Source organism: Dryobates pubescens, chromosome 29 (genome assembly GCF_014839835.1).
Source record: "Dryobates pubescens isolate bDryPub1 chromosome 29, bDryPub1.pri, whole genome shotgun sequence".
Taxonomy (NCBI): domain Eukaryota; kingdom Metazoa; phylum Chordata; class Aves; order Piciformes; family Picidae; genus Dryobates; species Dryobates pubescens.
In genome coordinates, this window is record NC_071640.1 from 5529279 (window position 1) to 5601367 (window position 72089).

General features: G+C 41.8%; 1 protein-coding gene across 2 annotated transcripts; it reads left to right on the forward strand.

Annotated features, from left to right (window-relative positions):
* Positions 1 to 12406: 12406 nt before the first annotated feature.
* LHX2 (LIM homeobox 2) lies at positions 12407 to 45544 on the forward strand. Of its 2 annotated transcripts, none has more exons than XM_054174410.1 (5): positions 12407 to 12737; positions 27050 to 27255; positions 28011 to 28393; positions 36339 to 36544; positions 43526 to 45544. In XM_054174410.1, the coding sequence occupies exons 2-5, from the start codon at positions 27056 to 27058 to the stop codon at positions 43811 to 43813; spliced, it is 1077 nt and encodes a 358-aa protein (XP_054030385.1). In that variant the 5' UTR covers positions 12407 to 12737; positions 27050 to 27055; the 3' UTR covers positions 43814 to 45544. The 2 variants fall into 2 exon arrangements, with proteins under 2 accessions (XP_054030385.1, XP_009905775.1); XM_009907473.2 differs by lacking the exon at positions 12407 to 12737 and adding an exon at positions 23648 to 24223.
* Positions 45545 to 72089: the final 26545 nt, after the last annotated feature.

The window sequence follows — 72089 nt, forward strand, 5'->3', positions numbered from 1 at the left end:
TCCTTGTGCTACTGTCTCGCAACGGTCTACATTTTCCCCCATCAGAATCTCTTATGATTGATAAAAATTGATTATTTCTTTTCTTTTTATGGGGAAACTATTAAAATGTCTAACAGAACTATTGGTTCTTTGTCTTTACCTGTTCCATGATTTTTTTTCTTTTCTGTTAGAAAATCTGGGGGATTTTTCTTTTTTTTTTCCCCTGGTTTGCATCACTTACAACAGTGATCACATTTTCTAGTTTGGGGTCTTTAAGCTGGCTTTTAAGTTGTTGACATAAAGAATTAACGATTCACAAGTCTGCCACCTTAAAAAATGGTGTTAAAGTGACCAAAAATTAAGTAATTATTATTTTAAAAGAAACACAAAAATCCAATACATTTTTTGTTTGTTTTTAATGTGCATTTTTCTGCTATTTTTTGAGAGGAAATTAGTAAAAACGTCCAAATTAATATCAGAGGGTAATTGCTTAAAAAAACAACTTCTACTTGGTACATTTTGGAGTACTGAAAAATCAGTTATTCCCTCTCACATCACCCCATACCTGTAACTCGCAATAAAGGTCAGGTGAAAGAATTTTCAACCTGATTCACCTGTGTGTCTCTTTCAGAAGCAGACACTAGATAACAAACAGGTGGTTCATCCTGAAGCCAAGCTGAGGAACTGCAGGAACCAGGAAACACTGAGTGCTCTGAAGAGCTTTCATTTTGAAGGAGATCGTGTGATATGTCAATTCAGGCCTGTGGAGTTGTTTTGGAGTCTCTGCATTGCAAAAAATTACCACCTGTATCTGTGAATTATCAGAATGAGATGCCTTATCCTAGGGGCTGTATTATACCAGTGTTCATGTGCTGATCTCCAGTTCTGTCTGCCACAGTTGCTGAAATTCATGGATTAAGTCCTGTGTCCAAAAATCAGCTTATAGTTCTCCATAATGAATGTTGTCAGTACATTATTCTGCTGCTCATGATATCCAGTGCTGACTGAATTAAAAGTCCACTTCAGCCTCTACAATTTGATACTCAAAGTTCTCTTGTAGAGTGGTAGAAGGTATTTGTGATTTTCAGGTGTCAAAATCTTCCATGTGCCATATTCTTCACAGGTCAGCTTTGATTTGCTGAAGATGATTCACATCTTCTAAATTCTCTAGGGCTTTTGACATGGATTGTAAAACTGAGTAACCAAAACACCCACATGCAAAGCTGCACTTCTGTATGTGACAAAAGATACCAGGAGATGAGCAAAAGAAAACCATTAGCGAAGAGGGTGAGGAAGGCTTTGTTAGGTATTACACAAAAAGTGTGATTTTGTGGATTAAATAAGTAATAGAAATAAACCCAGAATTTCCCTGTTGGAAAGGCCTTGGGGACAGCTCCCCACTGGCTTTTTACAGTTGCACCTCATGCTGATGGCTGTGAGCAGCTTTGCTCCCACTGGTCCTGCCACTGCAGACAAGCCAATGAGTGCAGAACTCCAAGCTCAGCTATGCTGCCATTGGCTGTCCAGTGCCATCCCCTTTCTGCCATTAGCAGAGCTGCACAGTGGGTGTGTAGAAACCCTTCTGAAGTCACCCGTTCACAAAGACTAACAAGTATTTAGAAAATGCCTATATCAAATACTTCTGCTAAGAGAACTTCATACTACGTCAAACAGTATAAACAGTTCAGTCTTCTGGAAAGCACTAAATGCCTGCCTTTTCCAGGAAGCATCTGAGGTTCTGCAGCATTGATCCTGAGTTTATTTTTAATACATTTGCAAATAGATTAAATTTGCCTTGCAGTGCTTATCCTCTTTCTTCAGTCTGCCAGAGTTAACAGAGCTCCTGTATTTTTTGTTACCTGATAATGTGTCATACCTGTTTCAATATCAATTGAGTTCTCTCTCAATTTCCCCTGAAATAATCTTTAAATTTTCACCCAGGCAGCTTTAAAACAACAGTAGGCAATAACAGTAGGTTATCTACTTAGTGGTTTGCTTTGCTCTGTGGCTTATACATCCCTCCTTGCATCTAGTGAAAAACCTCTTGCTCTGGCTTCTCAGAACGGCACTGCCTTCGGAGTGCAAACACACTGCCTAGCTGGTTCTTGCTCTGAAGCTGTTGAAGACACTATTTCATCTGCCAATAATAAAGAAGCAACTGACCTAAGTTACTCTTCTCTATTCACCTTGCTGTGATGGCAGAGTGCTGACTGTACCATTATTGCTCTATAAAGCGAAGTCAGATTTATGAGGCAAAATCTATGATGGTGTGATTTCAGCTAGACAAAAAAAAAAAAGAGCCCAGTATGAAAATAGTTATTCATATCGGCAATAGCCTTTGTCATAGAAAAGATAACCCTCCTGTGCTGAAAGGAATAAGATCACTGATGTAAATCAGACTGCTACGTTCAAGTCCCTCTAAGTTACTAATGAGCCTGGAAGAACAAGGATACTTAGGAGAAATCCAGAACAGCAAGACGTAAGTTGTTGGAGCAGAGGGAAGTACTTACTTCATATGATACTAAACTCTTGTATAGTAGACTGCCCAGCTTAAGCTGGTGAAGTCAGATAGCATGAAAGAAAGAGAAGGGGAAAGAAAGAGCTTAAAAAGAAAGAAGAAACAAATGAATTTACAAAATACAGCGTTTCTTACTTGGTAATGTTTGTTTTTTCAAACTTGATTTTCTGTTTTGTCACATTTGTTGTATAAATAAAAATAATAAAATCTTGGTATGAAATACTGGTGTAAGCTCCATGATTTTCCTCATTTTTTCTGTCCCACAGAGCTGACAGAATCCTTTTCCCTTTTTTTCAGCTCCAGCCATCTTGCCTTTTCAGTCACAATTATCAGAACTTTTTTTTTATATAAAAATAAAACATGTTTTGAGCCAGCCTTCAAATATAATCACTACAATTACCATAAACCAAAAGACCACTAGCAGTGTCAGCTTCATTGTCCTTGTAAGGGGTAATCTATTTATCCTTTCTGCCATTGTATGGGGTAACATGATAGCTATTGAAGGCCCACTACTTATTAAGATGTCATCAGACAACATGTTGTCATAAGCTATTATTTTTAAGTTGGTATTAAGAAAATATCAAATACCACTTGTGTAGTGTAAGCTGGTTGTTTGTAAGCTTCATGTTTATATAAAAATTGAACTACATAATGCTGAAATCAAGATTGAATTCCTACTGTTATGGGGAAAAAATGGTCAAATATTTAAATTACTCCCATACTGAGCAGTGTAACAGTGACTAAATAGTACAGGCCTGAGTCTCGTGTAATATATATTCATCGTATTAGAGTAATTCCATATGATTGTTGAAGCATGACATTCCAACTTACCTTTCTAGCAACAACCAGTGCTAGACAGCCAGTAGCTGTTCCTAACTTGCATATATAAAATGGAACTGATGGGCCACAAATATCTTTTACTGATTTTCTGCATTGATGTTCAGAAGACATCAGTAATATTGCACATGATAGACACAAGGGTAAGTTCCATATCTATCCATTCATGTTCGTACTCTCCTTTTGTCTGAGGAGTTCAGATAAGATGTGTCTCATGTTTAGTACCTGGTTGGGTAAAAAATCCCTACTCATTTTATTAAGAATTTAGGGGTCCCTGGCTAACTTGGGGATTGTCTGCTTATTGTCATTGATTGGCGTCTGTGGTTTACTTACTTTTTTAGAACATGTAGCATTATTCTTGACAGACAGACAGGATTACAATACAGAAGAGCTTTCTTCCAAACTGTACCTTTTCAGAGCAGTCGAGGCAAGATGTCAGAAGAACTACTTGCTAAAGCCCATGTGCTAGATCAAAGCTAGACCAAGCTAGACAAGAGACTTGTCTGACAGTGAGCAGGCAATATTCGAGTCCACAGCCCCAGACAGGAACCATCAGCAAAGTGTGCGAGAGCTGACATGGCACCAAGCATTGATGTCACCTGATGTGGGTTGTTGGAACACCCCCAGGAGATGACAGTGACCCAGAGTGCCAGTGATCAGGGCTGAAACCTCTACACAAGTGTACACAGCATGGTCAACAAACAGGAAAAGCTGGAAGCTACTGTGTGGTGTGGTTGATAAGTCTGAAGGACAGGATGGGTGTCATCCAGAGGGACCTGTACAGGCTGGAGAGGTGGGCTGAGGTGAATCTCACAAGGTTCAATACAGCAGAGTGTAAGGTCCTGCACCTAGGTCAGAGCAATCCTGTATGTCAGCACAGGCTGGGAGACGGTGAAAATGAGCCCTGCAGAAAATTACTTGAAGGTGCTGGTGGATGAGAAGCTAGATGAGCAGACAATGTGCACTTGCAGCCCAGAAAGCCAATAGCATCCTAGGCTGCATCAAAAGAAGCATGGCCAGCACATCTAGAGAGATAATTCTGCCACTTTGCTCCGGTGAGATCTCACCTGGTGTACTGCATCCAGCTCTGGAGCCCTCAACATTGGAATGATATGGACCTGATGGAGCTGGTCCACAGGAGGGCCGTGAAAATGATAAGGAGGATGGAACACCAGTCCTATGAGGACAGGCTGAGGGAGCTGGGGTTGTTCAGCCTGGAGAAGTCTCCAGAGAGACCTAATAGTGGCCTTCCAGTACCTAAAGGGGGCCTACAAAAAGGCTGGAGACAGACTGTTTACAAAGGCCTGGACTGGTAGGACAAGGGACAATGATTTTAAATTAGAGAAAAGTAGATTCAGATTAGATGTTAGGAACAAGTTCTTTGCCATGAGGGTGGTGGAAAACTGCAACAGGGTGCCCAGGGAGGTAGTTGAGTCCCCACCTCTGGACATATTCAAGGTCAGGCTTGACAAGGCACTGAACAACCTGATCTAGCGGAGGATGCCCCTGCTTACTGCAGGGGGGTTGGATTAGATAACCTTCAGAGGTCCCCTTCAATCCAAACCATTCTATGATTCTATAATTTAAGAAAAATAAGAGTGCTCATTTATTTCTTGATGTTACTTTGATTGGTTCTGTGATGCTAATAATTCCATTCAGTGTTGGGGTGGGGGCGGAACAAAAGTAAAAGTGTCCTTCTCTAAACATCGTTGCTCATTTTATACTTCATAAAAAGTCTGGTTTATGTAATTAATGGAACTGTGCAACATGGAGATATAATGAGGTAATGCCATGTGCTAGGAAACACCAACCTCTTCCGTATTCAGTGGGAGAACTTTAAATAGTAAACTGCTGCAGATGGTATTGCAAGCCAGCAAGTATCTTCCCTTTCACTAAACTGGGGATAACGTCCTGCTGGAAATGGTCTTTCAAATCTAGTTCTGACTCTTTTATGGTATGATTTAAAATTATATGGTGGGGTTATCAGCATACTGCAATACTTTTCTGTCTCTAAATGAAGCCAGCATTAATTGATTTGATTTGTTCTAGTCTTACAGTTAATGAAGATTAGGTGGCATTTCACCAGTGTAACAGTAATGCTCTTGGTCCTTGCTATTACTGCCCGTATAAGTACATGCCTTTTTCTAGACATTGCAGTTAGCTCTGTTAGGATGTTTAAAAAATGGTTTGATACATATGTTTGTTGTTTTAATCTTAGAGCTATAAAGAACTAAGTCAAGAAAAGCCTCTCTGAAGTCATACACAGGAGTTAGTTTATAAAGTAAGTAAAGCTGAACCACTAAGTAATAGTGACCACAATATAATTAACTTCAACATCCTCAGGGGAGAGATTGTACAAAAAATGAGGAAGCTAGTTAAAAAGACCCTAAAGTCAGAAGTGAGGAAATTAAAATCCTTAGACTCAGCATGGAGGCTACTTGAGCAACCATAACAGTGTAACAGAAGGCATGCATAACCCTAAACAAAAAAAGGAAGCTGACAAACAAAAATGAGCAATAGGGCTACAGGAAGGTTGCAGAAATTAGTTATAGTCAGACATACATTTTTCTGAAAGTAGAGTTTTAACTTGTGAAGTCAACAGGGATAAAATACAGTGACTAAGATGCACAGTGGAGATTAGAAGGATGACAGAGGATTTGAGGAGCACATAGCCTGACATGAAAACAAGATTTTCTCAAGTATTAAGAAGCAGCAAGCCTGCAAGAGATTTTGTAAGTCCAGTGGGCTATTTGGTAGAAAAGTAAGAAAGCTAATGAGTATACAGAGACTAAAATGAAGGTAAATTACTCTTTTTTTTTGCATTAGCATTTCTGCATAGAATTTTGGGGAAGCAGATATATCAAATTTCCTTCTGTTGTGTAATACAGACGAGGTTTTGTCAAGCCCCAGAATTTAAAAGATGTGCTGCAACAAATTCACAAATTAAATGTAAACAGGCTCCTAGGACTGGAAAGTAAATCAATAAATTCTGTGGGGATTTAAAGAAGACATTTCTGAACTACCAACAGAAATATATGATGAGATTAAAATCAGTATGTCTACTAAAACAGAGACAGGTCGAAGGGTAGTTCTGGAAAATGTCAACAGAGAGTTCTATATACATCAGTAATAAGAAGGTGACAAGAATTTTCCCACCTTTGTGCTCTGCATTACATACTTTGTGATAGTCTACAAAGCTCCTAAAGCACTTTGTGATCTTTGGATTTAATCTGAGGTCAGAACTTGCTGTTTTGCAGAATTGAAACTTCTTGACATTGCTAATTTAAATTTTAGTTCTTTATGCAAAGTGAAATCTGATTGAATATTTATCTCTGCTAAATGATATTGTAATAATCCATGAGTCATGTTCAAAAGTTGAAAATTGAAAAAGCGGTGGTAAAGCCAGTCATTTATTACAATAAAACATACCAAATTCTGAAAAACATTTGGTGAGAGGGAAGCTGCAGTGTTTCTTGGGAAGGCACGTGTTGCTCAAGTTTGCGTAATTAATTCTCCATAACTGAGAGGTCCTGGCATTTGAGTTACTTGCGTTCCTTTGCCAACATTATAATCTGTTACATTGTTATGCCCAAAATTACTTTCTGATACGGTTGAGTATGTTGCTGTTTCTAAGGAATCTCTTCTGTTTGCTTCCCTTCCTACCTTCTGAAGAGTAATAGTTATTGTCCTGTTCTGTTAAGTCATTGATTACCCCCCAAGATGGTGTGCATGCACACAAGCACAAAACCAAGGAATAGTGTCCATCTATAGGTATATATCTGTAGTGATATGCTTACACACAAACTGTCACTGTAATAGCTGAATACCTAAGAGTTAGTCTGGTCTTTATGCAGCACAGCTATCTTCTCTGTTAAAGCTGAGAACTACTATTCCAATTTCATACTCCTTTGCACTTCATCATTCAGAATTGTTGATTGTACTCTAGTTTTTGACATCTTGTCCTTCTTAATTTCCCTGAACCTGTCCTTTCATGGCTCTTTTATTACATCTTTAATAATCTCTTCACTTATCCTTCATCCGGACATGACATCGCCAACTTTCTGGAGGTATTTAATGGAGCTGTATTTTAGCTGCCTTCTTCCACTTAAAGCCAAATCTTATTTTGGTGTAATCTCATTGTCAAACACAGATTTAGCTATCATCCCTACATTGCCAGCTGTCAGATCCACTTATTTATTCTGAACCTGTCTCCTCCTATTCAAAATTAAATCTCAACTAGTCTTCTTGAAATGTCTATACAGATACCCAACCATCAGCTGTTGTTCAGAATGGGGCTAAAGAGAATTCCTTCAATCTTTCCTCTTCTGCAGGCTGTCCACACTCTTTTCTTAATCACTGTGTACATGCTGCATATTATTCAAGGTCATAACTATAGGTGATCATATTTTCCTTGAGAAAAGTCCTAAACACTTTACATTAAAACAAACAAACAAAGTCCCAAAGGGTAGTTAAAATATTGAGCAAATGATATGCTGAGCAGCCTGAATATTCAAGTATTCTAGCTACAGGAAAGGTAAAGCACAAGTAAAGAAAAAGCAACCTTCTTCGACATTGACCCCCTGGTGTGCTTTAACTGTGACCTCAAGGAGCCATATCTAGATAGGAGAGGGAGTTCAGTTTCCAAGGCCCATTCAATCGTAAGCTCCTCTGCAAAGTCTCCCAACATGGGGTCCAATTAGTGCCACTTGTATTGGTGAATTTTTTTTAGAGACCTACTGAAAGCCACTGGAATAAGATTCTCAGATTAACTTTACACGGGTCACTATACAGCTCCAGAGCCCTCTATCATTTTCATTCAAGGTAGATTTTTGACAGAAGTCAGTAGGAGTTTTTGACTAATGAAGGAGCAGGTCCATCCTTTTGTTAATTTTTTATCATTACCTGTTTCCTATCCTGATAGCCACTTTTCAGTCTGTATTTATATTACCTTTTCTGTAATTTAGGAACAGTAATGTTTACTATTTCTGTTAAGTGTTTAGAGTTACATCAGTAAAAAAACATATAATATTTAATTTCTGGAATTACCCACTGGGCACTGAACTAGGAAAGCCCATATAAATCATTCCAAATGAGTGTCTTGAGGAATGTCAGGTCCCAAGCTAAGCATTATAAATGCTGGAAAGATGCAGAACAGAAACTTGATATAAGGTCCACCAGCTAGATTTTTTATTAACATCAACAACAAAAAAAGGTTAATTATGAACAGAAATCAAATCACACTAGCATGAGAAAAGCAGAGGGGAAAGAACTTTCTCAGTAGTCATCCAACTCAGAATTCAGCCTGTGAAACCTTATTGTCCCATGATAATTTTCTTTTATTGTGACCAGATATGAACGATAGACAAAGAAAGAGAAAGAAAGAAGAAAACTGAGCTGAAATTCTGAGCTGAAATTAGCCTCCTGCTCAGAGGCCACTGGGTTATCTTGCCCATTTTTTTCCATAGATAATGAAATGTAAACTAAAAAATACGTGCATGTATCTGATATACTTGACCAGAGCATATTAACTGTTAAACTATCACTATATTATTCGGACTGCTTGCCATTTGAAGTACAGTAGAAAGCATGAGCAGTGTAAAATGTTGATCAGTTATGTTGTGATTCCAAGAGCAAGTTAGACATCCTTTGTGCTGATCAACATTTTAAGCTGAATTATTCTGTTTACTAAATGGTTAAGACAAAGGACAGCAAGATTTGTAAAGAAGTAAAATATAACACAGTGTGGGGAAGTTTAAAATACAAAGCATTGTCTTCAGTTTAGAAACTAATAATATTATTCAAGTAAATAAAGATGTAGTTCAGTCTACAAAATCTAAGGCCACAAAATTAGGTCCACTGCTTATATCTTTATCACTGCACTTAGCTGCTGTCTCATATCAGAGAAAAGGGTAGCACTCAAAACTCTTTTAGGAAAAGTTGCTCCTTGCCACATAAATTCATGCTCCCAATGATTACTCCAAAATGTTCCATTGGGGAAACTGAAATAATGAAGTAAACACTTTAAAAGCTGAAGCAGAAATTGTTGGTTGCTCTAGCTCTGCTCACCAGGCTGCTCAGATACAGGACTCCTTGCCAGCATCACAATGTCTTTGGAAATAACCAGAGTTCCCATTTTGTACCTTGTAATAAGCTAGTAAGGTCAGAAGTGGTAAATGGTGGTAAGACAGCATGTATATGAACAGCTTCTGTTCCTAATGCAAGCATTGTCCCTACTCGGTGGGTATAGCGCAGGACTATAATCAATGTCTCGTACTAGTGCAAAACATATTATTTAACATATGCTATTTAACACAATACCAACTTCATTGATCTGCTATGAAGCTAATATTCTAATAACTTTTAAAACCGAGTGCTTCATATCTCTGAATTTCCCTTGCCCTGTCCTCTTCTAATCTCTGACCTGCTAGTTGCTGAATAAAACAAATGCTCTTTCACTCTTGCTGGCACAGTGTTTGCAGGAGTTAGCGCATACCTGTGGCATTTGCATCTTCACTTAATCAAACTGCAGCATATAGATGCATTTGTTGCTGAAAATGGTACATGATTTCTTCCTTCTCCCTGGCTTCCTAATAGCAGGGAGGCACCGGAGGGCTGCACGGGGCTGTGTGGTGCAGGCTGCCGGCAGGACCCAAGCGGACTAGGCTGTATTTAATGAGCACGTCTTCACTGACAGATTCATTATTTGTGTTCGGTCGCTTCAAGTCAAAACTGATTAGTTACACTTACTGCAGCAAAGATTTAATGATTTTATTGTTTATCTTCAATTTATTTTGATTAACATCTCCGTTCTTTTCATTGCAAGTGCAATTAGATGTAATATAACAGCAACTACTTTAATTTTGCTGAAATTAAGATGAATAAGTGACGGATTATGGCACTTTGTTTAACAAATAAATCATAGTTAAGAGGACTGTATTAGTAATAAATGAAAAAACAGACAATCTAATTAAAATGCATGGAGCTGATAGTTCAAGTTTCCAGAAATGTAATGAATTTTCATTTTAGAAATCGACTAGATTTAGGTGTAGTGCATATTTATTGACAATAAGATGACAGAAGCACATTATTTTTTATATCATCTTCATTTCTTGAATTATGTTAGTAGAAGGAAGTACAAGCAATGAAATGAAGGTGTGCATTTAAAATTTTTTAGGAGCTCAGATTATTTTGTCAGGAAACACTGCAATTAAGATATGGTTGAAAAAAAAGAGACTAAGGGACCAAAATGAGGAAAAAACTCATTAGTTCAATTCTCACATGTTCAGACTTCAGCATTTTCTGCAACAGATGAATATTCTCCAAGTCCCAGCCACAATTTTCCTTTAAGTTCATAAGATTCAATTCACTGTCATGGCGCAAAGGCCTCAAGACATGTAAGATGGAAGAAAGAACTAACATGAAGAAAACTGAACTCAACAAACAGTGAGCAAATCAAGATTGTTCTATACAAGCATCCCCAAATCATGGGGCAAGTAGCAGGGCAGCAATCCTGGAGCCAGCTTACTGTGGGGGTCGTATGGGCTTAACTTCTGACTGAGGAAAACCAAGAGGAAAACGAACCCTACAGAATCAGAAACTTTATCCCTGTGATGTTTAAAAGACCTTGTATTTGACAGGACAGCTTTGAAGATAAAAACTGAAGCACTCTCCAGCTACAGGCTGTTCAACACCCCACACTGCTATCTGCAATGCACTTCAGCTTCGCCAGAGTTCAGTCATATTAGAAAGGAGATAGGGGAGACATTTTTGAGCATATTGTGCTATATTTTTAATGCTCCTGTATCTAGCCCAGTCTCTCTTTACAGAGCTTGGAATAGCTCAGCTCCATTCTATGCATCTCTGTCATCTTTCCTTCCCACCACACTGTCAGACTGGCCAGCTGCTCTCGGGTGGCCAACATGTAGATTTGTCAGTAAAAATGTACACTGACATCCTTGACTGCACAGAGATATATCTGAACTAAGAGACTGGCCCTAGAGATGTAAGAGGACAAGCAGGGAGTTCTCCTTTCTTCTTAATGTGCAAAATTCATTCTTCTTTTTTTTTCTTTCTTTTTTTTTTTTTTTCTTTTTTTCTGTAGTGAGGATTTTATTCCAGGGATTAAGGTTAGTGAGGGCTAATATATACTCTGTTAAGACCTTATTTTGACTTTTTCTCCCCCTCTGTATTAGGGATTGAGGGAAGGGGGAGGGGAAGTGAGACGAGAAGAAACAACAGAGAGTACAATTCCTCAGATCACAAACCTGCAAGAGAGTACTTTCTAAGAGAGTACTTTGTTCTTCCTAAACTTTTAAGCACTCTTCTTATATTGCTGTTTCTCTCTTTGACTGTTTGGAAACATTTTCAGATGAAAGCCTTTACTGAAAGAAGTCATTTATTATCATTTAGCAGCAATAATTGAAAAATAATTCCTGTCCTACAGATGTAGTAGAAAAAAATTACTGAAGCTGGTTTTACTAGTGTGAAATGGAAGGAAGAGGTGGAGTAAAGATCTTCTAAGGCCTACTGATTATATTGATCAGATCTTCTAATTGCACTAAATCAAGTAGCTCTTCCTAAGTTAAAGTAAAATAGTTAACAAGGCAGTAAATGAACTTATTTACAAGTGTTTCTGTGTGTCATAATCCCTCTTCTAATATTAGTTTTCAAGATTTAATAAATAAATAGATGGTAGGTAAAGAGAGAGAAAGAGGAAAACAGTGAAGAAATGATGCTAATGACCAAATCAACCTGTAAAAAGCAGCCCTTCTCTGACTGGAGCCCCAGTCATCAGCTGAGTGTCATGTAGGAGAGCAAGCTGAGCTGGGGGAGGTTGTGGAGGGGTTGGCGAGCTGGAGACTGGCAGCATCATTGGTTTGAACAGGCCGTGATTGATTTGTCACCAGAGGCCCATTTGACTGGGCGAAAAGCCCTTCTGATCTCAATCTCTCTCTGCCTCCTTACCTCTGCTGTCCCTTTTTCCTTCTCCGCATTCTGACGCGGGCACAGCAGCTGGGCAAGGGGCTCAAGTTGAGACTAACACAGAGCAAAAGGGTTGAAGGTCACTGCTGCCGAAACTCTGTAACGACTGAGAAGGGAGATCCAGCTCCTCATACTCTTCACTTTCTGTCTTGCCTTTAGAACTCCAGAGGTTTACAAAGACCCAAATACACCTCCACACAAATACACCAACACACCATTCCCCAAACACAGACACACAACCAAAGCCTCTCTCTGCTTCTCTCTTTTCCTCTCTCTCTGTCTCTCTCACACACACACTCACGCACACACTCACGCACACACACACGCACTCTCTCTCTCCCCACCCCTTCCACCTTCCTGTTATCTGTGGCTGGGAGAAACCTCTAGATCTACAAATATTAATTGCAAAGGACAACGAAAGGTAAGAAGGCGTCAATTATCCAAAGGTGTCGTGATGTTATTTCAAGTCAATTGCAAATGTGTGAGGGGGAAGATTTCGCCCCAGTGATTCCTGTCTGCTTGGCTGATGGGGACCGGAGCCGATTCCCTCCCAGAACTGCTGCAGCTATGCCTTAAACCACACACTTTCCAGCAGGAGCCATCAGCATGGGCCTTTCTGAATTCTCTCTTTATTTCATTCATTAAGGGCATTAGGCAAGTTGGAATTTGTATGAAAAGGATCCTATGGGAATACTGTCTCCAGGGTAGGTATTTTCATGACTTTCCACATCCTGGGGCTCTCTCTGTATCTCTTCTCTTTTTCTCTCTCTTCTGTTAGATGGAGCTTTAAAGGAGGCTGCCCTCATCTACCAACTAATCTAGGGAAAAGAAATATTCTAAGCTGCATATATTGAGTGAAAAAATATTTTATTTATTTTACAAGGTGCCAGTTACTAAGAAATTGTGAGACCTTTCCTGCTTGATTTTGTTAATGGGCTTTGTTATTACTATTATTATTCCTAGCTGTTTTCAGGTTTTTCTCACACAAGAGTTTTTAATGACAATTGCCTTCATTATCCAAAAAGAAAGAGCAGACTGGACAACAGCAAAATAATATTAATCAAACAAAGGCAGACTTTAAATTAAATGGGCTGTTGTATTCCCATAAAAGCAGGACAATCTCAATACTCTAGCTCATTTCACTTGGCAAAAGAACATGGCATCAGTTTTTTAACTTTAAAATAGTTTAATGAACACGAATGGAGAAATAATTTTTCTGTGTATTTAGCAGTCTATAAAGAAGAGAGAATGCTTTAACTTTGATCGCCACAATTAGTTCCCTGGGTATCTAGAGGGGAACAGGGCAGCCCTGGGAGCCTCAGTTCTTTAGATACAAAAGCATTTAGATCGCTTTAGAGCAGTTAATCCTGAGACTGGCTAGGGTCCCTTTTGTTTTCTAACTCCATTGTGGGTTTTGTTCAGTTTTTTCTATTCGCATGATTGACTGCCCAATGGATGCTAATTATCCAAATGTCGCTTCTGTCCTTTGAGTGACTTTCTATGTATTATGGGCAACTGTCATGCATTCTGTCATTCTATATCATATTACATGTATTATCATATGAAAATGGTACTCTGCATAAAGGAAGGTGTCTGAACCAGCAGATGCTGCAGATATTTAGAGGACCTGCCTAATTTGAATGGATTTTCTATAGAAAAATTGGTCAGAAAGCATATAGAGGAGAGTCAGAAATTGAAAGTTTATCAGGTCATTATTTTTTGTCCTTTTGCTGTTTACATAATAATGTATAAAGCATTAACTGTCTCTGCTTCTGAAATCTGCAGCCACCTTCCTCCTCCCGAACCAGACAACCTGTCTGTATTTATTAGAGTATGACAGCTTAAGCTAATTAAACTGATATCTGTCTAAAATAATAAGCCCAGAAAGTTAGAATAAACATTATGATTATAAGCAGAAAAGGCAGCTATACAAATGTAGCATCAATGTTATATTTTAATGATAATCTGAAATTCCTGTATGAAAAACACTGAATGTGCAATTACAAACAGTAGTAAAGTTCTGCAAAGACATTTTTCACTGTAAATATTTTTACTTAGATCTTTGTCTCTTTACATATTAATAAGGCTGAGGGTGAACACAGCTGTGAACTTGCATATTTTTTATTTTATACATATGTGAACATATATTTAAAAGGATATCAAGGGAAAGGTTTTTACTACAATTTTTCCACTAAAATAAACTTAGCACACCTCGGTGTAATGTGCATGCCAACACTTAACAGGAATGCAAGATTTATAACGATTGGGCTTTTTAGATTTGCACTCTGGGGTCCATTGAATCCAAAGGCACATCCAGAGTTTCCTACCCTAAAATGTTAGGATAGTGTTTTATATTTGCCATTGATATGAAATACTGGGGATATAATAATGCCAAAATGCACAATCTTGAGTTTCATAAAATATACGTGCAATAAGTTTCCATTAATGGTGGAGCTAAATCATGGGAAATATGTACTTTATGAAACAACAGAAAGATGACATAGGAAGACTTGCTCTGCTGTGTCAAGGTGCTTTGAAATTTTACAATGATCAAATATACATGATCAAGCTGTGCTTGTTAGGGTACGAGGGGCTCAAAACGGTCAATGATTATTGATCAGACTGTTAAGTATTTGTTCATGATTCTTTATATCCCAAAAGATTCAAGGAAATGAACAGTGAAAAATTGCATCAGAGTCCACCTTTGTTTGAGATTGATGTATCAAAATAGAGTATTCATTTGCCAAAGCTACTGGAAAAAAATGTGCAGTAAATTTTGACATAAGGACCCCAAGTACAGGGATTAATATTTCCCTATCTTAATTAGCTTTGTAAAATGGTGAGTGCTAATTAAAAAATGTAAAGACAGAGTCTTTGTAGAACATGAACAGTGAATTATTGATAAGAGTGGATTTACACAGCAACACCAGAGATACAATCAGAGCTTATCAGTTGACCTTTACATTTTACCTCACATTTAGATCATGACAACATTTTTTAACTGAAGTTGCAATAACAGTGATGTAAGAGAATCCATGAGGTGAAAATGAAAATTGTTGTTACTTACACAGAATAGAAAATCTTACTGAGGTGCATTTACTGTATTTTGCTAATTGAATAAATATTAGTCCTCATGAGTAGCTCCAATTAAATGCTGGGAGGAGGGAATGGGTTAAAATTATTATATCACTTGGCAAAGGTCCCAAATTATTTGAATAATAATTCTTTCTAATTTCTATAGATTTACATTATATATTTTATTTATTATTTTAAATTATCTATAAAGTTTGTTCCATAATTCAAAGTATTACACACGTTGAAAGAATGATAGTGTATAATTCTTGCAAAATCATCATCACTTTGATTTCATCATGCTGTACATTTCATAAATTCACAAGATCGTTCCTGAAAACAGAAATCTCTTAAGATAAACTTACTACATGTTAAGTAAAACTATTGAACACAAAGAATTACTTCTGCAGATATTTGCCTCTAAGAAATGATAACATATGTCTGTGTCTGAATCTACAACTAGATAGATGGATACACACACATATGTTCACTCACACACACATAGCCTTGTACAGTCATATATCTTATACATATTTATATAAACAAATTTACATAGCGCATCTTTGGTAAACCTTTAAAACAGCAATACATATTTTGTGTCTCATTTTCAGATGTTAATTCCATTCAAATTACTAAATATGTGGGGATACATAAAAAGTTTGCAAAGTATAAAATTGGCAAAATGTTTCTGATTGGTTGGAAATGCCCTTTCACCTTATTGTGTCTGACCTGCCACTTAATTAATCTGTTCTTGTCTGAGAGCAGGCAGTGTGAAAGATAGGCAGCACGGTGAGCAAAGCCTGCAGCACTTGGGAAGTTGCAAATACATTCAGCTTTTCTTATAGATTAAATTTACTTCACTCTGTTTATAAGATCTCATCATTACTGTTCTATTTGTACCTTATCTGATTCCTTCTCACTGCAAATATTTAGATAGAGGATTACCTACATTCACTCCTCCCTTTCTAGCTTTCTTCCCTCTAATTGCCTAGGCAAGTACTGCAAAGTTTGCCTCTGGTTTCCATACCTGCTTGCTGTGTTTGGAAATAATTTTTCAGAGATGGGTGGTGGGCATTCAGGTAGTCCAGATAAGGGTTTATAGTGACAAAATATTGACTGGATTTGGTATTCACTTATGAAGGATGACGTTAGCGCCACAAAAATCCCTGTGATGTACAGGGAATAGTTAATTAATTAAAGGACCTGCTAATTGCTACTTGAGGTACTGTGTAGAGATGATGAAGAGTGCTTGGTACAAGGTTAGGTTCTCAGTTTTGAGTGAACATTTTCATTTAAAAGATTTCTTTAAAGTACATCCTAATTTTTTTAATGTTATTTCAGGTTACTGTATCTAGTTCAGACTCAAGTGTTCAATTGAGCTTCAATTAATTATAATATATAGTCAGGGTTCTTTAGCTGGGATAGATTGATGGAGAAGCTTTGTTTCATTTGGTGCAGGTGGCAGTGTTTAATAAGCACAGGAGAGAGTGAATAATGTAGTGTTTGCAAAGAGAAATAATGCAAAATAGAGAGGTGCAATTAGATCAGCTCAGAGAAATAAAGGATAAATATTAAACGGTCAGGTATCTTGCAAATATCAAATAAAATAGTAATAAGTATCTCATTGAAAACTGCCATTTTAATTTATGAATATCTAAAAGCACTGCTTTAAAATAAATCTAGTGACCAAGCCTTCTGTCTTCATTAGCCAAACACATTTTGATATCTGGAAAATACCAGACTCCTCATTTTCAAACTCTCCATATTATACTGAAGTATAAATAGGATTCTAAATTGAAAATATAAACACAAGGACCTCGCGAATTAATTTCTACACCAGATTGTAACATACCTTAGCCCTTGGCATTTTTTTCTTTAATTGGAGATATGTTATATTGGAGAAAAATAATCCCATGGACAATTAACCTGTGAAAACTTGTAAATCAATAATATACTAGCAACTGAGGGGCTGTGTGCATTTCATCCATGCACTGCAGATAAAATAAAGTTGCAGAAGATTACTGAAAAGAACAACAAATTTGCAGATAAAAAGTAAAGCCCTTGAGAATAAATATCTTCTAATTGCACACAAGGAATAAATACAAGCATATAATCCTGGAAATAACATTTTTTTTTTAATTAAAAAACCAAGTTATTTCACAAAAAAAAAAATAAAAAATACCCCCACCCCCAGCAGGGGAAGAAGAAGAAAGAAAGAAAAAAAAAGTAGCTGGTAGCTAAGAGGATAGTCCTATAAGCTCCTTAACAAAAGAATGTGAATGTATCAGGCATTTCAGCAACACTCTGCATCTAAACATTTCAGCTGTAGACAGATTTTCCACAGATGATTCCCCCCTACTGCTAACCTCTTAAATATACCTATAAAATACAAAATGTTCCAAATCACCTCCAATAAAGGAAGCTTCCTTACATTAAATGCATCTAATATTTGTGTTAGAAATCTGAAGTGCTTTCTGATGTGGTTAAATTCTCAAAGAAATGTGGTTTTAGAACAGAAAGGAATGTATTGAGCACATCACTCTGAATATTTGCAGATGGATACAGAGCTGTGGAAGTTTACATCTAAAATATGGAATTAATCATATTCTTTGCTTATTCAAAGAAAGCAGCACTACTGGACTCTTTCTCTACAAACCTTATTTTTGTTATGTAGCCATGTTTACCAAATCCATGATGTACCCAATCAGGGCAGGCTCTCAAACCTCCAGGATTGGCTGATACTGAACTTGTAAAATGTTTATGAGTGAGTGTTTGCCTGGTAATGTAGCCCTGGGTGCCCTGCTGTCAGCATGGAATTACTGATACTATTACACACAGAAGTGGTTTGGAGGGAACAGAGAAGGGGAGCTGGGGAGCCATGGGGGAAGTTTCTCATCTAAACTTTTCATATGCATTTATACAAAATAATAGTATAAAATAAAACAAAAACAAAACACAACCAAACGAAACAAACCACAACCACCTTCCCCACTTGGTTAAAAAGAAAATAAAAAAAAATCTGTCTACTAGAAAGTGTTTCTACAAAGAATCTTATTATACTTATTTGAGCTCTAATTGCAGAGCAAAAAAATATTGGTCTGTAGTAAATAGATTTGAAATATAATTAAAAATCAGGTACACTGCCACATGCAATCCTAGACATTCATTTGTTCTTCGCTATGTTCTGGGCATGAGATTTACTGAATTTCTAGCAATTACCACTTCATATTTTGTAGAAATTATCCTATTCCAGTATGCTCAGGTCAGGTAGTCAGATCTAAACACACCGCCAAAAATCTGTATTTCCCAAGATAAATCTCTAAAGCTATCCTGAATATACAGCTACCGACCTTCAGAAATGTATTTTCTTTACCAATTCACAGTAATAAAAATGAACATTTTGTCATCACTTTGGGAAACTGTGCCAAACACCTTAAAACACATGTCACATGCCAACTTTACTTCATTTTTCTCCTAAGGGAATAGATACATCTGGAATCATAATCACAGATAAAAACCTTGACAAAATTGCACATGAGCCCAGCCCTTCTCTCCAACACCTACCTTTTCATAACATTTAATACAATATTAATATCGGTTACTAAAAAGGCTTCCAACCTTTACATTTCTGACATAACATGTTCAAACCCATATTTCACACTTCTTGTTCTGTTTTAAGTTCAGTGGATTTAACAGGACTCTGGAGAGAAGATCATGTGGTTGAAGATTTCCCTCCCTCTCTGACACCCGTAGAGGCAGTTTTGGGATTGTTTAAATAGCTGTGGCTGTATAAACTGAAATGTGTAAAACCATGGGCAGCTTATTTCTCCCTCATATCTACAGATACACACTCATATTTTTGTCTGAAATCTACAGCTTGTACCAGTGACAAACAATTTCAGTATAACATCTGGGCAAAACACTCTGAATATTTTCCTTTTAAACTGCATTATTTGTCTTTCCTGGATATTCCTGGATATACCAGACAAATACAATTAGCTAATATTATATAACGATATAATTTTGTCTTTTTTATCTGTGATTGACAGGTTTTCAAATCAAAATAAAACACATTCTCAGTCAATCATCTTCTTGAAAGTGTGCTACTGTTTTAAGCTTGGTTTGCTGCTGAGACAGCTAGAGATCTTATTCAATCAGAAGTAAACTGTGAAAGGAGAGATCCAGCAGATTCCACACTCTCCCCAAAATGCTTAACTTAGGTAATATTTAACAGCTAATTCCTAGACAGATATTTTTACTGCATGCTTTTATGAAACATTCATCACTGGTGTTGCAAAGAAATTAAATTTGAGAACTTTGCAAATGTTCATGTATTACAGTGTTTGTAATTAATACCATGCTGGAAGTACTTCAGGCAGCTCACTGTATGGCTTTGTTCATGTCAGAATGGTGATAGCAACCTCTTTTTGTTACATATTTAACAGCTTTGAAAGACATTTTTTTAAACCGCAAGCACACAAGACAGCTTTAAAGCAAAGGACATTAAATAGGTTGCCAATTATTCATTCAGCAGCTCTGTGTGCGTCAAAAAAATGCATACCACCAAATTTTCCTGAGACACACCACTTAAATTTCCTCTGACTCACAGACCATTTTTGCACTAACTGGATAAGGATAGCAATCATTTAGAGAAGGAAACAGATATCAAATATTTCTTGCCCTGGAATACTGAAAAAAAATATCTTTAAAAATATGTTCATTTACAGTCAGGGGAGAGCATTTGTGATAATGCCCTATTTTAAAACTGGGCAGTGTTTCTTAAGATTATTTCATTATTCTCTTTTACTTTAAAATGATACAAAGTGTCTGACTCAATGTATAAGAAGCACAAAAAGTGATACATGAATGGAGTCACAAATTCCCTGAATCGTTTCAATCAGTCCATAGAGCAGCTGAATCTAAAGCCTGTGAGTCTGTCTCCAGCAACTCGGGGAGATGAAGAGCTGAGCTGAGCTCCGCTTGCTGACAAGAAGCAAACTGTCTCACAATTTAGGAGAAGAACATCATTGCCTATAAAAATGAAGAAGAGACAAAATAAATAAAACCAGTTAATGTTGTAGTTAACTTGCAAATCAACTAAATCTGTTGGTACAGTATTTTAGAAATAAACGATAACAGCATCACACCAAACACACATTTCTGAACATAGAAGCGTTCTGATTTTGATTTAATGGTATATCAGCGTCAAGTATTGCTTCCTTTGCTGGTACACACTTCCTGATGCCTACTGTGAAGGGTGCCCATATTTACAACTGAGTAAGATGATTAATTACACCTTGTCAATCACGGTGCATGAAGACATAACACCACAGCAGACAATGAAGAAGATGCCTGAAGCTACAATTACATTTTAATTCATAGTTTATTGTATGTTCCCATATATTGCGGTCTAATAACCGTAGGGGCATCAGAAACATATGAGATATCAATCACTCTGCCCCCTGGTCTTTCATGTTTATATTATTCCACAGCCTTTAAATTACCATAAGTAGTTACGTATTTTCTAAGCTTTCTTCTCTCTTACCTTTTGCTTCCATTTATCTTTTATTCTTAGTACCTTTATCCAACAGCTATAAGTATCTGATGGAAGTTTGTAGCTCACTTAAAATCTGTAACAGACAACCTGAAACCCAGCAATTAGCAAAGACAGCATAGACTTGTGTTCCTTTGTTGAAGGAGGCGTTGAATCTTTTGTTCTGATTTAGTCACGGTAGCTGGGTGGAAGCTGGTACCTCATTATGTGGTTGGTCTGTTTGTCTGGTAGGTAGCAGATGGTACTGGAGATGACGTTACCAAGAGAGGCAGGGTAGAGAAACTCAAGACCTGTGATTTGTTCACCTGTCACCTATAACAAAATACAGGTTAAAAGACTTTATTATTAGCTGCACGGGTTTTTTAATGAAAAAAAAACTTTCATTTCAAGTGAGTCTGTGTTTGATTCTAAGGATTTTTTTGCTATAGCAGTTTTTCTGTTGCTCATTATTCAAGAATATCCTGGATTTTTTCTGAACAATGTAAATGTCATTCATGTGTCAGTGTGTACATTAGCAGCTTTGTGTTTACATTCTGTTACTCTCCTTGTGTTTTGGTAGCAAGGGTTGGATGTCTTCTTGTGTTTGTATATCCATTAAGGAGATAATCAGAGATAGCCTGTGAACTGGAGGGCATGCCATACCTTTTTAAACTGCTATTGGTATTATTGGTTCCAACCACTTAGGCAATGCTGTTACATGAAATACTATATTTTAATTCTGTTAAATATACAAAACTGTTCTGATAATCAGCAATGTCAGACCAAGGGTACGAATCTATGACCTTTCTTAACTGCAAAATGTGCATAATCAGTTATGGGATAGGCAATTAAACTGGTATTAAAACATCTAAGGATAGTACAGTGTATAGCCATAAGTAAGGATGCATATAGCAAATTGCCTAGGTGAAGATAGACAAGGATGTTCCACACTGGTGTCCATGGTGTCCAGTGAGTGGAGGCAAACCTCCCATCACAGACAGTGTCTGAAGCACCTTGCAATGTAATGGAGCAAGAGAAGAATTATTTTATCAAGATAAACCCTATCCAACTCCACCAAGTCTGAATTAAAAGATGAACTTCCATTGTTTCCAAGGTCTGTTATTGGGATGGTCTTTGGGTAGTTCCCACAGGTGCCAATCTGCTTGCATTCTGTATGGCTTCTTGAGGGGTTTTGTGGCTATTTCTTACGCATTTCTGCAAAAGACATATTGTTCTACTCTGAGATATGGAAAGGCATTTAACTACACAGAACAACACCAACAGAAAGATGAGAGGAAGCCTAGGTTATTGTAAGAAAGGAACAGAGAAAACCAGTGAAGTTTACATCTAAATGCAGCAATTCCAGTTTTAGCAAAGACAGTCTTAGCTGTGCCCCACCTGTAAGAGGCAAATGGCTCTGTCAGAGCACAACACCTAAGGGTAACGCGCTAAGTGATGTAATCATTTGCAGTCATGGATTAAAGAGCGTGTCTCGTGATCTCAGATGTGCATTCAGGTCTACTTTATGTTGTGCTACCTTTTCTACTATAATTAGAAGTGTGATATTTGACATCTTTAATACTAATTAGCCCTTACTTACTACCCACCGTCTGGATAAATATTTAGACATCACAACCAGTTTCCCCTGGTGTACTTTTTGTCTTTCCTGGAGACTTCCTGAAGCTTCTCCTGACTTCAGAGACCTTGCTGGCCTGGTTCGCTACTTGGAAATAAGAGAAGCAAGTGTCTTTGGTCAAGTGAAAGGCTTCACAAATTGGAATTACACAAATTATAAGGGTGGACATTTTTCACATCGAGTGTTGTTGGGTGCTTTCAACGAGCAATAAACATTCTGGGGTATCATGATCCTGGAGTGCAAACAAACTTTTTGCTCCGTGCTAGAGGAATTCTCGGTCGCCTCTTTTGTTGCTCCAAGGCGAGACACGTCGCTGGCTGTCACCAAACGCCAACCTCCGAATGGGTCGCGGGCCAGGAGAGGACAAATGCGCCGGTGTGTGTTCAGGGCTGGGAGCGTGAAGCAGTATCGGGAGTACGGGGTGAGGCTGGACAGGCGGGAGCGGGGCCGGAGAAGCGCCCCGGCCCCGCACCGCTCGGCGCGCCCAGCCCCGAGCACATGCCGGCGGGCTCGGGCGCGGCGGCAGCCAATGACGGCGGGGCAGGACATGATGTCAGAGGGGCTGTAGAAAAGGCGCGGAGCCTCGCGCGGGCCCAGGCTACAGACGCGCTGCTCGCAGGCACCGCGCCGGGCGGCGGCTCCGGCGGCGGTTCCGCTCCACTCCCCCAACCCCTTCCCCCCCTCCCTCTCCACGGCCCGGCCGCCTACCCAGCAGCCGCCCCGGGGCCCCACAAACCGCGCCGCTTTAAGGAGAGAAGGGGGGCCGCCGCTGAGTGCCCGTCCCACCTGGTGCCCATCCAACTCTTCTTCCTTCCCCTTGGCTTTTTCTTTTCCCAACGAGCTCCAGCGGGCTGGGGGAGGAGCGGGGGAAGGAGCAAACTTTGCCCCTGAGCTGCCGCCGCTGCCAGCCCTCTAGACTGTGAGTGCGTACGGTGGGCATCCGCCCCATCCTCTGCAGCACCAGCCTGCTCTCCGCCTGCTGCAGTCTCCCTCTCCCTCGCTTTCCTCCTCTAAATTTCGCACAGTACGACGTAGGGGGCTTGTCGGGGGTTTTTTTTATTATTATTATTTTTATTTATTTATTTCTCAACGAAGATGGTTTAATTTTTTTTATATTTCTATTATTTATTAATTTCTCCCAATCGTAAACCTGCCTAGCCTTCTGCCAGCTGGGCCAGAGCATAAAGCCTGGGACTGCACCTGGGGCAATGAGCCCTGCACTGAAGAAGCCTCCTACAGGGATGTGCCGGCGCCGCGCAACAGACTAGATCCAAGCCCCGAAGCTCACACCACCAGTTATTCCCTCTCCCTCATCCCCTTCGCCCGCCTTTTCTGCACCCAGTCCCCTTGAAACCTCGGATCAGTGCCTGCGCTGCGCTCCGGAGATCTTTGCCGGGGTGAAAAGCCCGGAGACCAAGGAGAGACGGGGCGGCCGTGCTAGATGCATGGGGGAGGGCTCCGGTTAATGCAAGTTCTGGGCTCCTGCAGGGACCCCGACAACTGTCAGCAGCAGCAGCTCGGGGCCTCCTCCTCCGCTTCCTCAGCGATGCTTTTCCACAGTCTGTCCGGCTCGGAGATGCACGGGGTCATCGATGAGATGGATCGGAGAACCAAAAGCGAAGCACCGGCCATCAGCTCGGCTATAGACAGGGGAGAGACCGAAACGGTAGGAGCCGAAGGAATGGGAGAGTCGTTCAACTCCCTAAACATAATAAAGATCCTCAAAGATACAGGTTTTTTTTTTTCCCTTAAAATAACGGATCAGGGTAAAACGTGTGCAAAATGCTAAATCAGAAGAAAATTAAGCATAAAGGCACTCCAAAAAATTAAATAAAACCGGTGGGAAAGGCATGAAACTGTTAATTATTAATAATATGCATAGTAATAGTAATGCTTGGGTGAAATGAACGGTACTGCTTGTGCGAAAAAAGAGAAAGACCAGCCTTTTGGTAGCGTCCAGGAACTCCTTCCCTTCCCCCCAGCCTGTCTGGCCTTCCAAAGTTTTTAGGAAGAGGCAAAGTCTGCTTTTCTACAGATAACATTTTGGCACAGCAATTTTTTTTTAAATTTTTAATTTATTTTTTTTTCTGGCTGCAGAATGGAAACATAAACACCAAAGAAACCAATTATGTGTTATTTTTTCAGGTAGGATGCTGATGGTGAGTTAGTCATTATAGCATTTATAAACAACAATTAATAACCACAAAACTACCCCAAAGACCAATGCCTTTAAATGATGATTAAAAAAAAACAAAAAAACAAACAAAAAAACAACAAAACCAAAATCAAACCATAATATCTATGAACACTGGGTTTGCAAACATGGCAAACACAACAAGAGATGTGGATGGCTGCAAATTTTACTAACTTGACCACTTTTTGTCTTATGTCTGCTGCTGCATAGTACTTGTGTGTTAATACATTTAGGTAACAAAAAAGGTAGACCCTTCTGACCAGAGCTGAGCTAGCAAAGTGGAAAATATTTCTGAAGAATTAACTGTTTCAGTATTTTATGTAGACAACTTTTTCTTGTTAAGAAATTATAATTTTGAACTGAAATGATCCCGTATTTTGGTTAAATGCTGTCTTGTAAGCTGATATGGTCATAAGGCAAGAAAGGTATCTGTTCTTGGTTTCTAAAACATCATCAGTATCTTTTTTCTCTTAATGCCGTGTAGAAAATTACTTAAAGGTGACAGTGAAAGTATTTAATGCTGAAATACAGGCTGACAAACAGCCTTTATACAATAAGGATTGAATGTAACTTCGAATCTAAATGGGTTTGATACTCTTCAGAAAAGTTAATATTTCTCCGTACAAGTAAACAATATCAAATTATCCTTCCTGAAATAAATATTGCAGCATGATAGCTTTTCATATCTATACATAGTGTATGTGCATACGTGTGTGTCGAATAAATGGTGGGGTAGACGTCTGGATCCTTAAATACCATTTCTGGACCTCGAAATATTTTTGTTACTGGAAATGCAAATCAGAAAAATCATATTTCGTTGAAAGTGAATTTACAAGAAACTACTTTGGTTAGAAAAGAATCCCTAATCGGAGTTTAGTCACTGCCTTAAAGAGAGAAGCTAGCAGTGGGCTTGTGTGCCTAACACACAGAGGTAGTGCCAGGATTTTATTTGGATGGAGTTCTGATAGTGGGGATAGTGCAGTGCAAATAGTAGTGCTGATGGCGATGGTTTGTGATGCACTGGATCAAAGTATTGAGTCCAGCATATGCTCAAAACAGCCTCCGTTTCTTTCGTTTCTTCCCTATTAAATGTCTTTTCCTTCTCCTTTGCTCAAAGACTTAAGGCTCTAAAGGAGGTAAAAATAAACAAACAAAATCTCCCTCCCCACTCCTCGCCCGAATCAAAACACACTGCCTATTTATCACATCTGCACAATAATATTTCGGGTTCTTCCGCACGAGAACAAATCTGCAGCGTGCTTTCGTGCAAAGTGTGATAGTAAGTTTGGAACAAAGTGGAGAACAGAGCATTGCCAGGTCTGCCACAAACCCTGCTGCATTCCCAGCCTTCTCTCCTGAAAGCTGCTTTAAGGTGCTGGCTGAAATAAATCAGCATGCTTAAACGGTTTCCGATATTTTTCTCTTTCCTTTTCGGTAGAGGTTGACAGAATATGTATGGATTTGGTTTTTTGCAGAGTTTCGATTGGATTGCGATTTGACACTAAACTATTAAATTATATAGGGGTTACATTTAGTTTTATTGCTTCCAAGTTTATCCCAGCATAATCTAAGGTGCTCTGTTGTTTTTCTCCCACTTTCTTTCTTATGTGTTTCCTACTATTTCGTTTTCCTGATAAAATATTCTACACCTCGGATTTAGTAATGCCCGTCTCCTCCGCAGCTTTGTTTACTGATCCCTTTACTGCTTCGAGTGGCAGCAGATTCGGATACATGTTGTTTGGAACCAACTTGCAGGGAGAGCTGTGGCATTGTGACTACTGGTGGGGTTTGATCGTAATTCCCTTGGAATTTTATAGCTAGAAAAATACAGACAGAGACACGCTCCACATACGTGCATTCACTGAGCATTATTCTCAGTATATCCATAATAAATTTTAAAATCAACTATCTGCGATTTGCCTATTCTGTGATTACTGTGCCTGTTTACTGAGCAGCATCTTTTCTGGTTCTGAGACTGGGGGGAAAAAATAAAAATATCAGAACATACTGGGTCTGATCCTGAAGCCTTTCCTCAAATCCAGGGTGTTTTCCTTTCTGTCTCGCCCTCATCCTGGGAAGGTGGGATGCCACCAGCCCCTGGGGACCCATGTTCCTGGGCGAAGGAGGCAGGTAGGGGCGGCCGGCTCGGAGCCCCCCTGCTCCGCTCCGCTCCACGCCTGCCAAGCCCCTGCCAGGAAGAGGAGAAGCCCGGCCCCGGCCGGGCAGGGGGAGGGGGGAACCCAGCAGTGCACAAGAGTTTCTCCCTCTCGCTAACGGTCTGTAATTGTTTTCCCCCAGCCGACCATGCCTTCCATCAGCAGTGACAGGGCTGCCCTGTGTGCCGGCTGCGGGGGGAAAATCTCCGACCGTTATTACCTCCTGGCTGTGGATAAACAGTGGCACATGCGCTGCCTGAAGTGCTGTGAATGTAAACTCAACCTGGAGTCCGAGCTCACCTGCTTCAGCAAGGATGGCAGCATTTATTGCAAGGAGGATTACTACAGGTACAGCCTGCCCTCAGTCACTAGCCTGGGAGAGGGAACCTGTTCTTGGCCCCCCATGCTGAACAAACCCTATTATAAAGGGACTGTGGCAGACCGTCCCCATGGGGCAGTCAACGGGCCCCCTAAAACCTTCCACTGGAAAACGAGAGTCATGGGGATGGGCCCCGTGTTCCTGGGCGGGGGCACGGTCCTGGCACAGCTCAGCCCCGGGAAGCTCCTTCAGGCAGGCGTCCCCTGCCCATCCTTCTCGGTCTGCGAAGGGAAAAAGAAATAGCCAAGGGAATCTGAGCGTGTTGCGTGCCCTGAACACGCAGGGCACCGCACTCGCACTCTGGGTAGGGGCTCGCCTTGCCCACCCGTGTCCCTCTGCAAGGGTGAAGGATGAGGCTGAGCCCGGGCACGCTGTCAGCCCAGCCGGCAACAGGGCTGGCACCTCGAAACGGTGCCTCCTGCGCGGGCCTCTTCCAGTCCCGGGGAAGTTTGCGGGATGAGAGTCAGTGCGTTTTGCGGGTGGGAGCTGGTGGGGCAGCTGGTTGGGAGCTGGACGAAATCCCCCTGGATTCCCGGCTCATAGTATTCACACGTCCCGGAGAAGTAGCTCCGCAAATATCCCGGCTTCGTGCCGCTGCCCGGGCTGAGGCTGCCGCCCCAGGCCCCGCAGCCCGTCTCTCTCCGCTGCCCTCCCGGCGGACCCGGCAAAGGCGGGCGGGGGGGATGCCCCTCTCACCGTCTTCTTTGGCCATTCTGTTTTGCAGGAGGTTTTCGGTGCAAAGATGTGCGAGATGTCACTTGGGAATTTCTGCCTCCGAAATGGTCATGAGGGCCAGGGATTTGGTATATCACTTAAACTGCTTCACTTGCACCACTTGCAACAAGATGCTGACCACCGGCGACCACTTTGGCATGAAGGACAATCTGGTGTACTGCCGCCTCCATTTCGAGACTCTGATCCAGGGGGAGTACCAGGTGCATTTCAATCACTCGGATGTAGCCGCTGGGAAGGGCCCGGCACTAGGAGCGGGCTCTGCCAACACTTTGGGACTGCCTTATTACAACGGTGTGGGGACTGTCCAGAAAGGGAGACCCAGGAAGAGGAAGAGCCCAGGACCTGGGGCAGATCTGGCAGCCTACAATGCAGGTAAGAGACTCCCATCTTCCCCCAGAGAAATACAAATGGTTTGTTTCTGTTCACTTCCAAAGGGGGATTTCCGTTTATTTTAACTTAAACCGTTAATAATAGTTTAGCTGCAGCGTAATTATTGAGATCAAGTGCTGTCAAACTGCAATTACAGAAGCTAATATGTTAGCATTTTTCACTTCAGCTGGAAATAAAATGTTTTGAAGCAAGGTCATCTGGTTAAGGAGGGGGAGAAGGGGGAGTGTAGCTTGAAATAAAATCTGGAAACCAGAGATTGTAAGTTAGCACTTCAGAGAGCTGTGAATTTTCTTTAGTAGCTACACTCGGGGGCTGCTGATGGGCCTTGTCCTGAGCTCTTGCACCTCACAATTTTGGAAGGAGAGAGTGAGTGAGTCAGAAAGTGGCTGCTTCCCAGGTCCTGCAGCGGGTGGGGGTACAGAGCTGAGGGTGCCTGGGCAGGGGCTGGAGGCAGCAGGTGTCTGCAGAAGTCTCGAATCCTCTCATACCATGCCAAGTTCGTCCATAGTTCTGTTTGTCAGATGTGACTCGGAGAAGAGTCGGGAAACTCACAGCATCCCCTTTCCAAAGCCCCGATGTCCTGAACTGCAGCTGAGCCTCCTCTATGGGATCTGCAGAGAGAAGGAAGGCAGCAAAACTGGCAGCAGCCACAAGCCCGCGGTCTCTGCACAAACTTTGCCTCTCAGACTCTTTATCGAGCTGCAAACTTTGTGATGTGTTTCCTCGTTTAACCTTCTCACCACCACTGCACTGTAATTTTGCAGGCAAAGGAATTCGAGCAGTCTCCTGCCCACTCTCCACCCCCTCTTCCCCTCGCACTTCTCCATCCATGTAACTGCCCACCAGAATGGGTGTGATCCCTGGGGCTTCCAGCCCTGCTCCTTGAGAAGCGCTTGGGCAAAAGACAGTTCTTAGTTGGTGACTTTATTAGCAGAACTGGAGGCGGGTGATCCTCCAGACCCGAGCTCCCCTAAGCTGCTCTCAGCCGTCCCGTTAGATCCTCGTTTGCCTCTCCCTTTGAGCTGTTTCAGCTTTGTCTGTGCTTCCCCGCCGTTTCCAGGCTGTTACTTTTTCATTCTGCGCAGTTCAGGCACGTCCTATAGGGCCTTGATTTCCTGAGAGGGCGTTAGGTAAAGGCCAAGTTCGCTGCCGTTCGTGTCCAGCCGCACCTCTGCCTGCCCCGGCTGCGGGCTGAGCCGAGCTCCGGCCGTTTCGCTTTGTACAGGGGTGAGGAAGGTGTAGGGGAGAACGCCGAAGGGACGTGCAATGTGGTTAGGGACTCAGGCTGTGCCGGTTACCTTTCAGCACTGAGGGCTTCGCGGCGGGGGAGCGGCCGCACCGGGAGGGGGAGGGTGCGGCTGTTTTGCGCCGAAAAGCAGAGTGAGAATAGCGACCAAACACAGCGATGTGCGCTGAAAATGGCAGGGAGAGAAAGCGCAGCTCGGGCTGGCACACGCACCCCGGGAACAAAATTGCCAACTATTATTGATTTAACTAATTGCTGAATAATTCGGAAATGGTGCAAAAATCTGTAGTAGTCCCAGAGGTGAAGGTTGATGAAAGGTGTATGTAATGTTCTCGCGAGTAACGGTTGAGCTTTTAAACATACATAAAGCATTCATCTTGCCTGCTCAAAACCGCCTCCTTTTTGGAAGGATTAGATTTTAATTGTCCTTCCGCTGTCTCCCTGTGCAGGACAGATGTTCAGATTCAAAGGACCTGTAAACCAAACCAGCAGCATCTGTCCTGGATGGGAGCAAAGCCTAAGAAAGCCTTGCTGCTCCCCGACTGCCTAACGAAATTGCCTTTAACTGGGCTTTTAAGAATTTGTTCTCAAAATAATTGGCCTACGATTTTTTTTTTTCCTTTCAATTTTTGTTTAGAGCCTACAACGAAGCTTAAGAGATCTTCCTTGAGGAACCTTTAGCTTCTTTGCCTAAACTATTTATCTACTTAACTATTTACTAAGCCGTTAATCGACTAATTTATGCGATAATAAGTGCCATTGATCTTGGAAATCAGACCAGGTTGCACGTTGATGAAAATGTCGCAAACTAGCGAATTCCTATAAAGCCTGAAGTTTGTGTGTGGCTTTTCAAGGGAAACCCTTTAAAAGTGTGGGAATTTATCTTCTTATTTTTAATTAATTTTGTCAATTCTTTCTCAGAAATGCACTAGAAATGCATAGTATTTTCTTCTGAGATCTGTTGCTGGTAGTTTGTGTACGGGGAAAAGGGGAACTTTAAACTTGGGCAGAGTAGAGACTGGAATTATTTTGTGACGTGCAGCAAATATTCATCTGCGACTCGAATTGGAGTGACTTTCCCCTCCCTATTTAAACGAGACTACTTTTGCACGGGGATGATGGAGTTTGGATGTGGATAGAGCCTGACAAGTGGAAAATAGCTTAGAAGGATACTGAAACTTCAAAAAGATTTCTTTGTCTTTCTTTTCTTTCTTTTATATATTTTTTAAATTTTTTAAAGTGTATTCCTGTGATCATAATTTCTTCTTTCACTTGTTGGAATGGAGTTTGATTTTTATTTTTTTTTTAGGTCAGTAAATCAATGGCTGAAAGCTTGCTGAACACAGAAGCACCTGTAAAGGATTCTGAATACTCCCTGTGTGAATTAGACCCCGAACCTCCCACAGCCTGCTATATTTTATTCATTTGTATCGGGTTTAACAGGAAGACACTAAAATACCCTAGAAAATGACAGATGTATTGCACACACGGGGTGTGTGTGTGTGTGTGTGGGGCGGTGTACGACAAAATACCCATCATGTGTGCAGACAGAGGTTTTCTTCCTCTTCTAGCAGGAAGATCCATAGTAAGAAGGTGATAACCCTCTATACTGGATGCACACTCTCAGGTGGGGACCGGGGCTGGGGGAATGCGGGGGGCGCTTTCTGCTGTGGGGCGGGAGGCTGCGGGGGCGCTGGCCTACCTCCCCCGGCCGAGCACCGCGGACGCTCCCTGCCATCCCCGCCACGACTATGAAAGCACCGGGACCGTTTGGAGCTTACCCTCCGAACGGGCTCTGTCAAAAGATAGGGAGGGTGCCTTTTGGTTTCGTTTGTTTTGTTGTTTTAAGTTATTTTCCCCCAGACAAAAATGAGAAAAAGCCTGGAAAGTTTTGAAAAGCCACTTTCTCTTCCCTCGCTTCCCTTGGGACTGAGAGCTCAGAACAAGCTCTCCTGCGACTACAGTTGCAGAGCGAGCAAACAGGAGCCGCAGCTTAAGAACGGATGTCTTGCAGCTATTTCCTAAGAGAAATCAGAGTTCCTCCCTCACCCCCCTCCTCCTGCTCTCTCCTTTCCTCCCCGGTCACCTTTCGGGCTCCGCGGGCGCGGTGCATCTGGACCCTCCCCGGGGGGCTGGGGCTGGGGTCGGGGCAGGGGCAGGCCGAAGGGTTGGGGTCGGGGCAGGGGCAGGGAACCAGCACCACTCATTCCCCACAGGGCGAGGGGGGCCCCGGGATTTCTCCATCTCTCCCTCCGGCCTGGGTCTCTCGGGAAGAGCCCCGCGGGCAGGGGAGCGCAGCTCACCCCGGCCCCGCCGCCAACCACTTTCCCCGGCCCGGCGGGCAGCGCGGAGCACGGGGCTGCCCGGGTTAATCGCGGCGCTCAGGGAATTACCGCGCACTCGCACCGGCTATTCAGTACCATTCAATTGGCTTAATTGAGGGGAAAAACCCTCCGCGGCTGGCTCCTCCCGCACTCCCGGTGCCCGGCGCGGCCCCTCTCCGGACTCTTTGTTCTCCCGCCCCGTCCCGGGCCGCTCTCTCCCGCTAGAGGCACCGCGGCCACGGCGAAGGGGGGTAGAGGGAGCGGCCCTGCAGGGGAGGCATCGGGACACGCAGCCCTTTTGTGCGAGGCCGCTGAGGAAGGTTTCTAATCGCAGATCTCTGTCGTGGCGTTGTGAGGCTCAGTCTGGAAGGCAGTGGCTCTTTCTAAGAGAGGCTTGATCCCTCTCTTTCTCGAAACACTTCTTGAAATATCAGGGTTGAGGCAGTGCTTTCCGTGCGTGTTACGCCGAAGACTTGGCAGAGGTACCCTCATTTCAGAGCTGCCAGGCACCTCAGAAGCAGCGAGGGTTACCTTGCCTGCTCCAAGGGCCAGAACTTCACCTCTTTTAATCTCAGTTGCAAAGGAGTTCAGGCATCCCCTTTCTCCAAGTGTCTTCTCCTTCCACAGGAAGAAAGAGTCTATCACTGTTCCTGTCCCAAGTACCATTCAGAGGGCTCTGCCTCACTTTTGTCCTCTTCAAGTATGCAAGTACCGCAAAGTCCTTTACACACTCCTGCCAAACAACAAACAAGGCTGCACCTCTGCTAGTCTAGTTAATCACAAGTTCCCTCTCCAGGCAGCAGGAGGTTAAAACACCCCCTTGACTCTTATTACAGAAGGAAAGGGGTGTATATTCCTGAGCCCCTGAATACGGAGAGCTGATGCATGCACCAAACGTGCTTCTTGTTTCATCATTCTTTTCAGAATCAGGATTAGTTTGCTTTCTTTTGGGGTAATTTAACATGTCAAACACAAGCTACTAAGAGCAAAAGTCCCCCAAAGGAAATTCCTCTTTCTCATCTTGTTCATGTGCCACATACTTAGTGACCTACTAACTGCTAAGCACATGCTTTGCTTGGAATCCTGACACGTGGGGGGATCTGGCAGTCTGTGTGTGGAACAGTGCTCTCAAGTTTTATTCTTCAGATAGTGTTTGTTGCAAAGATAAGAGCATATCTTGGTTTACACTCATGTTGCTATTTTTGGAAACGGTGTTAGGCATTATTCAATATCAAAATACGTTTTAATCTTAGTTCCTAGTGATGCTTCCTGTGGACATCACCATCTTGTGGCCAAGTGGACATTTGTGTTGTGATGCTAATGGAGAAGGCTGTAATTGCTGACCACTGGTGAGACCCGCTGAAGGACATGAGTGCAATGGCCTGGGTGTGGGATCTGGGGGAAAGGCACCAGGACCTTAGAAATGTTCTAGGGTCAAAAAGAGACCTGGCACTGCTTCAGAACTTGTTTTATCACAAAATGGAAATGAAACATTATTTAATTTAAGACTTCTCTGTTCAACTGGAGTTTTACCAGTTGTATTTCTGAACTCCTCGCAGGAACCCTAGACACTGCAGCTGAATGGAAATCTTACATACAAGTAGTTCAACCATTCCTTTGGGAGATTCACATGGACACCACAAAGGAACAGGGGAGAAGTGCCTGAAAAACAGAGAGTTGCGTGAGGAGCATGTACAGTTTTAGTCTTCACCATGATGCCTTTTGCAGAAACTCCTCAGCTCTTAAAATCTTACACCCTTGGCCTGTTCTGTATCTGTGCCTGCAACGCCCATAGACACTGCAGATTCTGAGCGAGATGCATCTAATATTAGACCTAATAGAATAGACTGCTGAAGATGGTGCCAGGCACCACAACCAAACATGAAAAGGGAATTGGCACTAATTAGGAATATCTATGGTCATATGGGGTGGTGCCTGGGGGTACCCAAACCACTTGTGCAAGACAGTGAACATCAAACACTCCCGTGCACATTCAAAATCTGGTCTGTAACTTTCCTCATAGAAAAGGGCAGCATTTTGCCAGTCTCAAATGGTACATGCTTACTGTCATTTTAATATTATTTTTATTTAGTAGATGAGTGAAATGATGAGAAATTTGGAGAGTAAATGGTTCATTGTCCTATCAGGGCTTGCTTGATGAAAAGCTGATACCCTCATTCCATTCTGGGAAGGTTTAGAATAATTTTGATTTCCTTGGATACTGAATGTATCTCACTCTCTACGGAACAGGTTAAAATCCAACTACTTGCAGCCCTAGGGTTTGTTTTGCTGCATATTAACATGAACATACCTCAGTCCTTCAGACAGACATCTTGATACATTTCCTCCTAAGACTCTGCCTCGTTATTTCTGGGAGGGTTTGAAAGCATTTAAGATAACACATAGTGGTCTTTTCCATTACTAATATCTAACATTCTGTGAGTGCATTTTAAAACCAAGCACTGCTTGTTTTTATATTTCCATAATAGAATTTTCTAAGAGCCATATAGTTTCAGTTATTCACTCAGTGTCCTTTACATCAGGAATTGTAGCTGTGAAGGAGACTGGAGCACATGAGGTGACCCCAGTTTGACAACTAGACCTCAGTTCTTTAACCAGCAAAGAGTTTGCTACATGCCATGCAGCTCCATTAATCTGCATTTTTACTGTCTCCTTTTAAGTGTCTTAGACCTTATAAATTCAGGTGCTTCTAGTCTTTTCCATGCAAACAGGAAAACAAGCAGAAATGCTTCATATTGCTAGAATTTGGCACAACATACTTGAGTCTGGAAAGGATTTATACAAGTGTCCACATATGCACGCACACACGCACAGTTATATACACAGCACCATGTTTAAACCTGGTTTTTAAATTATAGGAGCACAGAAACACAGAGCAGAATTCGAGGCTTCAGATACTTTCTACTCGTGTATTAAGCAAACATGTGTTTGGTCTCAAAGCTGACTTTTTGCAGGCCTGGCTCTATATTGTGCTAGGTCTTTTTAGACCTTGAGAAGCTGAAGCTTGCAAAGCAGCTACTGCACATGCTGCAGAACTGCTGTTTACAGAACCTGTATGTATTTGCACTTAGGAGTACCTGCAGTTTATATGTACTTATAAAACCTGTTTTTAATGCTTGCATGTTTTTAACGGGGTTAAAACCCTTGATGGACAGAATGAATTAAGAGTGAGACTATAAAGACAAATCTGTGAGATGCACTCGTTTGCAATAAACTAGCAGTAACAGACGGTTGAAAACAAACATGTTTAGGTGGTTAAGAAATTAATCAGTAATTCACATTTTAATTTTTTTCCCCTCATTTGCTGCATGCAACACAGAACACAGACAGCAGTGATTTTTTGTTACTTTTGCCATGAAACTTATTGAAAATTGAAAGGGAGCTGTAGATATTGGAGCAGTTTGTCAGAGCTAATTCACGTGTGCGTCCCTTAATTTTTTAGTAGCTTTAAGCTTGGTCCTTGATGTTATTTTAAAGAGTTTTTCTATGGTGTACTGTATGTACAAATAAATTAAAGAAACTGCTTTTGGTCTATGAGAGTATTTTACTTGGCATTCAACATTTAATACCACTTGATAATTATTAAAATGTTCCTTGTTCATAGACCTCATTTACAGGTTTTATGGGTGATTTATGCAAACATATCTCTCAGTGTCATTCAATGATTTCAGAAGGATGTAGCAGAACTGATCATTCCAAACAGTATTTGCAAACACTTTCTGAAAAAAGAAAATGTAGAAGTAATTAAAGAGGTTTTTCATTTCAGTGATACGTTGTATTAACAGCTCTGTTTCTTTAGCTAGTCAAATTAGTCATAATTTGCTGTCTGGCACCCGCTAACTTTATTTCTTTTATAGTGTTTCATTTAGTGGTCTCTCTTGTGCTCTACAGGGTTTAGTTTGATGGAGGAAATAATTATAATTTTAACTGGTCTGTTCCATCGAGATTTAAGTGGACTGCATTGTACAGCTTTCTTTGTATGTTACAATGCAATTTGTAGTGATAAAAAGTACATTAAAACACCTTACAGAGCTGAGCTCAGCTACTGTCCTACAAGCAGAAAGTGGAGGAAAGGCTGCGTGGAGATGGAGGGAAGAAAAAAGGAAACAGACCTGACATTTTAAAAAGCCATAAAGAGGCAGGTGAGGGTCCTTGCAGGCTGGTTATTGTAAGGGAAAAATAGAAGATGCAGAAATGGAGGGGAAGGCAAGTAGGATTTGTACCAGTACAATACATGCCACGGTGTGTTATTTTAATTGCTGCACTCAGATGAACTGCAAACAATGTTGGTCACAGAGCAATAGATTTACACGCCTTTTCCTCTTGTTGCCTTAAGCTTTAAGTTGCAATGAAAACGATGGCGACCACCTGGATAGAGACCAGCAATACCCCAGCAATCAAAAAACAAAGCGTATGAGGACATCATTCAAACACCACCAGTTGCGGACAATGAAGTCATACTTTGCTATTAACCACAATCCCGATGCCAAGGACTTGAAACAGCTAGCTCAGAAAACTGGCCTGACCAAAAGAGTTCTTCAGGTAAGAGCAGCAGTCTTCTGTCTTGAAAAGTAAATAAAGCATCATCTTTATGTTTAAAATGCCATAGATTCTGCTGATCTTCAAGCTTTTCTTAATCATTCATACCTTCTGTGAGGCTGCAGTTAAATCCTAGAAAGTAAGAGAAAAGTTACTTCTTTTTAGTTTCCCAATAGCAGATTACTTGAGTTCTAATTTTTAATGCCAATTGTGAAGGTTTGGGGCACTGCTTGTTTTCCAGAGTTATTCAGTTCTGATGCATATTTTAGCTCCCAATTTGCCATTAAAAAAATGAATTATTTTAGTTAGCTTGTTCACTGTAACCAGAGAGCTCAGTTTAGAAATTATTGTGAATGCTTACCTGTAGAAGAAACTAATCAGCAGTCTGAATTTGTATCAGAAAAGAGAGGAATATATTTGCTTTCATAAATGAAGTAGACATAAATTTAGTTTTTCAAAGATTAATCTTTTAGTCACAGTCTAGTAACTTAGAATGAAAAGAGAACATTTTAAAAGTACTCTTTCTTTGAAGGCTGAGTTTTCCTTGCTTCATGGCTGTGTGCCTCATTTGAGCTATTTTGGGAAACAAAGGTGAGACTATTAGCTCCATTTCGATTTATAGTTCTGATTCAATAAGTCAGTTTTAATGACCACTTATCCAAACAGCTATGCCTAGAGATAAATTTGGGCATATAGGAGCCATAACATTCCAGCAACTATTGCTTACATTTTTAAGTGTGCCTTAATTGTAGAAAAATGGTTTGTGAGCTTCCAAGAGACAGGTAGGGCTCAGAGGCAGCCTCCTGGGAACACATGGGCAGCTCTTGCACATTCACAGGCAAGTGAAGGGCAGTAAACAAAAAAATATTATGAAAAACAAAATTCACTGGAGAGATTCTGGACCTTACAGTGTTAATACCTAACAGAAAAAGGATTAAATTTTTTTAAACATTTTTTTTGCTTCCCAGTAAACCTACTAATGAAAAACTGCATGTACTTACTTCTCTTGGCTACTCTTCCACAGCTGGATTTATTTATTTATTTATTTATTTTTTTAAATGAGGTTGAAATGCAGTGGTGGAAGAGATTCCTCCAATATAACCAGTGTACATCCCAACACTTGCCATAGTGTCTCTCATAGCAGCTCTTCTTCCTACATGGTAAAAATAATTTACCACATTCATCTATCCTTATTTTGACATTTCTCCTTTGTTTTACCCTCAGAGTTTAGACACTTCAGTAATATCCATGCTGCCCATTGCAGTGCACTCACACCTGAGTTATCTGAGAAATTTCACATAGTGCATTACAAAATGAGATCAGTGTCTAGAAGGTGTCCTACTTGTCATCATCTTCCTGTTCTCTCTTCTGATTCTACAGCAACTTTGACTTCCACTTCTGGAAGTGGAAACTTCCACTTCCACTTCTCTCCTCTTTTCACCAAGTGGACCTTTGCTTCCATCTTTGTTGTTGTTGTTTGGTTGTTTTTTTTCCCCAAGTTATTGTCTGTGTTTCTTCCTTCCTTTTCAGAATGTATTTCTTTGACTCCAAAATGGGGCTCTGTGTCTCCATTACATTTCAGTTTCCCTTTCAGTTTCCTCATTGCTTCTGTTTTCATCTTAACCATATCACATCTTGCAGTTCTAAGGTGCTTAGTGGTTTCTCTCTTTTTTTTTTTTTTTTTTTTGGCAGAACCTTACAATTCCACTAAACTTCTAAACTTTTTATAATTTTGGTAGCTAGTATGTCACTTATTTTACTTTTACAGTTATGTCTAGGCTCCTTTAGCTGAAGAGCAGTGGCAGGTAATAGCAGTAAGGAAATCTGCATTTTCCCATCGGTTATGAGCACTCTCTACTCTATACTCTTGGACTTTTTGTTTGAAAATTAATTTGGTCCATGTAATAATAAAAAAAACCTCACCACCAAACAACCAAACAATCTTCTTTAGAACCTTTGTCCCCGACTAGTTTACCCTCTAATATGTGCGAGGCAAATTATCAAGCCTGAATTTCATCTATATGAGTTTCAGAGTTGTTCTTTGCTGGGGAAAATTCTTCATGGTGTTGGTTACTGAGATAGTGTCACTTGTTAATTATTTGAGCCGGAAAGGTTGTCATTCCATCTGTAAGTTATTGAACTCCAAGTACTTCACTGACACTATTGATCTAAACAAGCATCATTAGCATTAGTCTGTCTTATGTACTGAATGCTTATGGACTCCCAGATGTACACACACACTTGCCAGTAGTAAGAAATCTTCCAGATTCCCCATGTTGTTGCTACTAGGTGTGTTTGTAAGCTGCTTGACTTTCTGTATGTTCAGATCTCAGTTCAGCTGATGAAGGGTTGTGTCTCTTTGTATGTCATGAAGAATGTATTTTAATAGCAAAAGCAAGGCAGCAGGTCAGGAAAAACAGATTATCTTGTTCCCAAACCAGCACATTTCCCAAACACACATAGTAGAGTTACTAGGGATTTAGGAAACAACTGTAGTGCCCTTGCTATATAGATGGACTGTCTATATAGCACACGTCTATAACATGTAATGAGGGTTCTTTGTAGAATAGCAGAGAATTTGACCATATTCTTACTGATCTCTGATATTGGATTTGGAAAGCCCGACTTCTGTCTTTGTTTTATGTACAATTAGTCATCAGCTATACCTGTTCAGAAGTGGAATGGCATGGAAATGTATAATACTGCTTACTAAATGGCATTTCCTTCAGTGGCTTTGTAAGGCAGTCTGTTTTCTGTGAGTAGCCACACTAGAATCACAGTAAGCCTATTTATATATTTTTTAAATGCTTTCTAAAAAAAATATTTTTTCATTTTTCACTCCAATTTAGCTTTATATTTCCAATTTCATTCGTGGACCTCTGGTACTGCAGCTGGGGAACATAATCTCATTATTGTATGCTATCACTGATCTTTTTGTGAGTTCAGAAAAGGAGGGTGGAAGTAGATAGCCCTAGGAAGTTATGGATTGATAGCAATAGGTATGTACCTCTTCTCTCCCCAGGAGTGTGGAATACAATTATCCATGGCAAAAGCAGTTTAGGAACATAAAGCATTATTTTCCAGTAGGTGTCTTGTACACTCCTCATTCTTTCTTGAGTCATTCCCCAATGAAGTTGCTATGAGACTCCTGCAAAGATTACTGCATGTGTTTGGACTTTGCCAGATCAGTTTCCAGGAGTCAACAAGCAGGAACATTTTCACAGGCGTGTGTGGGTCCCTGCACTGCCTTTTGGTGAAGATTTGCTTTAGGCCAGTGTGCTGCAGCTCTCTCTGAATTTCCCTTCATAAAGTATCCCATAGCTCCCCTTTCACTCTGTGTTTACTAATTATGACAGAGTAATCAGAATGTGTGTGCAATGAGTGAATGTAGTTCTTCTTGTGGTGCAACCCTCTTTATATTTTTATTTCCCCATTCACTAGTTAGTAAAATTCAGTAAGCTTGGATGTCTGCAGGTAGCTATGTGAATAGAAAAATTGTGCTTAAAAAAATCTGCTTCTAGACCAAGCTATTCATACAACTAATAAGTAACAGTTGCAACAATGGAGGTGTTTACAGACAAGAACATAAAGTTCTTTAAAGAGATTAGATGATCTCATTCACTGCAGTATCCAAATCCTTTGCAATACTGAGCCTATTTAGTTTCAATGTTTCCCTGTCATATGGAGATATTATTTTATTCCTATTTTACTCGATGGAGATAAGCAGTTAGATGCACAAATCACTGAAGAGACAGTATGATATTTTAACCACAGTAAATATTATTCTGCCCAGCTGCTGAGTTGCCCAGCTGCAGGCATCCAGTCCCGCTAAACAAAAATGTGGTAGCATCAGTGGTGAGTCTCGCAGATGCCTTTATTTCTCAGTGGGAGTTTTGGTTCATTTTTTACCCTTTGATTTGAAATAGCTCAGCCTTATAATGATACAGTTGGACAGAAACCCAGTAAATACTTCCCAATGATTTTGTTTATCCCTCAACACTGAAGACCAGATTCCTAATTGTGCAACTGATGTGCGATAAGTCCTTCTGGAACGAGTCTTTCAGTTATGTCTGTTTGGGTTATTGTTGCATTGCTGTGGCACCGTTACAGGTGCAGGGCCTGGACTGCCGATGTGAGTACACAGGGCTCCTGCCCTCAGCATGGGCAGCTCTGCCTTGCCAGCTCCTACACACTGCTTGCACAGCTCTAAGTAATGACATGGGGCAGGAGAAAAACGGGCTCACATTCCTACAGCTCAGAAAACAACCATTTTAATTCTTTCACTAGTCTTCAATGTGAAGTCTTTGCTGAATGCTGTCATGTCTTCAGTGCATCCCAGAATATCACCATTCTATCATCCTTTTCTATCATAAGATGAGGCATTTTCAGAATTTAGATTAATAAATATGTAGATGTCTTTGTAGTAATAATATGAATATTTGCTACTGGACAATGTTAAAGAACTTTATAACCATTCACTGATTAATCTTAATAAGACCTGAGTGAGGAAGGAAGTGAAAGTAGTCACATAATCTCCATTTTTGAACACTACTCACAATACTATGTAATATTCTCTATGTGTAACATGAATTGCCCTATGAAAAAGAGAATGAACCGTGTTATATGTGTGACTCCTGAAAGCAGCATGAATGATCCTTGGTAAGGGCATCTGAGCACAGGTTTCCATATTTAGTGGAAGACAAAGGGGAATACATAAACACCAATAATGCTGCTCACTTTTCTTCCAAACCACAAACAGAAAAAATGCCATAGAGTGTCTCGCTCTGTTAAGGTTAAGGAGCATCTGGAGGTTTAGGAACAATATAAATAAACAAAGTAGTTATGGTGCCTTCTACAGTTTAAACAAGAAAATTGTTTTGTGACTAGGAACAGAAATGTTATGCATATTTGAGACTACTGCATAGATAAATATGTATATTTTTAATGAACATAAGTGTGAGATGACACAGAAGTATGTGTGTATGCATCCGGACTAGTGCTTTTGCCTGTTCTGCTTTAATTACTACTTAACTATGGTACGTACACATACCAACAGCGGCAGTCTCTGAACTTCCATTTCACCTTCTCATGTATTGTCCTTTTTGCAACTCGTAGAAGATACACTACAAAGAAAAAAAATCAAAACCAAACTGCTTGTGGGGCAAATATAAATGACCTCTTACTGAAAAGTAAAAAAATCCCATAAATATTCAAATTGCTGGGTTTTACCATTCCAGACTAGCTGGTGCTTAGGACTGCATCTCAAACGGCCAGAACAAGCTGGTTTGCCTCACTTACATCCCCTGCACACAAGGCTCTCACCTTGCTCAGAACCCTCTCATACACACTTCTGCACCTCCCTTCTTGCATGGCTATGAACAAATCATCACCGGACAGGACACTGGTTGTGAATGTGTCAGGCAAAAATGCCACATATGGGGAGAAGGTTGTTCAGGAAAAAGAGTAAGAGTGCTCAATAGGGGGAATTTGGAGCATCCATAGATGAGAAGAAAAACAGTCAGAGGAAAACCAGCTGAGACATGTTCACCAGTTCTAACTGTGGCTGGCAAGCTGAGGATGCAAAGAGGACGCCTTACAGGACTGCTGTATTTATGGATCGCTCCTCCATTAGCAGTCTGGCTTGAAGTGGATCCTGTGGCAGGGGCCATGCTGTAGCAGAGTTAGAGGTCAGATTTTCTGTACAGGTTGGTGTGGCCTCATGAGCTCCATGCATTCAGTTTCCCTGTATGTACCACAGAGGAGATATGATGGAGATACTGTATGGCTATGCAGATCCTTTCACTTGCTCAGTTCTTTTCTCTGACAGAGACAGAAATGATGAGGCTCATTGCATCTGGAATGGAAAGATGTGATGCTATTCCTTATAGTAGGTCAACATGAGAACAGTAGGATCAAGACTGAGTGCACTGTAAAGAATGTAACTGTGACAAAGGCCTTCTGATAAATAAGAACAGCTATTTAGTAGCAGTAAAATTGCCTGGTATCCACACAGATCAGGTTAAACATAGAATATTTAACTACACTTTCAAATTTAGCCAAAGTAATGTGCTGTGCCTCAGCCTCATGCAAGTTTCACAAATACATTTAATTTCACATATCTTCAAATAAATCAGAAAGCACATTCTGCAAGCAGTGGAAAGCAATATTAACGTGGACCTAAACAATGAAATTTAACTGAGAAAGATGAAATTGTAGCTTTTGTTCTTCACTCAGAGATAATAATCAAATGATACAAGAAGTAGCAATCTTGGCAAATTTTCTGTATGTGAATGTAATTCCTACTGAAATGACAGCTTGTAATGCAACGTGGATCTTTAATACCATCCGGGCCTCTTTTCCTGCTATCATTCCAGTACTGAAAACATTTGGAAAAGGAGAATGGCATAGGCAAAGGGAGCTGCAGCATTTGAGAGAGAAGAGTAAGAGGCCAGTCCTTGTAGAAAAGTAAGAGCACTGCAGACACTGAGGCACGAGACAATCCCTGGGAGAGCTCTTGGGGCCTGAAGAAAGGCAGGGTGCTGAGGTCTGGGACATCTGCTGCTTACTGTGGGAGATGGACTTGAGATATGAGGATGCTGAAATTCATTATTTTATATTCATCAGATGCTTGATGTCTGCCTCATCCAGACAAATACTTCTGGGATTGAGGGCAGTCAAGGATTCCTGCAGGCTGCCAAATTTCTGAGCATCTTTATACATAGCCTGCACAGAAAAGCTCCCCTCCTCCATCCTTAGTCCACTCCTGTCCCAGGCAGAGTGTTTATTCAGGATTGCAGAAGAGGGAAAGAGGAATGCTTTACAGGCATGTGGAGGACACTTCTCCTGACTGGGGCTACGTTTCTAACATGTTACCAGTACAAACATCTTCCCTGATTCAAGCATTGGTGAATTTGTGAATATGCTTTTGCCTTTTTAAACACTGCAGATCTTTAAATACTACCCTGTTATATTAAACTATTTCAGGTTTGGTTTCAAAATGCTCGAGCCAAATTCAGACGGAACCTCTTACGTCAAGAAAACACAGGGGTGGATAAGACTTCAGACTCAACACTCCAAGCAGGAACCCCATCAGGTCCTGCCTCAGAAATATCCAATGCCTCCATGAGTCCATCCAGCACTCCCACTACTTTAACGGACTTGACTAATCCTACTATGCCTACTGTGACATCTGTCTTGACATCAGTGCCCGGAAGTCTTGAGGTTCACGAATCTCGAAGTCCTTCACAAACAACTCTCACGAATCTTTTCTGATGACTCTCTCTTAATAATTTCTTTAAAAAAGAAATTATTCTTAGCTGAAATTCCAAGTGAATTTTAATAGAGGCTTTGAGCAACTGACTAACCACAATTAGGATCTCTCCTAAAAAAACAGGAGGAAATGTAGTGTTCTGGTATTGCGGAGTACGGACTGAAGAATAACTTGGAAGATCTATTGCAACACAACATTTGTGTAACTGTACAGTTTTGTGGACTGAGCAAGGGAAACAGCAATTAATTTAAGTTGGCTAAAGCTTCTGTATTTTCAAAGACTGCCATGTGCCTTATATACTGTTTTATCTACATTCTTTGGATTCCATGTCCACTTCTCTCTTTTTCTCTCTGTATATTTATGACCAGGGCAAAAATGTTAAGAGTTTGTTACTTTGAATAGTCCTAAGCCTTTCATTGGTTGCTTTGTTGTTTTAGAATTTTAAGGTCGAAGCCTGTTCGAATACCAGAATTTGTAAAACCTAACCAGTAATAAAACCACTTATGGAAACTACTTGGTAATGGCTGCAGTTACATTTAACATTAGTGTCACAATCAAGATAGGCTGGTTGTATTTAAAAGGATTAGAAAACTGCACTTCAAGCACAGTAACTGCCTTGGGTAAACTCTAAATATGATGTATACATTCTTCCTGTTCCTGAAGTATATATGAGTGAGAAATCTAGCCTGTACAACAGCCTAGGTATCGTCACTGTAGAGAAATGATTGTTAGTTGCAGGTAGAATTTGTCAGATAATGTTAAAATTCAAACAGAAGAACTATACTTAATCTTGATGTGTGAAAGAAACTTGTCTCCAGCTAGAATTTCTGAAAACAGTCTTGCTTTTGTGCAAGAGCTTCATTCCATGGAGGAGGCAAGTGGGGTCTCTGACAGCTGTGTGGCCACAACCAGTCCATTACAGAGGTGGACACTGGGTAATGTTTCCCTAGGAAAGAAACAGAAATGTTTCAGGTTATTTTACAACACTGGCGGACAAAGTTGAGGCAAAATTACGTTCTGCAGAGTCACAGCCTTACATTTTTTGTGATGCTTTGAAGGAATAAAAATGCCAAGGAAGAATATATTATTGATACTAACAGAAGTGGTTATTCCTTGAATGATTATGGACCTTTCAATACAAATGAATTATTTCTTCCCAAAATGTCTGTGCAGAATATAACTCATATTTTGAGGTTTATTCCTATTGTTTTAAACGATGCTTTTCTGTAATTAAAGAAATACCTCAGCAAAGATTAAATATGTGTAAGGAGTACACACTATGCTGTTTGCCCAGTAGTTCTATAGATTTTGAGTGGTACATAAGATGCATATGTTTGTTCCTTTTCAAACCTGTCACAATCAGTTTCTTTTGGTCAAATGTTAGGTTGTTTGTGACTAGCGCTCTAAAACTGATCCCTCATTCCCATTGGATCAAAATTGCTAAAAGATTATTCCAAATAAACAACAAGATAGGTGCCAAGATTTGGGTTCGTTGCCCTTTCAGTGCATTGAAGATGATTTAGTAGGCCAGGCTCTTGGGTAACAATGTTTTGGGTTTTATAGTGCTACGTTTATTCGGCTTTCTCAGCTGAAAATTTGCCCTTCTGGTACAAGTCAAATTCCTATTGAGATCAGTGAGAAATCTCAGAGGATAAGGACTGTGGAATAGAAATGCTGACATAATTAGGTCATTTATTAACCTTTTTTACACTTCAGCTTAACCCACTGTGTGTCCCCCCCCCAGTGAATTATCTGAAAAGCAAAATAGTTCTAAAAAATCATAAGTAGCTAAGATATTTGAAAGGGATTCTGTTCTGGTCACTAAACCCAACAGGCTAGTATAGGCCATGAAGTTTATGCACACTGATGAAACATTTAAAAGATATAATTAGGGTTGAATTGATAACTGTTACAGGTTTGTCCAAGACAATTTTCCTCATAAAACAAATGTCTAATAAGGAAATTATGCTCGTTAGTGGACATCAGCCTTTCAAAGTCACTCAAACACAGGTTCTGCTGTATGTAATGTTTTGTTCATTGTCAATTACCTTGGAGATTTGATATATTTTTTTTACATGCTTAGCTGAATCTTTTCTTGATTTAAAAGGCAATGTTGATCCACTGTTAAATGGATATGGCCCATAATTAACAATCCTGTGTATTAACCTGTAAGCAGTTTAAAACCCTGAATCCTGAACTCTGGAGTGTTGCAACAAATGGAGCAATGGAGCGGGTACCAATTCAAATGGCTCTTTAAAACTGCAGTGCTATTTGTTATTTGTGATCTGTTTTAACTACCTGAATCCACACGGATGGAAATACCTTTCAAATCAACTCTCAATATTGCCTTTTCAAATAATTGACATTTCTGAAGGGGAATACTCTCGTGTTAATCTTATCTAAAACCTATAAGAGACAATTAGAGGAATTGTCTGGTTTAATCAAATCAGGGATTTTGCATATAAATAAGAGACAATATTCTATGTAGGGTCTTTATGTAGGTGCATTAGGATTCACTTACTGGCTCCAATGACCTATGTTGTCCCCATGATTGTTTCAATCCTGTGGTATTGTTTGGTTGTTTAGAGCTTGTTGGTTTTGAATGCTGTACATTTTTTTACTACTGCGATCCTAATGTTTCTTCACATACTTGTACAGTTCCACATTTGGTGTATTAGTCTGAAATTCTGTTAAAAACATGAACAAAAATGGAAATGATATTTCTTTGGAAGTGTATTTTTACTGTATAGCTAATTTGAACTAGTTGAACATACTTCTTTACATTTTGCATGATAGGTGTGTAGTTAATTTTTTAAATATGAAAGAGACATAAGAGTAACTTAGACTGAGAATATAATGAAGCCTATACAAATATGGAAAATACATACAATGATTTGCTACTTTTTGACTCAAGAAACTTTTTGAAATACATTTTACCAAGTTTATTTACTCTAATGCAGATATTTTGTCTCTGAGTTCATACATAATACAGACTATAAAAGGGCATTCCACACTAGAAAATCTTGCAAGTCACCACGGTACCCAGCAGTACCCTGGGCTGTTCTTGTCAAGCAAAGGGAAAGAAGATTTGATTTTAACAATGCTGAATAAATACATTTTGATCTCTGGTAGAGAGGGATAGCATCACCTTAAAGTGATATGCAATTAAAATTTACAATTTATTGACACTATTAATAGCTGCATTACATTAAAGTAATCTTTTCTTTCAAATTATCTAAGTTTGGGAAAAGGATCATTATACTAATGAAGAAAATGGATGCTTGCCCCGGAAGCAAAAGTCAATTTATCAAATATACTATGGATGGAGAAAATGCCTCCAGGGTATTTTGGTTTCCAAACTATATTTTCTTCCTAGCTGTTAAAAAACCCAAACATATTTAGAGCACTTTTCTATAACTGTTATTTTTTTGTCTGCTGGAAAATAAAGTCTAAATCTTAGGCACCTGTAATAATAATATTAATCTAAAGGAAAAGGAGAAAAATACAAATCAAAATAACAATCATGCTTAGGCATGATGATAGCAAAGACATTCAGGTCATTAAAAGAAGCTCCACGTGTACATGCCTATGGTCTTTGCAGTGACTGAGTGCTTGGAAGGGCAGATTGGAACTGAAAGCAGGTGAATTGTAGTCTTTTTTTCTTTTGTACTGCAGAAAGCCAGGACTAATTACATAACTCTGTTGCTGTTTTGCCACTGAAATTCAATGTATTGCCACTAGAAAGGGCCATAAAATCAAATACGGTGTGAAGAGATAAGCCTGGGCATTTTTAGTGGGGATTTTTCCCCCTTTTCTTTCCATCTTTTTAACCCTGGTTCTTCTCCAGGACACACAACGAACTTCTGGCAATAGGCTCAGTTCACTTTAATGAAGGGTAGATCTTCCAGCCTCATGGTTTCTATCGTCTGGCTTACTTGCATTCTTCATACTGACACTGGCAAACACCCTCATTTACCTCACACCATGTGACTGTCCACAGCATCTACAGTGTGAATCCTCCAACCAGCTGAATGCTTCAGTGGAGTTATTTCCTACCTCTGCAGGAATGCATTCCTCCTGACTAAGGAGGATTTAAACCATTCCTGGTAACAATTAATTTATTCCCAGCTGAAATAATGATCTATAAAATAATGATCTATGCACTCCAAGATCACTTTGACCTGCTTTTGGAAAGACTACAGGTGAAATATATGTGCAACAAGTCCCGTTTGTGTTAGCAGTCAGGGTTTTGGTGGGTGTGAAATGCTTGTGTATCCACTGCTTGGTGCAGCTGCCAGCAATCTGCATGTCCATTTTCCAAGCTTATAGTACTGCACTTTCCTTTCCAGACTTTCAAGTCCTTTTTGTCTTGTCCTGTGAGTGAATTCACTGAAACTCTGCTTAATCCCATACTCCAAATAATTTTCTCTGGGTCTGTGGTATCTTTGCTTTAAAACCCAAATACGGCAAGCCCAAAATGCTGCTCACACCCTCCCATGTGCTGCATTTACAGCTGCTCAGAGTCTCTGGTATGATACATGACTACCCCTGTAGGTAATAGAGGCTGTATGGATCCTGGACTGTTCTCCTTCTAATTAAAGAGAGGCAAAGGAATAAATATTATATTTTTGATATACAGTGAATAAAAATGAGGTTTAAGAGTAACTCAGGACTGGCAAATCACTAAAAAGAGGAAATAAAGAGCTGGATAATAACCAAGATAACCAAGCTGCCATGTTATCAAGACAAGCTGCAAAGCAGCTGGACTGAGAGCACTCATGTTTTCACTTCTGTTAGCAGAGACACAGTCTTTAGTTCTTTGCAGGCTTTAGCTGGGATGCTTAAAGTGATGTGAAGTGTTTGACTGAAGTTTGTCCTAATATTAGGTGAGTTATCAGTAATTGGTCTGAAAAGTCATGGAGCAGGGAGGGGGAGGTGGGGGGAGGGGGGGGAAGGGGTGGAAAGATGGTTGCACCCAAAGGCAAAGTGGTACCTTTTACAAGTAAATATGCTGGTAATGAAGCGTTTACCCTCCCTTCTGCTGCCAGGAAGGCATCTTCACAGCCTCCATGTGCTCAATGTGGTAAACTTCCCTGCAAATGTTAAATGTTCAGCAGGCAAGCTGGCCTCCTGGGGAGCAGGAGAAACTAATGATGTATATTTGCAATGAACTGTAATAATTTGTAATTGTAATCAATATCCATGTCTCATTTAGCTAACATTCTTGGTTTGTAAGCTATGCACAAAGTTAGTCCTTTAGCATTTCGGGTGTCGTGGAGTCACTTTTAGTTTTTTTACTGAAGGTAGTTTTGGCCTTGTGCCATGAACAGGAGTACTGACTTGAATCAGTCATCATCTCTTACTATCTGCAGTTAAAAAGCATCAGAGGAGAAATGGCAGTTCTAGAAAAGGCTAAATCTTCAGCCGAGTGTAGTTCCATTTTCAATTCTTTCATAGGGAGCTTTCACTCTTTATCTGGAGCGACATGCAGCCCAGTCAAGTCTTGCTCTGTCACAGAGGTGTGTCCATGTTTTGTCATGGGAATTGACTCTGGCCACACGTGGCACCGAGCAGACACGTCAAACAAGTTGCTTCCAGTTTTCCATGCTGAGGGAGAGAACCCAGCCGCAAAAACCATTCCTGCTGGAGAAGCAAATACTGACGGGTCTAATAGATAGAATTTGATATTACTACTATTTCTGCTACAATTGTACTCTCCCCTCTAACCTTTTATGCTAATTAAACATGTGTTTCTTCTCACCATTCAGCCTGGGAAAAACAGAGCTGTGCTGGATCAGGGCCACGAATGGCATTGATCAATTTGACAATTTTTTTGTTGAAGGGCTAGATAAAAAGATATGCTGAGAATTTGATGGATTTCTGATCAGGTTAATATAACATTAGCAGTTCTTCCTGGCCTAACAACTGGATTTTTGTAGCAATGAAGGTCAGTAAATATTTTGGGGGTTTGCTAAGTGCAAAAGCATAGTACTTAAAATATGCAACCTGCTGGCAGTAAATTCAGACTTTGCAATATCATTTAGCATTCTAATGCATAGCACTGTGCAAATTATAGTTATTTCCTGAGAATGCCACTTCTGTGGAAGTTCTTCTGTTAAAAAATATCCCTGTAGAGGCATGGCTGTGCTCGTGTATTTACACAGCTTGTTTACATGCCACTGTATCAATTTCTTAGACTGGCAAACCCAGAACTTAACAGGAAGTTATATTTTTGCAGCAGCCTCAGAAATAATTCAGATTTTCCCTAAAGAAAGGCATCTTTCTATCCACTGCAGTTTATCCTTTTGCATCCACCGCAGAGTTTAGCCCAGTAACTATGAAAAGGGAAAAGAAAGAAAGAAAAGAAAGAAAGAAAGAAAGAAAAAAAAAGAAAGAAAGAAAGAAAGAAAGAAAGAAAGAAAGAAAGAAAGAAAGAAAGAAAGAAAGAAAAGAAAGAAAGAAAGAAAGAAAAGAAAAGAAAAGAAAAGAAAAGAAAAGAAAAGAAAAGAAAAAAGAAAAGAAAAGAAAAGAAAAGAAAAGAAAAGAAAAGTAGCAGCTAAAACAAGAAGGATACAAACATTTTGAAAATGTTATGCAATTTATGGTGGCCTGGTTTAACTGATAAGTATTAGCAATGGCTTTGTCCAGGTGCACACAGGTCACTGAGTAATTAACATGAGGAGCCTCAATGGATTTGCAGCACTGCAAACAGAAATAACCACGCATTTTTCTTGCAATGACACAAAGCTCCTCAGGCCGTTATCCATCCACTGCACAGTAATTACTGTGCAATTTAATGTTCTTTGGTTACTCTTTGAAACCAGTGAGAAGATCCTCATCCTTTGGTAATTTAAAATATTCCTAGGAAAGGATATTGATTTTCCATGAGCATAGTGGTCCAGTAAAGACTAACAATGATAAGGGGCTCTAATTCATCCATTATTCGTGTTGGCTGAAACCTTTACTAGACTCCTAGAGAGAATTTTTTCCCTACACAGAGCTAAACCCCAAAATTCTCTAGGTGGCTCTCCATGTGTAGGTCTGATAGATCTTACTGGATCTCCTCAATGACGACAAGAAAAAAGGAGTCCAAGAGGCATATTTATCACAGAATCACAGAATGTTAAGAGTTGGAAGGGACCTTGAAAGATCATCCAGTCCAACCCCCTGCCAGAGCAAGATAATCTTGTCAGCTCTGCCCTTGGTGAATTTACAAGATGAATTTGGCAGCCGTGGTACGTACACCCTGTTTGGCCAAATGCCTCTGGCGTAGACAGTCATTGTGCCTCTGGAGCTACCCCACAGCTCTGGTAGCTCCACCTTAGCGTGTCACACCTTCAAAATATTGTTCAGAGCAGGTTTTTACCTAAGTAACATCACTTACAGTGATGTGGCCCATCTGCTTAACCTGGCACATTGGTAGTGCAGTCTGAGATCAATGTGGACAGGTTTCATCTGTTTGGTTCTGATTACAGCCTCCAGCCTCCAGAAATTGCTTTCCCACCAACTATTTAATTTGCCTTCTCACATCATGTCCATATGTTTGATCACTCTGGTTTTGCTCTTCTTCTGGAAATGGAGACTAATAAAAGAGATACTCTGTAATAATGCAAGCTGTGATGGAGCAAGTAGATGATAAGCTTGTCTTGGCAAGGATCATGGGAAAGTAGGGAATAACAATTTCTGAAAGGCCAGGTCTGTCACCCACAGGCAGATGAGAGAGCAAATAGATGGCATTGCCTGGACCAAGTCCTCAAAGACATCTCATCACTTCCACCTAGAGGCTCTGAGAATTTCTAAAGGTCATATGAAACTTTTTGAGGCAGAACACTTCATTTACCATTGCTTCTGTAATTATTCTAGACAGGCAGTTTCAACTTTTTCAGACTGCAGATCCCTTAAACACTTTCTACTGGAGTTGCAGACTGTTGTTGAGTGGATTTAACCCTTCTGACCATAGACTTGCCTTTATTAGCTCGCGTACACCAATACTTTAGAAGTAGCTCAAAAGCTTTTATATCCATTTTTGTTACTGTATGATCTGACTCTTTCTGGAGGACCTGGCAGACAAGCATGAGCTGCCCATAGACTCAGGAGATGAGATATTTCATACCCATGAGCTTGCTCTGCTCTTTGAAAGGAGGCTCTGCGCCTCCAGCACTGTCTGCAGTACTCACTTTCATCTGGGCAAGTTTCGTAAAAGAATTCTTGAAACAGGCTGCTGGCTGCCCTGGACAGCTGCTGATGCTTTTTGGAGCTGATATTGTGCTTAAAGAAATCAATCATGGATGTTTCTACCATCTCTTTCAGTCAACTCTAATTAATACAGGCCCAGACTTTCTCCGTTTCATACACAGGCACTGACTCCTAACACTTCACCCAAGATGCTAAATGACAGCAGAAGTTACACTGCAGTCAGTGTCATTCATCTTACAGAAATAGGCCCAACCACACACACTCTGAAAGGTTCTGTAACGTAATGAAGGCCATTTGTGGCCTTCATTTATCTTTATGTCTTTTCCAGTTCTACCCCTATTGTGCCTCCAGAATTCCGGAATCCATTTTCGATTAATATAAAAGCTATACAACGTTCTTTTCTGTGATTCTTTACTCTTTAGCTCCCCAAGTGCAGGCAGTTCCTAGTCATGTTTTGTGTTCATACTCTCCTTTTCTTTCTGTTTTATCCCAGAGGTTATAGCTTGTGCACACCAACACCCACTGGCACTGGCAGGATTCTCCAGAGCCCCTTCTGGCTATTCCAGCACAAAAAAAGGAGTGTTGGAAAAGACATTGGCAGCTATTTGTAGAACTACTTTCTCCCCATAAAACAGCTTTAGTTTCCAGGGATCTGTGTTGGGAGCCTAGGGTGTGCTCCTGCCACTTACATACAGCTACATCATTATCAGATGGCTTAGGAAAGACCAGAAGCCAGGCTGCTTTAACAATATCTGCATAAAAATGTAATCCATTTTAATTCCATATTTATAGTGGAGATGATACTAGGTGTTAAATGGAAGAATGTGTTTCTGGCAGGATTCCAGGTATTTCTGCTCTTTCTTTTCCTGTTACTGGCTGGTACAGAGGCCAAGGCAGGACTGCCTCCTGTTCCCAGCCTAGACACTAGTTTATTCCCTAGCTGGCATATGGAGGCTGTCCAGAGGTTACTTAACATTGCTTTGAGAATGTGCTTTGTAGTTCCTGAGTGAACAGTGCTGAACTAGAGTAAAATGTATGTAATTCCAAAGTGGAACTCATTACATTTCACATGGGAAGCCAAGAGAAAATGAAACTACAGCAGGTGAATGTGACCATGAGTGTGTACCTCCAGACTTACCTTCTGAGTTCTAACTGCTGCTTGACCTAGCTATACTGAGGACAGGAGACCCTGATTTACTTTGTTCTGGAAAATGGTAACCTGAAACAATTGCATGCTCATTTGGAGTTTTACACGATATATGAGGACACACAAATGAATCACAACAAACTCAGATAAACTTATAATGGGCAGTACTGAAGGTAATCTTCCTTTTCCAGGAAGGAGACACTAGATCATATTATTTGGTAACTGCAGATGAGACAGCACGGGCTTGTGAAGCAGGGATGTGGAAAACTAAACACAGTCAAAAGAGGTAAGGCTTAGAGCTTGTCTATCCTTTCTCCTTCCCTGAGATACAGTAAAAGTCCTAGGAGCTTTGTAACTGAAAGAAGGTAAAGATATATTTCTATATCAGAACTACTGCGAGAGTGTTTGGCAAGAACATGGGACCTAGAGGCCAAGAGTGCAGAATTGATGGGATAAGATAAGTCGTTGTATTAGTGGTGACACCATCCCCAGATACAAGTAAGGCTTTTGGTTAGAGGAACGATTTCAGATTGATGCTGCTTAGGTCAGGGAGAAAACAACCTATCCTGTGTGTAACAATACTTAATCATTCAGTACTTAGCAACTGCTCATCACCCCAGCCGTAGCTGTTAATGGAAGGTAAAAGACAGCAAGAGCATGTCAGAGGGCATAGCGCTTCCCTTCTCACTTCCAAGCTTTCTGTCAGAAATTTGAAGTAGATAAATCCAGTCTATTACACGTACTGCCTTTGTACCCAAAACTGCTCTTTGCTACTGTAAGATGGCTCTCTTCATTAAATGTATTTACTTAGCAGTAGATCTGTTGTTACATATGAATAATTAACAAGGAAAGATGTCACTCACTACATTAGTGCTGAACATTTCTGGCTGCCTGAGCTTCCAGTCCTACAAAGCCTGTAATAGGAAACAGTAAGCCCAACCCTCATGTCTTTACAGAGTTTAATTTTAGGTATGTTTCTTATCTTGTTGCTGTACCTAACTGTTCAAAGTGACAAAAACAGACACCATAAAATGCAGGCAAAATGCAGTTGGACTGAACCTCAAGTATTAACAAAGAGTATTCCCTTGATGTACACTAATCTTATACCTTGAAAACCAGGAAAGATTCAGTTAAACTCACAATCATTTTATAGTCTCTGCAGAACCATAGAAGCTTAGAGATCCTTTGTTATTCCTCTATAAAGAGGAAAGTTATACTGAATGTGCCCTTCTGAAGTTGGGTGTTTTTAAATACTAACATTTATTACTCTGCAGTTTTGCTTTAACGTGTGCACAGAGAACCAGAAAACACCTAGCTGCACAGGCGTGGCTTTGGAAACACTAAAAGGGTCCTCTGTTAATAACTGGTTACCTCTTTGGCCGTTTGCATAGCTGATCACTGTTAATGATCCAGTTAACAGGATTCATGAGAGAAGTTGAAAGACTTGCAGTTACATGGTAGGTGATCTGTGGTGCCCAGGAATGCAGAATGTGTGTTTGTAGCTGTCCCAGCCCTGGGAAAGCTCCTTGGTTGGACACACACAAACTAGCCCCATTTGGGTCCCACATGCCCAACCTGTCTGTCCCTATGTTTCTATTAATTTGTAGAAATGGACTGATGTGGCCCAGCTGCAGTGATTTCTATGGATTAACACTAAATCTCCAGATTCTCCCACTTCTGAACACAGCCTTCCCCAGAGCTCCAGTATGGGGTTTACAGTTCCTTCCTCAAAGGCACAATACCTGGAAGCAAGCTGATGCTCAGATTTCATAAGTTTCCATGAACATTTGAATATTGTAAGAACAAGAAGTAAATACCCAAATAACATCAGAGCCCCTTTGCTTTATTCTCTTCACTGCTTTTGGAGATAGGTCAAGACTATAGGCACTGGTAGCCAACACATAATTCTAGGGTTTTATTAGGTGACTCCCTGATCAGCTTTGTAAAGGAGCCAAAGTGCATTACCAGGTGATCACTGACCTGGCAGCCCACAGTCCAGTGCAGGAGGCCAGCCAGGCCATGCTCAGCTTTGTGCAGAGGCTGGGAGAGCTGGCTGGGTAATCCCTGAGTCATCTCACAGCGTAGTGTGGGAATATCCAAAAAGCCTGCATAGTTTCCTCATGAAACTGAACAGGGCAGGACTGTCAGTCCCAGATCCCAGCCCACAGTAAACTCAGTTGCACACACTTTCTTTTAAAAGAATGCAGCTTTGCCTGTTTCTAAAAGGCCATCTCAGCTGTTTATGAGGGGGCACTAATGAAAAATTAGTTTAATTTGTACGTGTTCTTGACGTGGCATCTGGATTGTCAAAGAATTATATTAAGCTGGCCCCTAGTTTTGTAAATTTAAAAAAAAAAGGATTACCAATATTAGTTGTGCTTTGCAGAAGTCAGCTGTACCTCTGTGTGCAGAAAACACAGTATTTGCTTGCAAATCGAGCTCTGTGCATCTCACAGGACATTAATGCAAAAGTAGTGAGAAATCCAATCTTAATCTTCTAGAAGCTGAAACACTGATATAACATGTCATGCCCTGTCATCACCTGTTGCTAAGGGCTGAGATAGAATTCTAAGTGTCAGAAGGAGACTGTGAATGAGGAGTACATTTTGATGACTGCAGAGGAGGGGAGATTCTCAGGAACTGTTGAAGATGCAGCTGTTTTACACTGTATAAAATGTACCTGACCTGAGGCAGCAGATCAGCAGAGGCAGCCTGAGGTGCATGCACTGAAAACATCTCCTTTTGAGCTACTGACACATTTAGCAGCTGTCAGTCAAGGAGGTGAGCTGATCCTCTCTTAAGCAGACCTCTTCACAACCTATTGTTGCAAAGACCTAAAACGTGGCTCCGTCTTCAGCACTCCCTTGTCCCAGATTGAGCATCTCTTTCAGCTTCGTATTCTCCTTGCATTCCTCTTTTCATCTTTTGTACGCTGTCTTGCTTCCACCTGCCGCCTCCCCAGTGCCACCTGCTTGCCTCTCTTCACTTAGTCTCCTTTGTTTCTTTTTCTTGTCTCTGCTCCCTGGAGGAAGGCAGCACCACGAGCATATTGTCCCAGGTTGCTCCCCCTAGGGCTTAGTTACTCGGCTTATTATTGCAATCACAGCCTTCCCTTGCATCACCAGGACCACTGGCACTGTACTGTATGCTTCACCAACAAAAACAAAGCCAGCAGCTAAGGGGAGGCCTGAGAAGCACAGAGTCCCAGTGGGCAGAGTGCCAGCACAGAAAAGAAAGAGACACAAGCTGAGAAGGAGACAGTAGGCTTTGAGAACATCCCGGCCAGAAAGCCAGAGAGGCCCATGTCTGGAAGCAATGGCAGGTTCCTACATCTATAGAGGGAAATGTCCAGTGAAGCAGAAGTTTGGGGAAGAGTCACAACACTGCTTTTCACAACCAAATATCCATCTTGCCATTAAATTCCACTGGCAGCACAGTCTTCAGCTGTAAATGTGGGGCTGAAGTGCTCATTCACCTACACTTTGTTGAGTGTCTTTGGATTGTGAGGTCTTCTGGGTTTTGTATATGCTTTGGCACCTGACACAACAGGAGCCCACTGGGAGGCAAAGACTCTTGGCACAGCTATAGTGTAAATTATTAGCATTTGCATTATTGGTACTTCTGTTACTGTTAATAATAGTAGCAACCTAATACACTGTTTTCTGTGCTGTCTGGGAAATGGGGACTCCAAGCCTATGAATTTTATGCCAGGGACTGGGAATTACAGTTCCCATGTGCACAGCCTTGCAGTTCAAGCTGTAATAAACTGGTTGCACCAATCGGGGTTGGAGCAGGGCTGAGGCTTGGGTTTCTTCAGGCACCGGCTGCCCCTCGTCTGCACTACTGACATGCAGGCTTGGCCTCTCGTTGTGGCACGGGAGATACCAGCACCTCCCAGCTTCTGCGTCGCGTTCCCCTGGCACTCGATTTCCAGGCCATGGGGCCGCTCTGGCTTTTCCGAGCCGGGTGCTGGAGCCGGGGAAGGGCGGAGGCTCCCGGGTGGGCTCCGGGGGGTGGCGCTGCGGGTCCTTGTTCCTCCGGCCGCGGCCGGACTGTGGGGCTGGAGGTCGGTGAGGGCAGAGCGGGTCAGCTGCGGGGCCTCTGCGGAGGAGTTTCAGAGCAGAAGGGTTTAGGAAAGCGACATGGCTGCATCATTCAGGCCCTCTCTGCTGTGCAAGGAACCTCCGCGAGTCCCAAGTGCCTTTATTTCTCTACCAGCAGCTTGGCTGGGATTGCCACTCTCCAAACCACAATTGCTTTTGCAGCCTCGTTGCACAAGGCCGTGAGAGAAAAAACACGGAGACGTTCTGAACATGTCAAGGCAGCAGAGAGGCTCCTGGAAAGCACTGTGCACAGCTCTCTGTCACACTAACACACAGTGCTGGCCTCAGAGCACCACTGTGTGGTCTGCCACAGCCTGAGAGCTCTCCTGCAAAACTCTGTAGAAGCAAACTGTAAACTCACCAGCCACGTCAGTCTCAAAAGATTTTAAGCCCCCTCATCAGTGAGACGTAGCTAGCAAACACGCTGTGAAGCAGTGTCACGTGTGCTGTCCCAGTAACACTGAGCAGCTGAGGGAATTTCAGCCAGTGAGGGCAAACAGAGCAGAACATCGTTGTGGACTCATCCTCAGAGAGGGCAGAACAGAAAGGGCTCCCAGTGTATCTGGTGAAGAAGTTGGTGACATTATCTGGTAGCAGAAGCTATGACCACAATTATAAAATTTAAGTTGCAATGCACCACACTGTCCAGCTGTCTCCAGTGAATAGGACAGCAGCCCTTCTATCTGAGGTACTAAAAAGTGGACTTGACAGATTAGTGGAAGACACGTTTCTGGCACACAGATCTGCTCTGCAGCATGAAGTTCAAGCCTGAGGCTTTCCTGACCTAGAGAAAGGCAATAGACACCTTGTTTCCTGCAGCATGCTTTCTGTTGCGTGGAGCATGTAAAATCTGTGTATGAGTAGTAAGTACATCCTTGTGTTTCTGGGTAGTGAGCAGAGCCCAGCAGAAAAACTGAAGGGCTCTGAGAAGTGGGGGCTCAGCAAGTCTCCTTTAATTACAAGTGTATTGCTTGCTCTGTTCAGCCCCACCCACATGCCATTTCACGCCTGATTTCTTCTCTGATTTCTTTGGGGAAAGAGAGGGAATTCGAGTGCATGTAATTTGGGTTAACAAGACGCATTATATGCAGCCTCATTCTTGTAAAAACTTTCACAGGGAAATCACCCAGCCCATGGAGAGAAAAAGTTCTCTCCTTATTGTAATTTTTCCAAGGCTAATCAAACTCTCACCGTTATCCTATTGATCACAGGGAAGGTTTGATTTTCTACTGGTTGCCTAGTTAAGGTACAGTAGCTGTTGCTTGGCTTACTACATGCTGTGAGTACAACAGACATCAGCCCTCCATTTCTATGCCCCTTTTGTCCCTTTCCCAGATCCCTTTTCCTTCAAAGCTCACCTGCCTTTTGCTTTTGTGGTGCTCTACCTGCATTTCACCTTCTCCTATATCCATTGAGCAACAAAAGGTGAAAAGCTGGGTATATACAATTAAATTTGTCAGAATAAGAATGGGAAAAAGCAGAAATCCTGAACAGGTTTGAAAACAGGAGGCAAAGTTTTATATGAATGTGGCATTTCCCAGTAGCATGGACAAAAAGGCCTTGTGTCCAGTACCTGTGGGTGTTATTAGCATAAACTTCCTCCAGCTTGGACCAGTAATTACAAGGTATGAGCCCTTCTTGGTGGTGTGTGTCTAGAACTGTCACTGAATGCAGGAGATCTGATCCTGCCATTATTGCCATATGCTTTATAGTCACCAGAGATTGTCTTCCTGTGTGAGGAAAAGCATCAGTCTCCATTTCAAGGTGCAGTTCCCGTCCCTCTGGGGGACAGCTGCTGTGTGTCAGTGCTCAGCAAGGAGGCAGGGAACAGCTACACAAGAGCAGCATGCTGGAGAAAGGTGCAGGCTTTGCTTTGCCTTCCTGTGCAAGGGTTTCTTTGGATGTGTTTTGTATCCCTTCAAGTCACTTGGGAGTTTAGGAGAGCCAGAGAGAATAGCTTTTTCTGTCATTATTTGATAACCAATACAGTTCCCTTTGACCCTCTCCCCTCTTCCCAAAAAAGAAAGACCAGCTCAGCATTGTGTTATTTTTCAAAGCCTTTACAAATTAAGACAGTAACATGGAAATCCTCGTTGGGTTTCAGTTCATACTTCCTCCCATGCTGGGCTGAAACGGGGATTCTTTTGTGATGGCTGTGCTGCTTATTTTTTTTAAACCTCCTGAATTTGGCACACTGCCCTACTTTATTTTCTTTCCATTCTCTAGAGCTGCTCCCATTGGGAGGCTCATTCGCTTCTAATGCATGGTGTTATCTTTTGCAAGTTGAACTCTAAATCCCCATGTTGTTTTTCCTTGCTTGTTATTCAGGTGCAGGGAATGTTAATGATGTCTCTTTGGCTGGTGGATGCTCTGGCTATGTGGCTTCAATTATTTTTATTAATGTGTTTTATAAAGTAAATTGCAGATAACTGTTGATTTTAACTGCAGTTTCAGGATGGCACATCTTTGAGACTTCACCATCTCTTCACTGTGGGTGAAATGCACAATAACACATTCCATAGCAAGAGAATGTTCATAGGTGTGACTGGGAGAAGCTTTACTGAAGCAAAAGCTCCAAAACTAAAACCTGACACCTGCTATTCAGAGGAAAAGGGAAGGGGAGAGGGAAAGGAGCAGGAGATTTGCAAAATAACTTGTATTCAGGGTCAGTGAGCACTGTTCCTGCTCAGGGACAGCTGCTGACACCAAGGAGGAAACTTCTCTTTGCAGTACTCAATAGTCCCCATCCATAATCATCAGACAATCCCCAAATTAGATATCCAGAGACCTTATAAAGGAAAGGTCCACATCCTCTACTTGTCATTGGTCCAAAATTCCCTGAAAACTTGTAATAAGTTCTCAGTGACTCAGGAAAACCAGTGTATGGGGTTTCTTTCACAGCAGGGTTTGCTCACCCTAGCTATCATTCATGAGCCAGTGGTCTAAGTCTGCAGGCACCAGAGGACCTTGTTGTGGCTGTGGCAGTCCCTGTTTACATTGTTCAGCCAATTCAGTCTCTTGGTCCAGCACTCAGGCCTCCTGGGGCACCTGATGTATTGAGCAGCAACTGGGAAAGTGGTGCAGCCTACAAGAGCCATTAGATGAGGAAACATAGGATTAATGCTATGCAAATGCAGGGTCAGCAGAGGGTAGGGTCACCAGGGGTCCTCTGTGGATGCCTGGTCCCTCCCACATGGGCAAGACAGCAACAGCCAGCTGCTGCCTGATTCTCCCTGGCCAGGGACTTGGGAAAGAACTGAAGGTGGCCATATGGGAAGAGGGTGTCTGGCCCTGGCTGGAGAAACCACGTGCTTCCCACAGCCTCTAGGCACTCCACAGCTGGTGGTACTGGATAATCCTGGCTGGGCAGCAGGAGCAGATGCCTCTCCACAGGCACGGAGTGGTCCTCTGTGGTCCTCTGTGGAGGACTCTGCATTGGCAGTAGGTCTTTCCAAAGACCCTGTGAGCTTCAGCCATCACTTAGCTTCAATACCAAGGCAGATTGGAGGAGGATAGAGGGACCTGCTGTGACTGGTGGCAGTGCAGCCCTGTGGCTCTGTGGTCTCTGGTGGTAAATCCCTGCCCAGGGTGGTGCACATGGGCTCAGGGAGCGCTGGGCTTGCTGCAAGGACAGATCTGTGTCCCCCAGAGAGATGCCTGGGCTGAGGAGGGAGAAGGAGAGACATGTATTGGCATGGAGAGAGCCTGAATTTTTCTGAGTACTCTGGACTGAGCTAGGATTAGAGGATTTAGTAGAGGGAAATATGTACTCGTGTCTGTAGTTTGTCTGTTTTTTATTGAACCAAGAGTCCCAGGTGAGCCATGCAGTAAGTAAGCAGTAAAACCCTCCAACAATGCCTTGAAAACAGTTGTGTCTCTAAACACTGCACCTCTCGGGCGCTCGTTGTGTTCAGAGTGACTTTCTTCATCCCAGGGGACTGTGCTACCTGAGACAAGGCACAGCAACTGCAAAAATTAAATAATTAAATCTGGGTGGCACTTGAGTCGTAGATGTGATGAGAGAACGTGAGGCTGGAAAACAACCTGGTGGGCTTTACGCTGGCAAAATCTCCAGGCCATTCTCTCCTTCCTGAGCGCTTTCCCTTCATTTCTATGCAAGAGACATTGTCAGTTTTGGGGATTCTTACCAGGAGCTTGTGAGAGAAATGTTGAAAAGGGATTTTTCCAGGTTGCCTTTTCCGTCTTCCTGCTGCATTAGCTGCAGGTGGTGAAGCTGCTGTTTCGGCATTTCTTCTTCAAAAGCTACATCACGTAATATCACTGAGATCACAAGGAGATGAGGAGAAAAATGGCCCTATAGGATTTTTGTTAAAAAAGGATCCATCCATAAAAGATGAAAGGTTAAATTGCTTTTAGAAACACAGCAGCGTTTAAACAGGTGAAGATCCTCGGAAATGGAGTTTGGATTCAATAAAGTAGCCAGGCAGAAGGGCAGAAGGCGGCCTTTCTTTGGAGGGAAATGTCACACTTTAGTGTTAATAAAATGTCTAGTGGTATAATAATAATGATAGCAATCAGGACCCTTTATTTTTCACCTGGCAGGGCTGGTTCATGCGTGTTTTTTCAAAGCTACCTGCAATTCAGGAAAGAACAAAAAAAGAATCAGGCGTGCATTGACTGAAAAATATCACAGTGGAAGAGAAGAGAGCCAGACCAGCCCAAGACACCTGAATGTTACTGGGGAGATAAAGAGTGCTGCTCCCAGGTGGCAGGACATTTTCTTCCTCAGCCTTTTAGATATTGCCTCCTTGCAGCTGTGTTGTAAAGACATCGCAGGAGATTTACAATCCTAAAAGAACATACAATGAAAATGTCAAAAGGAAAAGGCAATTGCAAACAATAGTTTTGCTCTGGACTGGCCCCCTCTACACTCTCCTTAGTAGTGATGTATCACAAAGGCAATGAGCACACGGCATTAGCTGCTCTTGCCTCTCTTGTATATTTGTCAGGCTTAATGTGCCAGAACTTGGAAGAACAAAATTTGTCCCCCACCTATGTAGATGTCACTTAAAACTTTTTGTGGAAAGAGAGGATGAGTGGGGAACATTAGTCTTTTAGGGGCAGGCAGCAATGCCAGAGAGACTAATACATAACACACCAAGAGATCTAATTATATATTACCTGGACACATACAAATGTAAAAAAAAAAGAAACCACTCCTTGCTCAACCTTTTTTCCCCACTAGTACTCACTCTGCCTCTCTCATAGCCTGGCTAGTTTCTCTGTCTGCTTCATTACTCTTACTGTCCCTCTCTCATGGAAATACAATTCATTCCCAAATGAAAACTCAACCCCCTCTCTATCAGGCTATGGCTTTGTTTTGGGTTGTGAGATGTGCCCATGGTAGTGCCAGTGGTAGATAATATTTCAGCTCCCTAAGAAATAATCCCCTGAAGGGTTATTTGTTCAAGTTACTAGGGAGAGAAGGCAGCAGCCACACCTCTAGGCTGGAACAGCAATCACCACTCCCTCAGTGACTTTTTCTCCTTCCAAAAAATATTCCTATTCAGACTATAAAATTGTGCAGTTTTGGCAAGCCCATTACTTGTGTGTGGATGAGAATTAAATGTAAAATCCACCAAAGTAGTAAATTCATGTTAAATACACAGTGAAAAAAAGTTTCATTTTTATGGTTGTACCCTTCAACTAAGCAACATTTTCCTTATTGAACCCTATTCACTTGTATAACGGTTTTGGTATCAGTCCTGCTAGTCCTGTGAGTGACAGAGAGAAAACCACCTATAGCTGATAGCATTTGCATAGGGTGATGCATATGTATGAGCCAGGAGAGAATCCATAAGCCCAGACAAACAAAATGGGTCCCAGCTCAGACCTGCACCCAGACCCATGTCTCTGCAAACCCCCAGTCCCCAGCAGCATGCTGCAGCCCTGGCTCATGGTAAGGAAACCAGGGAAAGCAGTGCAGAGTAGAACAGGGTCCCCCTCCACCACGTCCCTGTCTGGATGACAGGAGGTGGAGCACGCTGCTGCCAGCACCCCCTGCTCAGCCTCAGCACAGCCTTAATCATCAGCCCGTGCTTGTGCAAGGGCTCAGTGACAGAGCTGGAACTGAGCACTGGGAGTGTGGCTTCAAAATGTCATTCCTGACAGCGAGACCCCTGGTGTGCGACACTGCTGTTTGTGGTCCTGTCATGAACAGTACAGGACAGAGTGGGATGGGCAGCAAGAGCAGACACTCCTCAGAAATGGTTCTGACACATGTTTGGCACGTGTAGAGCTTGCCATCTCCACAGTGCTCAGATGCTCTGGAGCTGAATGCCAGAGCGCACATCTGGAAGGACGAGGCTGCTGTCTTGCAGAGCCCTAATAGGCTGTAGGGACTTTTCTGCTATAAACTCTCCTCTTTGCCTTGTGCAGCAGCTGGCTGGGGTAGCTGTAGCATTAATATTTGTAGCATTAATATTAACTTCAGTGAGGCTCACACTGGAGATGATACACTCCAACCCCAGGAGCTAAGTCTTTTGAAGAGTGCCTGCAAGACAGAGCCACAAGCACTCACTCCAGCATTTGCTTTAAGAGATTCCTCAACTGTAGATTTGCTGCTCATGCTGGCCCACAGTGTGTGTTGATGGGGAAGGTGCCAGCGCTTGTCACTCACTAGTGTTGTCATGAATTAGCAAGGGCCACGCAGGGTACAGCCATACGTGTCAGCCTTGTGAATGAGCACTGGAGCAAGATGCAAAAATTGAGGTTCTGCTGAGACAAAGTATCAGAGAGAGAAAGAGCTCATGGGAGCTTGTGGGTCCTGATCATCCAGCACATCCAAAGCCTGTGCAGCCTGTCCCCCACCCAGTTGCTGCACTCTGCCCGGAAGGCAGTAATGCTCCTGCAGCAGCCTCAAACAGGGAAATGTCAGTAACTGGTACAGAAAGGATTGACTTAATGCAGGTCGCAGAGGGGATGGGAGCTGGTGGGATTTTGCACGTCTCCCCAGGATCCAAACCTTCTCTGCTATCCTGTCATTGCACAGGAACTGAAGGAATTTAGTGGCAGTCAGAAACAACAGCACAAGTTGCTCTTTGTGACTCTGGGGGGTCTGCTGAAATGGCATGAGTTGCTGTTTTACACTGGCAGCAGCTGGGCACTGTGTCACTGGAAATCATTTTGTCAAACACCTGGGGCAGTTGTGATTTTGCTGTAGACCTTGTGATGGGAAGTGCTTTCCATACAGCCTGATGCTCTTGTTCTTTTTTCCAGTTGTGCATGTCTTTCTATTTACCTTTAAGGACAGTATCCCAGACTGGACACTGATGGTTTAGGAGCTCGCCATGGACTTGAAGTAGGGTCTGTGAGGGTCAGTGTCTCACTTCTACCTGTCATAATGGAGTTGAATGACCTCTTTGGTGTCATCAAATGAGAGAATTTGTTCTGTGGATCTAATTCAGAACCATTTCCCCCATGCCTTTGACACAGAGTTACCATCAATTTTCTGCAGATAATCACATATGGTTATCAGGATGGTGTGGGGCACTTCTGGTGGCAGCAAGGCTTTGTTCTTTAGTTGTATGGAAACCTGTGGGTTTGTGTATATTTGGGGCAAATAAACTAAACTAAAATAACTCTGGTCAAAGAAAGTACCAGGTGCTATCAATGAAACTGTCCTTCAAAGAAATGACACCAGCTGTGGCAGCCCATGCTGTACAAAACCTGAGCTGTGCAGTAATACACTAACCCCGTTTGGCACTTTCTTCAGAGCTTCCAGTGTCAGCACCCTGCAAAAGCTTAATTAGTTAGCTCCAGCGAAATTGTCAAAGTTTGTATTAAAATATCTCCACAGCTTTGTGCCAGAGTCTCATAGAAACACCCAGAACATCAAAAATAACAATTAAACCCCTTAGTTAATCAGCTCCCCTTTTAAATGTAGCCAGGGACAGCTTTCATTCAGTGAACTCTTTGGGGGAATTGTCAGCACCAACCAAATGGTCCAAAATTAAGTATTAATGGCAGTCTCCAAAGGTAGCTGCAGAATCACTTCAGCTGGTGAAAAAGTAATGCCCCAGTTAAGCACAGTCTGTGTGTGCTGATCACTCCTTCCTGCCACAGAGCCTGGCCAGGCCTTGCCTGTGGCAGCAGCCATGCCCCCGAGATGTCACGTTTGTCTTTATGTGGCAGCTCTGCATGTTTCAATAAAACTCCTGGGCTGGGCTCGCCCTGTGATGCGGTTTCTTCCGGGCCTACACCCTTGCTTCACATCCTAGAAGTTTCACTGCTAATTTTCATTCTGTAAGAAAGGTTTTTGTGATCAGAAAAGAAGCTAGCCACCAGCTGAGGCAGACAGAGCCGGGGTATCGGGGAGACCATTGTCTGCAGCATCTGGCTCACGGGAGAGTGCCTCTCAGGCTGGGTGAGTAGCCTGGGGCCATCCCTGCTGCTGATGTTTCTCTTCAAGCTTGACACCCGCCGTGGGGTCTGCTGCATGGGTCTGGTACAGCCTGCTGGTGTCTGCGTGAGAGGCAGAAAACTGGCCGTTAGGTTTTATCTTTGGAGGAACGGGTAGAGGAAGTGCAAGGCTACAGGGCTGGAAGGGTTGTGAGTGCAATTTTGTGGCCACTTGGTGAGGGGGCAATGTAATCCCCTGTTCCTCCAACGCACAATGCTTTGGGAACTGCTGCCAGGTCCTTCAGGGAAGGGGAAACAGTGGGGAGGAAAATCGTCTCTGTCTGAAGGATCCAGATTTTGGCAGCAGAAAGCCATTTGTGGTGAAAGACTCACAAAGGCCTATTTGCTCTCTTAAGTAGAATTCTTTGCTCAGAAAAGTGTTTGTTTGCACGATAGAGCTACTTCTGTCATACAGAGCTGGAGGCTTTGGGGCATATTTTGGCCTGGTGCCCCAGAACACATAGCCCCTATTGAGGTTTACAGCCAGTTAAGCTCTAAATATGTTTCTGTGACAAGCTGACTCACCAGTTTCTTCCATCCCTCCGGCTCTGCTTTTACCAACTTGCATGGTTTTGTCACATGCTTTTGTACAATTACTGGATTTTTCTTAAAACCCAGCTGCTGGAGTCAAGGCACTATGTGAGGAATCATAGTTTGAACTTGAGATACCAGGGAGGAAATAAAGATCTCAGGACTTAGTGTCAATTTTAAGCTGTGGATGTTTAGTGCCTTGAGTTACACCTGTGGATGCTGGTGATTGAAGTTACTGCAAATATATCAGTTTTAAAAGCACTTATTTATAATAGTAACAATCTCTTAGAGATGGTTTGAAGATGAGCATGGGTAGCACCATGCTTATGGTAAGCTGGGCTGCTGGCTTGAAAGAGAGGACAAACTGTCATTTTACCTTTCGGCACTCCTGGGAACTCAGGCTGAGCTTAGCAATGTTATTTTGCCATGGTTTGCAAACTTTATTTTGCCAAACCATTATAATTGGTTTTCTGAACACCATCAGAATGGGTGCTGATTGCTTCTGCAGGAAATGCAGTCCTGGTAACACCTGTGGTTAGATGTGCTCCAGTTGAAGTCTGCAGTTCCTGGGCAGATCTGGGACAGGCAGTGTGTCTTTGCAGAGTCCAGATGGGCCCCATGGGAAGCGTAACCTTAAATTAGTTTCTTCTCTCTCAGGAAAATGAATAGACAAAACCTGTGGTCTTTCATCAGGTACTGAAAACCTTTGGTTGAGCAGAACTTTGGTAGAAGTTGGAAACGTCAGGGAAAGTTTAATGAGCAAAGAAACACTCTGTAAATGTGCAGTGAACTGGTGTGTTAATCATATTTCAACAGCTATGCATTTCATGGCATAGCTTTGCTGCTGCAATTTATGTAGCAAAAGCACATCATTTATTGCTGTATATCTAGCACAACACTGAGCTGGCTGAGTGCTCTAGCTGTTGATTCATCAGCAGTACACTTGGGAGAGCTCTGGACTTATCTTTTGCCAGAGTAACATGTCTTTTTGACTAATTCTGATCCAGGATTTTCCTGGAAAAGAAAAATAACCCTGTGTCTGCCTGGATCTGTATCATGCTACACATACAGTTATTTGTGTATGTGGGTCACAAATTCCTCTGCTTCCCAGTGTTATCTGCTAGGCACATAGTGAAGTATATGGAAGAAACTGACACCCCAAAATCAGAGGTGAGATTACTTTTTAGAAGAACATCAGACAATGTTCACTGTAAAACATACATGGTGCTGAAATAAAAAGGAGAAGCAAGTTCAAAAGTGTTTATGGTTTCTTAGTGTGGTGTAGTATTGGTTTGGAAATTTGACTGCAGCTGAATATCACACCTTTGTTCCACCAGAGCCTGTGATAGCAGACTTCAACTCATGCTACAAGGTTCTCTTAAACTTGTGAGTGTTTTATACTTTCTGGAGCAATGTTGCACCTGTGCCATAGGTGGGGGGAGACTGGTTGCTCCAAAATTTCTCCATGATGAGTTACAGCAGTGTTTAGGTATGGCTGTAAAAATACAGGTGCACTGTAATAAAATGAAAGAACGTGTGAGGATGAGAAGTGGAACTGCCAGCAGAAGTGAAACGCACTCACCTGCTCCCCTGCCAATGGACGAGGCAGAAGGAAATAGCAAAACTTCTGTAGTTTCAGAGATGCCTCCAGACTGAGGAATGTCACACAGATTTAATATATGAAAGGAGCCAATATTTGGTATTTATTAGACAATGAGCTTTTGTGGGTCAGCTACTGGCAAACCTCCATTCAGATACTGGTCTGAAGCTGCACTGCCTCCTCTCTTCTCTCTCACCAGCAGTTTCTCCGGGAACTGGAGAGGCTGAGGCAAATAACAGATGTAAATCATGACCAAAGAAGAAATGAGTGTCATTGCAAAAATGTATTTATTAATGATCTTCACATAATTCTCTGGGAGTGATACTCTGCAAGACAGAATTGTGATAGATTTTCACCAAATGGGAATATTTCCCTCCAGAAGTGTGTAGCATTAAAGGGAGTGAAGAAACCGAACGTGTTTCCTCCAGTCAGGAAAATGACGGATCAGGGACAAGAGACAATACATTAGTAAACAATATAAAAAATGTACATTTTGTCATTTTGTATTCCTGAGTTATTCTAAATCCGTGAATAAATCGAGAGCTTAAAGTCTCTGGAGCTGTTTTGAAGTCTCTTGCTTTCTATAAATATTGCATTTGCTTCAAGTTAGAATTTCTGACATGTATTAAAAAAATATACATTAGTAAAGCTTATAAAATAGATATTTGGAATGCTGTTATTGTTATTTTTTATTAAAAATACAGTTTAATGGAACAATTGAGTTCTACTTCAAAGTGTCAAAATTATTTTTCATGCTTTTCCCCCATGTTCTTTGAACTTTATGGTTGAAGCTCTCATTTTCTGCTTTCTGATTTCGTCCTTGTTTGAAGCAGTCATTCCCTTGCACAGATAATGCTCCCTGCTTCCTATTAATGTTCCAGAGAGATGCTCATATTAGGGTCTCTTGGCAGCTGGCCATGATTAGTGGAGCTTGGGAGGCCAAGCCCAGTGTCATCTCTTGGACAGATAGACAGTACCACTTCTCTGAAGCAAACTTGACGGGAATATCTTACAGCTGCTCTTACTGTTCTCGGGGGGGATTTTAGGGGAGAAGCAATGTCAAACATGAGTACCTACTGGTATCCATCCGACCAAATGGTGCGAGAAGACCTCTTGTAACAAACTGGCAGAGAATCATGGAGTTTGATGGCATATGAGAAAATAGCTCCAGGTTTTTATGTTTGTGACATGCCTTGTTTTATTGCATATTGTTCCATGCAGTCTGCAGAGAAGTTGAGGATTTTCCTGTGTTTGCAGCATTTAGTCCAACTGGAGTTCAGAATTCTTTTTTTCTTTTGTTTGTGTGTGTGATGCTAATCATGCACTGAGCTGTGTCTCAGAAAGCTGTGATGCCAGCTCAGGCCCCTGCGACCATGTCCTAATTCAACATCTCATGCGGACTTTGCGTTAGCAAACAGTGCTGGATGAGCTGGCACTGAGCAGTGAGAGGGAGCAGTAGAGCGCGAACTGCTATCACCTGCCACCGTGTCTGCAATAGCTGAGCTAGCCGGTGACCACGTATTTCGGCACTTGGCACATGCCTCAGTGAGCCCTGGAGCAGAGGCAGTCTCTGTAAGCAGGCAGGGTTTCTGAGCTTTGCAACCACGTTTCTTGAGGGCATGCATCGCCATGTACCTACTCACAAAACTCAGCTCAATGGCGAAACAGCCAGGAGCTGTGAGAGCCTCTGATGAACCTTCGTGAAAGAGGAGACACATTCTGCAATCCCAGCTTTATGTGTATTTGTATTTCCACCTGTGGACTTGCTTGTTTAGGAGAAAAATGCAGGAACCTTTAACAGAGAAAAAAAAAATCTTTGAAATTTCCCAGTCACCATTACAGAGCTAGGTTCACATGGTGCAATTTTGAGACTTTCCTGGACAAAACAGTTACGGCTTTAGTTCCAGAGATACACAGGCTGCCACTAAAGCTTGCAAGAAATGGAAATGAACAAAACAAGGGAGGGGAGAGGCTGCAGCCAACACACCGGAGGTTTTATGTCAGTGTTGTCTGCACTATGTGGCAACAGCGTGAACCACAGCAGTAATATCAAAGAGCTCCTCAACTTATTCATAATTAGCAGTGGGAATGCTTGGGCTTAGTTTTGTGCTCACAAAGGACCAGGGTCTGTGTCGGAGGGAACTGGAACTCTTTAATTAACTCCTTTCTAGAGCTTTTCTTTGTTGAGGATTACAGGCTCTTTCTTGCTTGACTGATGGAGGAAACTCTGTCCTTCCTCAGGAATTAGTGCCAGTGTACTGGGATGGCCAGTTTGGGTGTCCCTGAGGAGGTTTGTGCTGCCACAGAGCACTGTGCTAATGCTAGCTCTGCTTTGTCAGGGGCTTCTGTCCCCTCCTCTGCTCCCCACAGCACCCCTGCATACTCTCATACTCCACTGCAAATGGCCAGCCTTGCTCCATGACTGGCAATGCCCCTTGCTGTTCCCTGTCTGTGTCCCCTCATGTGAATGCCCATTCTCTGTGAAGGGCAGGGCAGACAATGCCAGTGAAGGACTCTGCACAGCATATGATCTCCTGTGGGCACCATGTGAGGAAACATCACCCAGAAGATGACACAAGGTAAAGCTGGAAAGAGGACAAGCTGGAAGTCTGAGGCATTTGGGGCTTGGAGCATGTGGAACTGCCCCATCTCAGGAGGTGTTTGCAGCAGGATCAACAGCAGTTGAGTGATACCATGCACAAGCACCAACATAGGGTCTGATTCACTCCATCACATTCCCTCTGTTATAAATGTTGTGTAGTGCCTGTGTTGGCAGGTAGCCAGCCTGGGGCTGTGTCCCTCTGCGGAGCGGGCTGAGGCCATGGAGGTCTGGCTGCTGCTTGGGGCTCTCCATGGAGAGTGCTTGGTCTCCTGAAAAACAGACTGGCAGGGACACACTCCTTAATTAGAAGTGAGGTTGGGGCTTTGGTGCATGTCACATCTGAGTACTGGGAGATTTGTGTCTGCCAGCAAGACTAACAGCAGTGGGGAGCATGGCTGTCAGAGCATGTGCAGTGTGGTTTTTCTTCTGTTGGTGCTGACTTAACGTTTCGTGCACATCTTGTATAGATGTCTGTGCTTTGGTTTTATTCTTTAATATTGAGGTGCTGGAGCTCCCTTATTGTCCTGCTGCCACACAGCATGGGGGACTGATAGTGCTAGAGGGTGCCTGGTGTTTCAGCTGCCCAAATTGCATGGGTGCTCACCTGCTGTGCAGGCCACAAGGACACCTGAGAAGGGAATAAGGCTGTGCACACAGGCTAGCAGGAAGAAATGGTGAGAAGCAGGGGATCTCTGTGTCAAAATGGCCAGGCTAAGATAACATACACAAAAAGTCTGCACAGTGGTTTTCTTTCTTCTCTCTTCTAAATGCTGGAGCAATCTGGTATGGGACATGCCTGGAGAGCAGTCGCAGCACAAGGTCAGGGGATGCTTAGGTGCTGGGAGAGAGCAGGTTAAAGAAAGAATTGGTGACATGCAACTTCCCTGAAATCAGGAGAAATGGACAGTCTGTGAGGAGACCTGATAAATGTCATTTTGATCTGGGGACTTTCTGATGCTTTGACACAACAGATCTGCACCAGAACGTTGGCAAGCATGAGGTTAGGCAGAGAGATGCTCTCTTCATGCATTTATGTGAACCACATCATTATATTTCATTTAGTTTTTATCTGCTGCCCAATACTGGGCATGCAAATTAAAGCAAGAGCTGCTATTGTTTTTCCAGATACCTGACAGCTCCTCTTACTCAACCTAACATGGATTGAATTTGAAAGCAGAGGAGCCAGGCCTGGGGTATTCCTGGCAGAATGATAGCTGACAGGCTCCTCGCAGGCTCCAGAATGAGGCTAATGTCTGACATGGAGGAACATGTGTTGGCAACCTTGCTTGAGCCACGTTTCCAGAGGTGTAAAGAAAATGGAGCACTTCCAGGGGATGACAGAAAAGCTGCTGTTTCAGGGGAAAGCCAGAGGCCATGTCATTGTTGTTTTTTTTCCTGTTTGGCAGACTGTAGAGTCTCCTTGGAAGAGCACCTGAGAACATTTATGGGACAGGAGAAGTGATAAAAGCTAAAGTGATGGCCCAGTACTAGCAAGAAACCTACTAATGCAGCATTTATGGTTACAAAGGAGCTTGTGCCTAGCATGGGCTTGTTTCCATTCTACTGAGGGCAGAGGAGTGGTGTTGGGACACAGCCTACATGACAAAACACCACAGTGTACAAGGGAAGACAACTTATTTATTTGTTCTTTGAGAATGTTTCTCTGGTGAGTACTGGT

Bases quoted from the DNA above. Each gene is read 5' to 3' on its own strand.
- LHX2 (XM_009907473.2), top strand. From the start codon at position 23,999: ATGCATGGGGGAGGGCTCCGGTTAATGCAAGTTCTGGGCTCCTGCAGG. The intron at 24,224-27,049 runs GTAGGAGCCGAA...GTTTTCCCCCAG, and splicing joins ACAGGGGAGAGACCGAAACG to CCGACCATGCCTTCCATCAG. The intron at 27,256-28,010 runs GTACAGCCTGCC...TCTGTTTTGCAG, and splicing joins TGCAAGGAGGATTACTACAG to GAGGTTTTCGGTGCAAAGAT.